Source organism: Lepidochelys olivacea, assembly GCF_965140295.1.
Source record: "Lepidochelys olivacea isolate rLepOli2 genome assembly, chromosome: 11".
Lineage (NCBI taxonomy): Eukaryota > Metazoa > Chordata > Testudines > Cheloniidae > Lepidochelys > Lepidochelys olivacea.
This window is the reverse complement of record NC_140421.1, coordinates 58,792,909-58,864,997: the sequence shown is the minus strand read 5'-3', so window position 1 is coordinate 58,864,997 and position 72,089 is coordinate 58,792,909. Positions and strand designations below refer to the sequence as shown.

The window sequence follows — 72,089 nt, the reverse complement described above, 5'->3', positions numbered from 1 at the left end:
GGTATGGTTTCATGATCTCTGTGTGTATATAAAGTCTGCTGCAGTTTCCACAGTATGCATCCGATGAAGTGAGCTGTAGCTCACGAAAGCTCATGCTCAAATAAATTGGTTAGTCTCTAAGGTGCCACAAGTACTCCTTTTCTTTTTGCGAATACAGACCAACACGGCTGTTACTCTGAAACAATATATTTAAACACTGAGTTGTAATGCATACTATGTAAGATAAGCACACTGATATTCCATGCTAATGGACAGGACTGTATTTCTCTCTAGCAGCATTTTTATAATGCTAGCCACAAGAACGGCCATAGTGGGTCAGACCAAAGGTCCATCTAGCCCAGTATCCTGTATTCCTACAGTGGTCAATGTCAGGTGCCCCAGAGGGAATGAACAGAACAGGTAATCATCAAGTGATCCATCCCATCATCCCTTCCCAGCTTCTGGCAAAGAGAGGCTAGAGACACTGTCCTGCCCAAACAGCAGCAACATTCCCAAGTGTCCCACTTGACAGCATGCCTTTAGCTTCCTGCATTGTATTAACACCTGCTGTGGGTATTAACTGTTTCTAATGGACACACTGACAGGAGCTAGGAGAGCAGCACGCTAAGCAAATCTGAAAATGCCCCAACATAACAAAACTCTGCCCTCCTTGCAATAGTTGGTTTAACTTGGGTTTTATTAGTACAGGGAGAACACACCTGGGGCAGCAGGTTAAACCCCCCCCCCCCGCCCCCGGGGGCTCTATGGGGGGAGAACACACCTGGGGCAGCTGGTCTGCCCTCGCCGCCCTCCTCCTCCTCCTCCTCCTCCCGGGGGAGAGGGGCAGGAGGCGGCCCCACCTCCGCCTCCCGCCCCCATGAGTTTGCACTGGGGGAGGGAAGAGCCCGGGGCAGCGGCCCCCCCGGCCCACCTCCCCGCCCGCCGGGCAGGTACCTGCACGTCCCCCGGGAAATAGACGACATGATGCCGAGGCGGCGGCGGCTGCTCCGGCGGCGGCAGCAGCAGCAGCAACAGGTCGTTGGTCCGGCAGGGGTCGGCGCCCGGCACCTGCGGCAGCCGCAGCCAAGGGGGGCTGAGGCGGGCGGAGGAGGAGCCGCCGCCGCCCGCGGGCCCCGCCCCGCAGGGCGCCGGGGCTCGGCACTGGCTCATGGCCCTGGCCAGGCAGAGGAAGGCCGAGCCGACCAGGCCCCTCAGCACCGCGGTGGCGGCGGGCGAGCAGCGCCAGCGCCAGCGCCTGCTCATAGGAGCCCGCAGCACCAGGCCACGCCTGCCGACCGCGCATGCGCGAGCCGAGGGGCGGTGCCAGCGGAGCGGCAGAGGCCTAGCCGCAGAGATAGAGTTCGGGGCGTGGTCTGGGGGAGCTCTCCCCCTATTGGCGGTTTCTCTTCCCGCGTCTTCTTGGAAATGGAACAGGGGAAAGACCAACGCGAGAGAGGGATGACGGGGGCTAGCGATACGCATGCGCACAGGTCCTGCTCGTGTCCCAGGCGTTTCGCAGCCTGGGTGACCAGGTGTCCTGATTTTATCGGGACAGTCCCGATTTTGGGGTCTGTTTCTTATATAGGCTCCTATTGCCCCCCCCACCCCTTCTCCCGTTTTTCACATTTGCTGCCTGTTCACCCTATTAGCAACGGTTATAACGGCTCCCTGCTGAGGGATGAGGCCGCGCATGTGAAAGCGCAGGTCACTGCCCAGTGCTGACCCTGCAGCCAGGCCCAGGGCGGGCCCAGCCTGCCTGCCTGGGCCCGCTGCGGTGCTGCATTGGCAGAGCCTGGTTCCGCATCGCAATGCAGAGCAATGGGGCTGGCTTTAAATGGCACTGTACGGTGATTGTGGTACAGGGTCATATTCCGTTATGAATGTTGCTGCAATTAGAAATGGAGTTCGGAAATTCAGGATGGTGCATATGATAGGAAGGGTTTGAACTCCATCGTGGTACCCTTTCTTCATGGCATTTTCCCACCAAAACTCTGTTTCCCTCGCGGAACCTGAGGGACAGGGAACGGGCTGGAACCGTTTGGGGGCAGGGCCTGTCAGCGTGCGCCTCAGGAATGTGCACCACGGAGAGCGTACAAGGGACTGTCAGTGGTGACGCAGGCGCTGTCCACCATCGAGGCAGCCACGTCCAGGTTCTTTGCACAGCATCGGATCAAGACTCCGGCTACTAACATCTGTCAAGGACTCTGATACTTACCTGACTCCTGTAATCCACCAAAGGATCCAGTGAAGGCTTTGCTATCAGCTCAGATCTGTTGATCTCCTGCTTTGGCAGTAGAGCGCCAGATCCTCCGATGTTCCAGAGATCCTGAGACGAACCATCAGTTGTCGGTGCCCTCCTTCTGCAGCTAGGAGAGAGACCGTAATTATTTTTCGGGAATTTATTAGTTTAACCAAGGGACAGTTTAAGGGTCTGGGCTTTATGCCCCTTGTTGGAATCTATTTGTGAGTATTTGTAGTGTTCCCCATAGTGAATCTTCCCCCAGTTGTATCTATCCCTTCATAAATCTTCTTTCTATTTAAGGTTATATTTTTTCTATCCTTTATTTCAATGCAACATGGGTGGGAGGCACACAGATTTCTAATTCTCCCAGTTGATAGATGCTGGTAGGAGTCAAACCTGTTGTATATGTCACCTCCTTATTATTCCTTACAAAGATTTTGGGGTAACAACACCATAACCAGCCTCGCGGGGGCTGCCTTTCAGGAGCACCACGTCTCGGTGCCTTGCCACAGGGCTGTGTTGAAGCAGGCTGGCATCACAGCCCAGTGCTGAGTTACATAGGATGATGTCACAGCAGCACCATGTTAACATAGGATGATGTCACAGTGCTGCATTCTGATGCAGTGTTGCAGTGCCATGTGAAATGAGCATGATGTCAAGATATCACGGCACTATGCAAAAATTGTTGCATGTCTCAATGTGATGTCATGGCCACATGCTGAAAAATGCATGTCATGCAGAGTGATAGTACTGAGTTCAAATAATACCTGTTGAGCTGCTATGTTACGATGTTAAGCCCCTGTGTAAATCACAACTGCATGGGAAGCCTGAAATTAGCCCCATTCTGAGATTTGGCCAACCACAAGGAGGCAGAAGTGGGGAATGTCTGCTTCTGCCTCCCCACTGATGGAAAAATCACGGTATTGGGTTAATTTGATTGTTGGAGGTTAGCTTCCTGTCTGGCTGGCTGATAGGAGAGGGGGCTGGTGCTGACAATGTGTGGCCATTAGGAGCCCTAGCCTAAGACATTTTGAAATTTGTTAAATTAATAGGGGACAATGCAATGGGATGGCCAAACCCCACACTGGCCCAGAAGGGTTAAAGGACAATACTCAGCTCAGATAGCCCCAACATCCAAACCTGCAGAGCATGTGCAAATGGAGATGAAGCTTAAAAGGGAGCAACTCAGCTGAGATAAGGGAGGAAGATGGACCTATTTATCCTGAGGGCTCCTGAAGAAACGTGCTGAAGAAGCCTCCGTGTGAGGATGAAGTCGGCCGGCTGAGGCCAATTGGGGCTGAAGGTTCACTTGTCTTTTTCTATCTCATGTTGGGCTTGCAGATATAGGGGGAGATGGTAGGAAGTGATCCAGGGAGGTAGCCCTAGGGGTATGCTAGAGCGTATGCCACTACGCCACCTGGCCTTTTGAGGACTCTGTTACAGACAAATGTTCCCCGCCAGGGCATGGAAGGCATAGAACATATTAGTGAGGCTTCTCTGTGTTTGGGGAGGGGGAGGGGTGACAGATAGCACAGAGGATCCTTTCAAGAGTTGGGCAAGTAGATCCACTGGCTAGATGCTCTCAGAAGGGGGACATCACTTATGGTGGGCTTACCATGGAGTGGCTGTTCTGGGGCCTGGACTGGTGGTAGATTCTGCCTCTTCCCGAGTGCACAATCCATGTACATTTGCACCATCCATATACATTTTGGAGCTTGTGTATACCAAGGAGAAGGGATTATTTATTTATTTATTTGTAATTTCGTTTCTTTGGCACAAACTGACTTACATCCATACACAAAAGTTCTTTTCTCAGTTTATCTGGTGTCTTTATCCTGTTTTCATTAAACCTGCTTTGGAAACAACAGAACTTTCAGAATTAGTTATACTGCTATAAGATTCTGGTGGATGCATCCTAATTTTGAATTAGCTGTGCTGCTTCAGGTAGACCTCGCTCCCACTATAATCCCACACTGCATTACCTCACATCTGGGTGAGCATGTTTGGTTATCCATGTGCACTCCACTGCTCTAGGGTCATCTTGACCACTTTCCTGTTTAAACCCTGGCACATACCTAAATACACCCCTTTGCAATTCCAGCTCCGAGGAAATTCATACACTGAATCCAATATACCAGCCATGACCCATGCGTTTATATAGTCCCATTCTGATGTCCTGGACTTCCTTTCCAGAAGGCATGGAGAGGAGAGGGCATGTCCTGTCCCATCTTAACAGGAAGCACTGGAATGCAAAGATTTATGAATGGCATGTGCAGAAAATGCAGAAGGGGTACTCTGGGGCCTGGCCCAGTGCTGCGCCAAAGCCAAAGAGCTCTGAAGACAAAAACAAAACTGCTGAGAATGCTCACAGCACATGCACTTACTATGAGCAGCTGGACTGTATTTTTTCCAGGCAGGCCACCACGGAACCTCTCTATGTGCTGGACAGTTTGCCCCCAGAAAGTAACCTGTCTGCTGCAGGTCCTGGGGAAAAGGCCTTCCCTCAGACAGCCAAGATCTCTTCAGCCTATCCAAACCTGAGCCGCTGGTGCATTTTGCAAAGGCACCCTCTTTGGCTGCTCATATCATTTAGAAAGTCTCTTAACCTCTGCTTCTCACCCACGCGGGAGGTTTTCTCCCTCGCTCTCAGATGTTGTGCGAAACACAGCAAGCACCCATGACACCTATGACAAAGGTAGGTATTACTCAGAAACTTCCAGACTTGTCACGAGACACCTCTACCTTCCCTTCAGGCTTTCAAGGATGCTCCACTGTCATTTTGTAGGTACTCGGAGTATAGTTAAGCAGCTCCTTTCTAAGTGGCCAGTGAAAGGTTTCATAAACTAGGGAAGTAGAGGCTAAGCTGGGTCTCTCAGAATAACAGGAGCAATCAAAACACTATTAATGTCCACAGTAGTTTTGGGGGCCAAAGTTCAATTTTTTTCATTGCATAAAACAGAGGTGAGTTTCTAAAGATCCTGGCATCATGGACCTTTCCAGATCAGCCCACCTGAATAGTGGTGAACTATTGGAGGTCATCAGGTGTTGTATCATCAACAGCAGGGAGTATTGCTCGATGATGAACTCTGACGCCTCCAGTGGGTGGGGACAAATAATAGGTATGTGGGTCCTAGTAAAGGTCCCTATGCAATTCAGGAACCCCAACAATGCAAATCCAAAACAACGTCCTGTACGTTGTTCAGCTTTACAATCTGGGGCAGCAGCAGCCTCTCAATAAAAGAGCACACCTTGATGAGAACAGCTTTGACAGTTGACTTACCAACACCAAACTGGCGGCTAGCTACTGAGCAGTTGCTACCGGGCGTGGCGAGCTTCCACGTGCTGCTCCATGCTGAGGGGAACTTTCATGTAGGTGTTTCACTACTGCAGCTCTAGGGTAAGCTGTGCACGGATCTCGAGGAAAGTAGCCTTCTGCATCCTGAATCTTTGCTTCCACTGCTGGCGTCATCAGAGTTCAGCCTCACTATTCTGTCCCACCAATTGGTGCGAGCTGGCCAAGCCCAGAAGTGGCACTCCATCAACTGAAGCTGCTCCAGGAAATTATCATGCAGAGCTAGCTGGAAAGTTTCCTCCTCCTCTAGCAGTATTTACATGGTGTCACGGCAATAATGCTCATGGCTAACTGCCAAGCCATGCAGTTCATCCAAAGCCACCAGCCTCTGTGATTGCCAATACGTTTGAAGGACTCTGTCTCTTATTAGTGATGATCAAGATTGTGGTGCTTAGCAATGCTTCCTCCATGCTGCCTGATAGCAGTTTGAAAGTACCGCTGCTCTGCTTAAATCAGATGAATTATGGGGTACCAGGAAAGAAATCATGGGAGTTTCTGAGTTTGAGTACAAGTCCCAAATTTCTGTTAGGTTATGGTAGGTATCCCACAATGAGGTGTGAAGAAAAATCCCAGAAAGCATTGAGCCGAATAGTAGAACACTGAACCATTGGATATCTACCTAGAATACAGAGCAGTTATTTTGAAAAACTCATTCCATCCTGCATGGGTGCAATGATTTGCAAGGGAAGACGATTAAGCCAGCATAAACAAAGCAGCACGGATGCACTTTTTTGCAATAGTTATACCAGTTTAATTATAGTGGAAATACCTATACTGAAAAAAAATCTTTTCTTTGTAGACAAACCCTTATGTCTTAAAGCACTCTGAGGTCCTTGAATGGGAGGCAATATAGAAGTGCAAAGTATTGTTATTCCTTTAGCCCAAACATTTAGCCAAATGTGGAGACTTTCATGGTTGTGTCCCTTTGGATGAGAAATTGGTGGTAAGAGTCAGGTATATTCTTGGTATAATCTTGTTTATTCACAAAAATGTACCCAAAGTCATTTTTCCCTGAATCCAGTAGAAACAAACAGAAGGCAGTTTCCGTGGACGAGATCATGACTGTATACAAAGTACTTTGAGTTTATGTCATACTGCTTGCTAGGTATCTTCTTGCAGCAAGACACAACAAATATATCTAGGTACAGAAAATCTAAGCTGATTATCAATATTATGCATATGTTATATTAATCAAAATCTGCAGCATAACAACTTGGTAACAATTTGAACACTAAAGTAATCGTGTTCTGTAATTATGAATTCTGGACTACAGATTCTAAGGCAATCTTCTTACAGATATTTTGTGTGCTTGGTGGCTTTACAGAAAAGGGTTGAACTAGACAGATAGTCTAGAAGGATGAGAATTGCAATCGTGGTGAGAACAGAGGGATAATAACATATGACTTTAATGTTATTTCGTTTCTATCTCTACTGTAGCTCCTACAACTGTGTACTTATATTAACTACATTATTCTTTTCTAATGAGAGTGGATTTAGCATTTAGTTTTTCTGTTGCTGTGTAAGTGAAATATAAAATACTGTACACAGATAATAATAAATCCAGACCTGTAAACTATGGTACATATTTAATTATCTCTTCGGGAGTAAGCGGTGGGAGAATGGGTTATCTAGTGCAGAGGGCTAGGACTCTGTAGCCTAGGTTCATTTTTTGTCTCTGCCACAGCATTCCTGTATGATTTTAGTAACTTCATTTATCCTGTGCCTCAGTTTCTCATTTGTAAAATGGAATAATAATTAGCTTATATCACAGAAATATTGTGTGGATAAAATGCTATGTTGATGAGATCCATATAAGTAAGTAGATACAGGCTAGGTGCATGAAGGCTGCCTTCTGTTAAGTCAAAGGAGCCTAGAAATAGGTATCAGAGTAGCAGCCTTGTTAGTCTGTATCCGCAAAAAGAAAAGGAGGACTTGTGGCACCTTAGAGACTAACAAATTTATTTGAGCATAAGCTTTCATGAGCTACAACTCACTTAATTGGTAGTTTCTGTAGATTGAATGTTTATTGGTGTGTCTGTCATCCTTTGATCAAGCTTTATCAGAGTTAAAGATATATTACAACTCTGTTTCAGTTTATATTTGGAGTTCTATTTGCATAAATTATTATTTTGCTTATTTATTATTCTGTATAATCTTCTGGTACTGAATTTTTGCATTGCATAGTTTTTCCCGTTGTGGATCACTTACATAACTTTAGAATCACCTTAGGTCAAAGTAACCATTAGAGAAGCCATTGATTGCTTACTGATTTACGACAGGTATTGTTTCATATTCTCTGTGTATATATAAAGCCTGCTGCAGTTTCCACGATATGCATCTGAGGAAGTGAGCTGTAGCTCACGAAAGCTTATGCTCTAATAAATTGGTTAGTCTCTAAGGTGCCACAAGTCCTCCTTTTCTTTTTGCAAATACAGACTAACACGGCTGCTACTCTGAAACCTGATTTACGACACTGTCTGCCAAGAGTGAAACAATACTACCTGCCATTCACACTTTTGTTTATGAAGAATAAGTCTATGTGGTCTCTAAAATGTGTGTATTTTTATTACTAAGAGGTCCATTATCAAATGATAAACTATTTGATTTGTCTATAATGTATATATTTTCCATACTGTATCTACTGGAACACTGGTGAATTTCTAAGGTGTCATTAGGAATTGTTATATCAACTCTTTTCCCTCATTTTGCAAGGACTACATCCAGGCGCTGCAGTGCCTAAGGTTTTGCATGAAACAGTATGTCTGACTAGAAGAGGAAAGTTAAAGGAAAGAGAGAATTAGCTTTTAGGATTCTTCCAAATACAGTGGAAATGGATAATAATCTTAAGGCCCTGGCTTTTCATTGAATCACAACATCATGAAATGCTTATCTATCAACACTCATTCAAAGAAATAAAGACACAGGAGGATTACAATATTGTCCTTACTCTGGGGCCATTACACATAGAAAGCTGGAGCAAGATCTGTTCTGATTAAAGTTTAAAAGTTTAAGACGTTTCCTAGACAAAAATAATGCAGCACTTTCCACATCAAGGCTTAGAACAGAAGAAATTGCTGTGCATCCCTGTTCCGGAACCAACTTTATCATGGCTGATCTATAGGTGGAGTGAGAGGTTTCCAAATCAGTTTTGAGCTAGACTCTGAGACAAATAGAACTCTCAGGGGGTGAAATGGCACTAATTCTTTGAATGAGAGAGTAGTCCAGATGTGTGTGTTTTGGGTTGGTTCATTTTTCAGCTCCAAAAATTTTGTGAATGAAGATTTTTAAAATATTATAATAGAGGGGATTGACATGCAGAGAGGAAGTGATTAAGTTGATCCTGCAAACGCCACACTCCTGGGTAGTTCTTACATGACTAGCCCCTTTGGAGTCTGTGGGGCTACTCGCACGACCAAAGGTTTGCAGGATTGGTTCCAAATGAGTGAATGAAGTTTTTCAGCAAAATCAGGATCAAGCAAGGGTAAACTATGATGACAGAGGTAGGCGGAGTTATAGAAGAAGAGTTTGGATGTCTGGCTGCAGGAACTAAGTTCAGTATTACAATACATGTGGCCACTCCATGCGTATTCAGTTATAATTAAGGCTGAGAGTTTGTCATGGAGGTCACAGAAGTCATGGATTCTGTGACTTTTCGGGACCTCCGGGACTTCTGCAGCAGCTGGTGCGGCTGGCCTGGGGCCCAGCTGAGCAGCTCAGGCAGCCCCTGGGCCAGCCGCACCAATCGCTGCTGGGGCAGTCTTGGGCCACTATGCCCCTCTCCCCTAGTAGCAGCAGGATTTTGGATGTGGGAGGGGGCTCAGGGATGGGGCACAAGAGGGGATGAGGACTCTGGGTGGTGCTTATGTGGGGGGGGGCTCCCTGGAAGCAGCGACATCCCTTGGCTCCTAGGCAGAAGTGCAGCCAGGTGGCTCTGCGTGCTGTCTCCACCTGAAGGCACTGCCCCCGCAACTCCCATTGGCCATGGTTCCTGGACAATGGGAGTTGGCACTCGGGGCGGAGGCAGCGTGCAGAGTTGCCTGGCCACACCTCTGTCCAGGAGCAGAGGGAGGGGGATTTCACCACTTCTGGGGAGGTGCAGGCCAGGTAGGGAGCCTGCCAGCCCCGCCAACCCCCCACCAAGCACCAGCGGGATTCCCAGGCTGCCCACTCAGCACCCATGGCGCCCCACAGGATCCCCCTGAGCACCCACAGAACCCCTGGGCCACCTCCACCCCCCAAGATTTAGTCAGGGATATATAGTACAAGTCATGGACAGGTCACAGGCCGTGAATTTTTGTTTACTGCCCGTGACCTGTCCATGACTTTTACTAAAAATATCTGTGACTAAAACGTAGCCTTAATTATAATGATAAAATCCATACTTGTGGACAGCAACCTAACAAAATAATTGTTTAGTCTAAATATCAACAAGAAAAGTCAACTCAAGCATGACCATGACACACAACAGCTTCTAATAAACCAATTATTTTTGATTCTATAGTAACCTTTCAAAGAAAATTTGGCAAAATACCATGTGCTAATGGCAGATTTAAGGAGAAAAGGGCCTTGACCACTATAACAAGATATATTTAAACTCCTTGTGTAAAACCATATTATTCTACATTAAGGTTTGCAAAGTGAAGTCGTCAGAAGTCAGGGGATGCCAAATTTAAGGTTGCTTACTAACCTTTACATTGGCCTCTTTTGTTTATGCCATTTCAATACAATCTTTAATTATGTGACCCGATACTATTATTTCTTCAGCATTCCTGCCTCTGTCAATGTGCAGGCTGGATGGTTCACAGCGAATGAGGCAACTGAACTGTATTTATTTTCCCTATTCAGTGAGTGCACCTCTGGGTCATTCACAGCTCACTTAATGTGATCTGAGACCTGGAGGAACAAGAATATGTTATGGAGTTAAAAACTCTTGTAAATGCATACATGCAAGGTGGCAGAGTTAAGGTTGCACAAGTAACCTTAACTTCATAATTTCTTGATTTTGGAGTGCTTCAGTTTGAATGTGTAGGCCCTGATCCTGCAGCTGGATCTACATGGGCTGATCCCTACATCAGCAAGGATGCCCACTGAAAACAGGATCAGGATCTTAATTTTCTTTTCATCCACTTTTTGTATGAAGTCTATTGTGTTTTTTAAACAAAAACAATAAGACATTCCATAATATAAAACTACTTTCTACAGCAGAATGGTGTCCTACACAAGATGGGTGCTTAGTGAGCCCTAATGGAAATGTACTGTATAATTTGATGAAATGATAATCTTTCCAGAGGCATGTATATGTATGTTTGTGGTTTTTCCCCCCCTACCATCTGGTAGAATTTAACAGACATACCTCTGCTGTAGAATTCCATAATGGCTAAAAAAATAACCTATAGAACAGAATAGCAAGCATATTTTTCTATAGGTTTCATAGTCAGATATGTAGAACCCTATTAAATGTATACAGAACATTATTGGTTTCATCCCTATTACATTCTATAGTACTTTTCCAAAAGAGAGGCAAGACTTTGTTTCATTTAATGCACACTTATGTGTATTAAATGTAGCAAGGTTCTATAGGATATGAGTCCCACATGTGAATAGACCATACAGAATGAAGCTGGGCTATGGATTCCTAATTCAACTTCAGATACTATGTGGAATAAGATTCCCTGTGCACCATAGATATAAAAAAATTAACTAGCTTCCTTGTATGACCGTGAAGTGCCAACAGCGTTGAAAGATTGTTTAAAAACAGCTGTCATTAGAACATTTTTAAAGCACATATTGTCCTTTCCATCTTGATGGGATCAGGGAGTCCAAGTTTGAAGTAATATCTTGGTTGATCCTGGCCGTTACATCTTAGCTTTGGAAAATCCTTGCTGTTTTAATGTTTAATATATAACATTTTTAATATTAAACACTAAAACAGTAAGGATCCTTTTATATATAAAATGATGATGGTAGGTGTCTCCTGAATGAAGATAGTTCTACTTATTGTGGAAATAGATAAAAATGCATGAGGAGAGAAAGACAGATAAGCCTTACAGCAAAAAATACTCAGGACTCTAGTCTCTTCTGAAAGTCTGCAGGGCCCAGGCATAGTCTGTTAAAAATATTGCTGTTCTAGAAAAACTAGACAGTCTAATCCCATTGGGCCATACTGTGAATCTCTATTCATTTTAATGGGGAGCTCTGCTTACTAACTGGTGGCATGATTTGGCCCATTATCTAGATCTGGGTGATAATTATTCCTCATTGAAAAATGTGAACTGATTTTTAGGGGTGAGTGATTCCACTTCTGCTGTACTTGCATGAAATCCCTGGAAATATGACAGAAAATTAAAGATAACATATGGTAATTGTGTTATTACACTTGGAGGAATACTTTAAAAACACTTAAACTAAACACAAAGTAGTTGCACTGCAGAAAAGAAAACTTACCATAATGAAAACAATAACCATTACTGTAAAAAGAGCAGGTTAAGCACCATCAAGGAATGCCACTTCCTCAAATGTAGATAAATTAGGTAAGGCAACATTCAGGGTTTCAAGCCAGGGAATGCTGGAGCACAGAGGTGCTATAGGCTTGCCTTCTCCATTTTTAAAACACTAACAATTGAGCTTATCTTCTCTTTTCCAGGGTTCTTGGAATTTTTCTCAACAGCTCCATTTTCTTCCTTTTTGGAAACTCTCCTACCTCCAGCTTTGACTGCTGGGGGGAGTCAGAGGAAGAGGCAAGCCTATAGCACCTCTGCTCCTGCATTCCCTGGCTTATAAAATAACTCTTTGGGGGCCTGTAGCGGGATGGTCACCCGCTCCAGGCCTGAAAGGGTTACAGCCAGCCCTGGGAGAGGGCTGGGGCTGTGAGCCAAAGGCTAGGCTGATGGGGAAGGCAGCCAGAGCTGGGGCCATGTCCCAATCAGGCCACAGCTGGCCTTATAAAAGGCTGTGAGCCAGGAACTCAGGCAGTCTCTCTCTAGCTGTGGAAAGAGATGGGCTTGGCTGCTTAGAAGCTCACCAGGGTACCTAGAGTGAAGCAGAGCTGGGGAAAGGCCAGAGGTGGTAGGGAGCTCCAGCCTGGAAAACCCCCAGACTGCAGGCCTTGCTGAAGGCCTAAAGCAGGTATGGGGGTGTAACGATGCTGGTTCTGGTAGGACTCAACTGAGAGTGCTAATTCAGGACAAATTGCTTCAAGCAGGGCAGTTACAGCCCAAGGCTGGGGTTTTTCCACCTCTAAGGTAAACCAAACCAGCCAAACAGAGCAGACTTTGGTCTCACCCCACTGGCTAACCACAAGTCACACAAGCAGTTCCCTTAGACACTCCAGTTTCCCAGTATCACCACCAGTGCCATTCCATATGGGGACAAATAGTTATGAAAACCCATACCCCAGTAAAAGAAAAAAGGTTCTCTCAATCCCAAAGGACCAAGCCTCAGACCCAGGTCAATATACAAATCAGATCTTACCCACAAATCACGCTGTTGCCAATCCTTTAGAATCTAAAGCTTTATTCATAAAAGGAAGAAGATATAGATGAGAGTTAGAATTGGTTAAATGGAATCAATTACATACAGTAATGGCAAAGTTCCTTGGTTCAAGCTTGCAGCAGTGATAGAATAAACTGCAGGTTCAAATCAAGTCTCTGGAATACATCCACAGCTGGCACGGGTCATCCATCCTTTGTTCAATGCTTCGGTGAAGCAAAGCTCTTCCAGAGGTAAGAAGCAGGACTGAAGACAAGATGGAGGAGCTGCAGTAGCTTTATATATTCTCTTGCCATGTGGTCTTTCTTTCTTTGTTCCAAAGACAAGCTGTTTATCACATGGCATGGAAAAACTCATAGACTCATAGATATTAAGGTCAGAAGGGACCATTATGATCATCTAGTCTGACCTGCACAATGCAGGCCACAGAATCTCACCCACCCACTCCTGCAATAAACCTCTAACCTACGTCTGAGCTACTGAAGTCCTCAAATCATGGTTTAAAGACTTCAAGGTGCAGAGAATCCTCCAGCAAGTGACCTGTGCCCCATGCTACAGAGGAAGACGATGAACCCCCAGGGCCTCTTCCAATCTACCCTGGAGGAAAATTCCTTCCCGACCCCAAATATGGCGATCAGCTGAACCCTGAGCATGTGGGCAAGATTCACCAGCCAGATACCGAGGAAAGAATTCTCTGTAGTAACTCAGATCCCACCCCATCTAACATCCCATCACAGGCCATTGGGCCTATTTACCATGAATATTTAAAGATCAATTAATTGCCAAAATCATGTTATCTCATCATACCATCTCCTCCATAAACTTATCAAGTTTAATCTTGAAGCCAGATAGGTCTTTTGCCCCCACTGCTTCCCTTGGAAGGCTGTTCCAGAACTTCACTCCTCTGATGGTTAGAAACCTTCGTCTAATTTCAAGTCTAAACTTCCCGATGGCCAGTTTATATCCATTTGTTCTTGAATCCACATTGGTACTGAGCTTAAATAATTCCTCTCCCTCTCCGGTATTTATCCCTCTGATATATTTATAGAGAGCAATCATATCTCCCCTCAGCCTTCTTTTGGTTAGGCTAAACAAGCCAAGCTTCTTGAGTCTCCTTTCATAAGACAGGTTTTCCATTCCTTGGATCATCCTAGTAGCCCTTCTCTGTACCTGTTCCAGTTTGAATTCATCCTTCTTAAACATGGGAGACCAAAACTGCACACACTATTCCAGATGAGGTCTCACCAGTGCCTTGTATAATGGTACTAACACGTTCTTGTCTCTACTGGAAATACCTCTCCTGATGCATCTCAAGACCGCATTAGCTTTTTTCACGGCCATATCACATTGGCGGCTCATAGTCATCCTGTGGTCAACCAATACTCCAAGGTCCTTCTCCTCCTCCATTACTTCTAATTGATGCATCCCCAGCTTATAACTAAAATTCTTGTTATTAATCCCCAAACGCATGACCTTAATCTTCTCACTATTAAATTTCATCCTATTACTATTACTCCAGTTTACAAGGTCATCCAGATCCTCCTGTCTGATATCCCAGTCCTTCTCTAAATTGGCAATACCTCCCAGCTTTGTATCATCTGCAAACTTTAGTAGCAAACTCCCACTTTTTGTGCCAAGGTCAGTAATAAAAATATTAAATAAGATTGGTCCCAAAACTGATCCCTGAGGAACTCCACTGGTAACCTCCAGCCTGACAGTTCACCTTTCAGTATGACCTCAGAGTTCTGTCCACAAGCATGTCCCTGTATGCCTTGCTGAGTTGCAAGGCATGCCTGCCTTCTCTCAGTGGGTCAGTTGTATGGCTGATGGTCCTTAATGGGCCATGAAGCAGGCTAGGCAGGGCTGACACCAACTTGTCTGGGGTGTCACCCAGAAGAATAGCATAAGTTTGAAATACAGACAGTATAAAGCCAATATTCATAACTTTAACTACAAAAATGATACACACATATAGACAGCATAATCATAACCAGCAAACCAGAACCTTGTCTTAGACACCTCATGTGACGCCCCTTTACACAAGATTTGGTGCCACTACAGGACCTTGGTTGCAACCATATTCTATATGGTCCCAGTTCAAGTCAATAATGTAACAGAGGGTTGCAGAGGGGCAGCCCAAGGTTAGGCAAAGGCAGCAGGTCCAAATCCTCCTTGCCAATGATGAGTGGTACATACTGCAGTCTGCCCCAGTGTGTGGGGGCTAGATGAAGACTGGCAGTAGCCGCTGGGGCAAGGTGGGGATAAAGAGTGGGGATTCCCTGAGGCAGGGAGACCGTAGAGAGCAGAACCCGGAGGGAAAGGGCACTGGGGTCCGGGAGGGACATGGGGACCTGAAGCAAGCAGGACACTGGCCTGTAGAGGGCGCTCTGGAGGCTGGAGAGCTAATTCCCATGACAACCAGCTGGAGGCGCCGCACCAGTGAGTCTTGCATCACTACAGGGCCCATCAGCTATTGATGTCAGTTCCTCGCTTCAGATCAGTGGTTCTCAAACTGTGGTCCGTGAGCTCCATGCAAGTGGTCCGCGGATAGTTCCTTCTAAGGTGTGTGCCTGGGTGGCCGCATTCAAGAGAATGAAGGGCCACTCACTTAATTAGTGGAGCCATGCAGGTGTGGCTCCACTAATTAAGTGCCTGGACCCCGGAGAAGATGCACATGTAAAGTGAGGTGGTGGGCTTGCAGGGGAATGGGGGTAGGTGGGAACAGGCAGTGCATTGAGAAAAGGGGGTGGGGGAAATTTGGGATGCGCAGGGCTGCGGTGGCCAGAGAAAGAGGCAACTTTCCCCAGCTCCAGGGCTGCGGCTGCCGGGGAGAGACGGCCTTCCTTCCCAGCCCCAGCTCAGGGGCTGCAGCGGTGGAGGAGAGAGGGCACATCCATCACATTAGAAAGGTATTAAAATATGAGTTGTGTGCTTTTATTTGTAGAACAAAAAAATGTTTATTATTATTATTACATTTTTTTATATAGCACTTTTATCTAAAGCGCTTTACAGTAGTTAGTGAATGGTACAAACAACATTTGGAAGGATCATTAAGTGGTCCGCCGAGACCCTCAGCAATTTTCAAGTGGTCCGCAAAAAAAAAAAAGTTTTAGATCCATTGCTTTTGATAGTTCTATCTCTATTTGCATATTTCCTGCCCCCTTTTTAGAAAATGCTTCTCACTTATCTTACAGATACAGTTCTTTTAATTATAGGTACAGGAGCCATATAATACCTTTTAAGAACTTTCACTCCCTCTGCGCCAGAAATCTGATTTAGAAAGAAAGAAAAACAAAATTGAAAATGGATGTGTTGAATGAAATGAGGAGTAAGCAAACATTATAAATGATGGAAAGTACATTTTTATATATATATTTCAGTTTTGGTCAAAATTGCTATAAGAAACAGGTTTATAAAAAATACTTTTAACCCAACACTGTTCCTTTTCTGTTTTGAGACTTAACAGTGTATTTACACTGGAAATCTCTTCATTTTTAAACTTTCCTCAGAAACATCACAATTTCTTAATGTGAAAATTCTTTGACATGACAAACTAAAATGGAAAGGTCAAACTTAGAAGAAAAAAATGAACTCTCTGATCACCACAAGATGGTGCTGTGCAGTGTTGTTTGAATCACGTTTACCATACCATCCATCTGATTATTATAACTTTATAAAGTAAGATCTTAGAAGGCTAAGACTGGTGGACCAGATCAGCAAGCTCTTTTCTTCTAAGTTTAACAGTTTAATTTAGGCAGCACCACCAGGAGCTTTGTAATAGGGCTAGTTCTCAGTAGCTGGCTCTATGCCTCCCCCCACAGCCAATACCATAGAACAGGGGTGGCCAACCTGTGGCTTCGGAGCCACAGGCGGCTCTTCAGAGGTTAATACGCGGCTCCTTGTCTGGGCACCGACTCTGGGGCTGGAGCTACAGGGGCCAACTTCCCAATGGGCCAGGGGGTGCTCACTGCTCCACCCCTGGCCCTGCCACAGGCCCTGCCCCCGCTCCACCCCTTCCTGACACCTCCCCTGAGATGCCATGCCCTCACTCCTCCCCCTCCTCCCCACAAAACAGCTGATTGGGAGGTGCGGGGAGGGAGGGAGAGAGAGAGAGGTGCTGATCAGCAGAGCTGCGGTGGGGGAGCGAGTTGGGGAACTGACCGGGGGCGCTGCTGACATATTACTGTGGCTCTTTGGCAATGTACATTGGTAAATTCTGGCTCCTTCTCAGGCTCAGGTTGCCACCCCTGCCATAGGGCTATCCGAGGCGGGAAGGGAGGAGGAAAGGCTATAGCACTTTTGTGCTCCAGTATTCCCTGGCTGATAAAATAACTCTTCGGGGCCATCAGCTGCTGATGCAAATTAAAGCACTCCTTAGGGAAGTTATACTAGTCTTTAGTAACCTCAGGGACCAAGGGAACATAAAGGTGACGCATTGCCACCTGTGCCTCAGGCAGATCCATTATTTCTTATTGCACTGATTCTTTATGTGCCCAAGTGCACACATACTTCCCCACCACAGAGCTTTCTCACTTTCTCGTTGACCTTGTCTACACCAAGCTTTTCCTTAAAATCTCACTCTGTTGCTGTAAGCTCCAATGCAGGCCTACAGGTACCAGCATAACAGCTACCCTCTTCGCCCTCCATATGGGGATACAGCTGGGGAACCTATAGAGCTAAAAGCATGAATTGCCAAAGCTTTAGCTAAAGCTCTGTAGCAACTCTTCTTCTGTGGATCAGCGCAGAGGAGGACCTTTAACTCTCCCTCCCCCCTTGTGGGATACAATAGGTGGGAGCAGTGGTGTAGACAAGGTGTAGACAAGGCCCTTGGTATTTTAACTACCCTGTTAACTTGATACGGAGATTAAAAAGTTTGCAAGCTGATTTACACTAGTGCTCCCATCCCGCTGCTGCTAACGCTGGTGGACTTGCACTGGAGCTACAGCAATGGCAGGACATTTTTTTTAAAGCCTTAGTGTAGACACAGCAATTAACTATTATTTGCTTTGCAGTAGAGCTGGAAGCCCTTCAGGCTTATCCCATGCTGAGGGCCCATTGTGCTAGGCGCTGTACGCACATTACAGAAAGACAATCCCTGCTCCGAAGAGCTTACAGTTCTAACTGGCATAGGCACACTTTTCCTCTGATCTAGCATCATCTAGTCATTAGCATTTAGTCTGACTGCACAGTCACCAGGGTAATAGGTTCCTGGCTACCCTATGTTAGAAAAGCCAGGTAGTGATAAGGCTGTAGAATAGCTCATACATGACAACTACCCCTGCTCTTTAGCAAAATGCTTATGTCAAGTTTTTAAAAAAAAAACCCAGGTGCCTAAAATTTAGGCACATAAATAAGTGACCTGATTTTAAAAAACAACTTCAGTGGCAATTATTGGATGCTCACGCCACTTATGCTGGAAATCAGGCCACGTAGGCCCTCATTCAACACACACTTACATGCAGGCTTAACTTTACTATTGTGAGTACTATGCATGTTTGCAGTATCTGGGCCTTATTCCTGCAAAGAGCCCTGCATAGGTGGGCTCCGCTCCTGTACCCATATGGACCACCACTGAAGTAAATGGGGTTTTGTATCATTGTAAAGAGCGGCCTACATGGATATAGTTTTGGGTTTGAGGCCTTAGGTACCTAAATATGAGTTTAGGAGCCTAGCTTTATGCCCCTGTTTTGAGAATCTTGGTGTTGGCATATTCCCACTCTTGCCTTGCCAGAAAGCTCTCCTATCTGAGTGTACCTTATTTAAGTTCAAAAGCCCATCTATATTTTCCTATTTCTGGCTGGCAGATATGTGTACATCATGCAAAATGCAGAAAGAAAACATAAGCTACTCTCCCTCCATTTTTGGTAAGTTGTGGGTAGTAGGGCCAGCTGCACATCATGTTGCTATGGGAGCAGCACAGTATTTGTTGGAAGGGAACCCAGTTTGCACGCAAGTCCCCGAGTGATCTGGGGAAAAAGCCACCCTAGGGTGGGTCAATATTGCTCTCAACTATTTTGCTGCATGTGTATGGACTGATTGCCCGGTCCTCCCACTAGGTCTCTATCTCAGCAGTAAATTCCCAGCTGCCTGATGCAGCAAGGAGGTGCTGGAGGTGGGGTGAAGCTCCAAACGCCAGGCCCGAAAACCACGTGCTGCCTGGATCCCGGCCAGCTCAACGAAACAGAGGCTGCCAGAGGAGGGAGGCAAGAGGCTGCTGATTGTGCTCAGACCTTTTTTCCCCCGCTCCCCCCTTGGCAGGCTGAAGTCTATCGGGAGCAGGACTCGGCTGCCCCTGGAGGTGGGAGCCAGAGCCCCGGGCGGGAAGAGGCAGCGCCGCGGTAAAACAGCCCAGCTGAGCGGCCCCGGCCAGCTTCCCCTTGCTGCACCTGCCTTCCCGGGAGCGGCCGGCTGCATGGCCCTGGGCAGCAGCGGGGAGTGCGGCGGCCCCGTCCCAACTTCCAACACTGGATTATGATATGGACGTGGCCCATGTGAAGGGGAGTGCCAACATGATAGCTGGGTCTCCCCTGGCGCGGGGCAGCGCTGAACTGGGCCTGTGAAGTTGGACAACGCCCCCACGGCAAGGCTCCGCCCCGCCAAACCCAGGCTCCAAAGTCAGCTGCAGCAGCCCTTGTCCTTTGTAAGAGGAGGGCGGCTCCAAAATGCCACCTTGGCTTGGGGCAACTTGGTTTTGGATCCAGATCTGAACTGCATGGCCCAGAGCCTTTCTCTGTTTATAGTCTGTGTTTTAGTTTTATGGCATGCACCATACTGCTAACCCCAAGCACTCAAAAATCATGTCAGGCTCCTAAAATTATGAGATTGGCTTAAAATCACACACACACACTTTTTTTTTCTCTCTCTCTCACTTCTTTTTAATTGTCACCTGGTTTCTGAGCCTTTAGGATGTGCTTAGCTCACAGTTTCTTTCAAGCCTTTCTCTGCAACTGTGTACGAGGGCTAGCCTAGAAATTATTTCACCGGAGGCAGAGATTCTCACATAATCACTTGATTCCAGGAGCTGGGGCTTTAGAAAAACTCCGCATATTGCAAGACTCATGATAAAATTAGCAAAAATTGGCAACATGGACATCAGCTGCAAAGCTGGATCTATGTTCTGCTGTGTAATTGACTTGCTGTTGGGCAAAATCGCGTAACCCTGCTGTGCTTCAGTTCCCCATCTGCAAAATAAGGACAATAATACTCCCCTGCCTCACCGGGCTTTGTGAGGTCTAAGGCTCTGGTCCTGGAAATGCTTAAGACTGTTTATAATTTTTGAGATCCTTGGATGAAAGGCACTATAGTTATGCAAAATATTGTTAACTGGTAGTCTGTGTAAGCCTAAAATTATTATTGTACGTAAATTGTATGTTTTGTATGTGAACAAATGTTCTATAACTGATTCTCTCAGTTTTATTTTCAGTGGGGAAAAATATGAACATGCTACATAAACAAAATACTCCTAGTTCCTCTGTTGCAGTTGGTTATTTCAGCTCCTGCTGTGGAGGTAGATTTTTTTTCCAGCACCTTTTTGAGCAATTCTGGTCCAGGGGAAATCCAGACTTAGAATGAGAGCTGGGATGGTCAGAAATAAAGCCCTGAATGTTGCACTGAAAGGGTATGTCTACGCTGCAGCGGGGAGTGAGTCTCCGAGCCCAGGTAGGCAGACTCCTGCAAGTGGGGCTCCAGCTAGCGTGTTAAAAATAGCAGTATGGGAGTTGTGACTTGGCTCTCTGGCCTAGGGGGTTGGGTGAGCTTGAACAGCCCCACCCGCAGTGTAAAGACTGCTATTTTTAGCTCTCTTGTTCCAGCCCCACTATCTCTAGTCTGCCTACCTGGATGGGGAGGCTCGCTTCCACCTGCAGTGTAGACATACCCTGAGGGCAGCGTTTCCCAAACTTGGGACGCCCTTGTTCAGGGAAAGCCCCTGGCAGGCCTGGCAGGTTTGTTTACCTGCCTCATCCACAGGTTCGGCCTATTGCAGTTCACTGTGCCCGGCCAACAGGGGCTGCGGGAAGCAGCGCGGGCCGAGGGACGTCCCTCTGCCTGTGCCGCTTCCCGCAGCCCCCATTGGCCGGGCACAGTGAACCATGGTCAGTGGGAACCGCGATTGGGCAAACCTGCGGACGCGGCAGGTAAACAAAACAGCCCGGCCTGCCAGGGGCTTTCTCTGAACAAGCAGCATCCCAAGTTTGGGAAACACTGCCTTAGGGATTGCTCTAAATGCCAGGTAAAACAGTTTACAATATACAAACACAATGAAAACAAGTGAATGGCAGAAGTTGTCTGCTTTATAAAAGTAGTGCCGGCTGTTTTACCTAGTTACAAAGGTTTAGGGGGCTTTATTAGTATGCTAGTATTCATATTTATATAAAAGCTCAGGCCCAGATCCTGGAAGCTGATCCATGCGGGCAGACCCTGGCACCTGCATGGAACCCTATTGAATTCATGAAGGTGCATGGGTCTATCAGATTGGATTAGCTTGCAGGAGTAAAGCTTTAATTTGTATAGATTAATAAACTTTTGATTGTTTTCTATAACATGAAAATCTGCATTCTTACCTGCCCAGACCTGGTGCTTCTCCAGGTTAGTCATTAACTTCTAATAGGATTCATAAAACACTACAAATCTGTCAGTGACAGTAACCAATACTAACTAAAAGTATTATTGCCATAGTATGGGACACGAATTTTGTTTTTGGATGTGTGTCCATCATGACACAAACACTGTTGGCCAGAGTGCTTAGGAAAGGACACAATAATAATGACTGACACTTGTGCAGGTGTAAAGCCTTCCATTGAAAGGGCTCAAAGCATGCCATAACATTTACAGTATGGCTTGCAAGTTGGCCACGTCTGAGGGCAGAACTTGGATTGGAGAGAGAGAGAGATCTATATCTATTCATCTAGATATAAAATCAATACACCTGACACTGAAATCAGCCTCCTGTGTTATGGAAGGTGGCAGCTGTCTAACTACATACAGTACTTCACAACTAAAAGAGAAGGCCACCTACCGAGTAGAATAAAAGCTTTAGACGTCTATTCATTCTAACAGATATTTAAATACTAATCCTTCTATGGTAGGTAATGAAACATTTGAAATGTATTGGTTCAAGGTGAAGTCATGGATGGTAACTTCTTTAACCCACTGTCCCTTCTCCAACATTTTGTACCTAGCCTGGATAGTATTTCAGTAGTGTGTAATTCAATTTATTCACCTAAATTTGGGTTATTGCTGATTATGCACTGTATGTATCTTATGAGTTTAGAAACAAACTTTGTATTTGTGGATAATCTAAACACTATACCCAGACGTGCAGACACTCATTTCTTAACCTCTGTGTTATATAATTTCTTTTAACATTGGCTTTAATAAAAATTTTAAATCTGATACCAATGAAGTGTGAATAAACTTGTAAACGGTCCTTGAGACAACCTGGCACACTCCTCATTCCCACCTGCACTGAAAGGCAAATCATTTCAGTTTTATGGTATAGTCCAGGTTTTAATAACTTGAGTGATTGCACTGAGTTTGCTGCTAAACTGACGGTGTGTGCATGCCTACTGAAATATGTAATGGCTTCTCAAATAACCCACAAGATTTCATTCCTCTTTGTGAAAAGAAGATGCTGAGGTGAAAATTTATGCAGCATTGGTTGCTTAGTTACCAAATAATTGTCTTTTTTTTTAAAGTATATGGGTTAAAGAAGAAGACCAGAAACGAAAACATGAGCAAGAGTGAAAGCATGAGAATGAGAGAAGAAAATATTTTCTTATGTTTCTGTTTCAGGGCGTGAAAATGTCTTCCACCAAAGTGGGCTTTCGTCTGGCTGCCTGTTTACTAAACATTTCAGAAGCCAGAAAAAAAAAGATACTGTTGAGAAAATAGCTAAAGTTTCTCTTTATGATGATAATAATAAGAGCAGCAAACAGAATAAGTTGGAATGGGAGCATTTCAATATGATGTTTATTAAATTGTATGCTCTGTTATCCTGAAGATACATTACAAAAGTTTAAATTTTTTTGGTGATATTCTGACTTTATCGTCTTTTTTCTTTTTTGCTGCTTGGCTCTTTTTTCCTAATATTTTCCCAGCATGTTATATTTCTGCAGGGGGTACCAAACAAATAATCTGTACTGGTGGTTCTCAACCATTTCTGTACTCTGACCCAGAGTTACAAGAGAAAAAGGAGTACTTGTGGCAAAATAGATTTCCACTCCATATGGCTAAATTCAGTGCCTTGCATAATGACAGGTTTCAGAATAGCAGCCGTGTTAGTCTGTATTCACAAAAAGAAAAGGAGGACTTGCCACAAGTACTCCTTTTCTTTTTGCGAATACAGACTAACACGGCTGCTACTCTGAAAAGAGAAAAAGGGAACACATGAAACTGGTTTGTGACCTTCACCCCCCAACTTGAGAACCCATGACCTTATGTGGCCTGTTGTCATACAACATCCATTAACACAGATACTTTTTGCTGATGGCTTCGTGATGGATTAGTAATATGCTGTGGTTTTTATAGCCCCTACCAAGGAAGGATCTCAGAGTGCTTACACACTTGAGTGAACCACATACTTCCTGTGGGATAGATGGGTAGTATTATCCTTGTTTTAGGGGGTGGGAGAGACTAAGACTCAGAGACAGGTTAAGTGATTTACTCCCAGTCATGCATTGAGTCAATGGCAGAGTCACAAATAGATCTCCTGAGCTTTACCTCAACACCATCCTTCCTCCCTAAGACTGGTGCTTGGGAAAACTGTGGCGGTGTAGGGAGTGGGGAGTATTGACCTGGGGATGTTGCGTGGGAGTTTTACTGGTACTGTTTGCATTGGTGATGGGATATCAGGGTGTGACATCACTTGAGGGATGATACCTGAGCCAGGAGTTGTCAGAAATGTGGGGAAGACAAGGCCCTGCACCCCCCATTTCCTGTGATTCACCATGACTCTCAGCCAGCCAGAAAAACAGATGGTTTATTAGGCGACAGGAACACAGACCAAAACAGGGCTTGCAGGTACAGACAACAGGACCCCCTCCGTAAGGTCCATATTGGGGGGTAGGGAGCTTGGACTGAAACCCCCTCCTGCAGTCTCCTCCAGCCACACCCCCTGGCTCCTCCTCCAGCCTTTGTCCAGTTTCCCAGGTAGAAGGTGTCACCTGGCCCCAACCCCCTCCTGGCTCAGGTCACATGCTCAGGGTATCATCCCTTAAGTGAAGTCACACCCTGATATCCCATCACCAATGCAGACAGTACCAGTAAAACTCCCATGCAACATCCCCAGGTCAATACTCCTCACTCCCTACGCTGTCACATCTCTCCCCCCTTCGAGACTGAACCGAGCGGGGTCACTCTAACCAGTGACCTGAGGAAGTTCAGGCCCCCCTCTCCGGGACAATGCATCAGCTATCATGTTGGCACTCCCCTTCATATGGGTCACATCCATATCATAATCTTGCAGAAGCAGGCTCCACCTCAGGAGCTTGGCATTGGCTCCTTTCATCTGATGTAGCCAGGTCAGGGGGGAGTGGTCGGTGTACACGGTGAAGTGTTGCCCAAAGAGATATGTCTGGAGTTTCCTAAGGGCCCACACCATAGCCAGCTATTCCTTCTTGATGGCCGCATAGTTTTGTTCCCGGGGTAAGAACTTCTTGCTCAAGTACATGAAGGGGTGTCTCTCCCCCTTTTCATCAACCTGCATTAACACCACACCTAACCCTGTGTCTGAGGCGTCAGTGAACACCATAAAGGGCTTGTCAAAGTCTGGGTTTACCAGAACTGGGCCACTGACCAGAGAGCTTCCTTCAGCCCACAGAGAGCCCTCTGGCACTGCTCGGTCCAGACCACGTTGTCTGGCTTCCTCTTCTTGCACAGCTCAGTGATGGGGGTGGCTATGGAGCTCAAGTGGGGCACAAATCTTCGATAATACCCCGCCATCCCAATAAAGGCCTGGACCTGCTTTTTGGTCTGGGGAGCAGGCCAGTTTCTGATCGCCTCACCCTTGGCTAGTTCTGGCTTTAGGCAGCCGTTCCCCACCCAGTGGCTCAGATAAGATACTTCAGCCAGCCCCACTTTGTACTTCTCAGCTTTTATGGTCAGCCCAGCCTCCTGGAGTGGGTCCAGCACTTGTTTAACCTGGGACACATGGTCCTCCCCGGTCTGGCTAAAGACACAGATCTCATCAATGTACGCCACGGCAAAACTCTCCATCCCCCTCAGTAACTGATCCACCAGATGCTGGAAGATGGCCAGCGCCCCTTTGAGGCCAAAAGGCAGGGTCAGGAACTCATAGAGCCCCAAATGGGTGATAAAGGCCAATTTCAGCTGGGCATCTGCATCCAGTGGCACTTGCCAGTAGCCCTTTGTAAGATCCATGATGGTAAGGTAGCGAGCTCCCCACAGCTTGTCTAGGAGCTCGTCAGGCCTGGGCATGGGGTAGGCATCAGATACAGTGATGGCATTGAGCTTCCGATAGTCCACACAGAACTGGATCGACCCATCCTTTTTGGGGACCAGCACCACAGGCAAGGCCCAAGTGCTGGAAGATGGCTGGATCGCGCCCAAAGCCAGCATGTCACTGACCTCTCTTTCCAGGTCTTGAGCAGTTTTCCCTGTGACTCGGACGGGGGAGCATCTTATAGGCAGGTGTGATCCCATCTGCAGTAGATTAGTAGACAGTCAGATTAGTGAGTACAAGCCGGTTGGAAAACAGCTGTCGGTACAGATTCAGCACCCTTCTGATCTCAGCTTGCTGAGCAGGGGTTAACCTATCAGAGGGGGAATTGTTTCTAGGGAGGAGCCAGCTTCTGTCTCAAAGAATAGATCTACTAAAGGGTCATCTCCCTGCTCCTCCCAATGTCCATACACAGCTAATACCACATTCCCCCTATCATAATATGGCTTCATCATATTAACATAGTACACCTGGTGGCAGTGTGCCTGGTTAGACAGTTCCACCATATAATTTACCTCATTTAGCTGCTTGACAACCTTGAAGGGGCCTTCCTAGGCGGCCTGCAGTTTGTTTTTTCTCACGGGGATAAGAACCATCACCTGGTCTCCGGTGGCATAGGTGTGGGCCCGCATCGTGTGGTCATACCAGACCTTCTGTTTCCTCTGGGCTCTGGCCAGATTCTTCTTGGCCAGGCCCATGAGCTCAGCAAGTCTTTCTCGGAAGGTCAAGACATACTCCACCACGGATTCTCCAATGGGAGTGGCCTTCCCCATTCGACTCTCATCAGGTCCAGGGGCCCCCTTACCCTTCTTTCATGTAACAGTTCAAAAGGCGAAAACCCGGTAGACTCCTGGGGCACCTCCCTGTACGCAAACAGCAGGTGAGGTAAATACTTATCTCAGTCCTGTGGGTGCTGGTTCATAAAGGTTTTCAGCATCATCTTTAGAGTTCCATTGAACCTCTCAACCAGCCCATTGGACTCGGGGTGATATGCTGAGGCCCAGGTGTGCCGGACCCCACATTTCTCCCACAAGCACCGGAGCAGGGCTCACATGAAGTTGGATCCTTGGTCTGTCAAGACTTCCTTGGGGAACCCCACTTGGCTGAAAATGGTCAGCAGCGCATCTGCCATGTTGTCTGCTTCAATGGAAGACAAGGCCACTGCCTTGGGGTAGCGGGTAGCGAAATCTATCACCACGAGAATATATTTCTTCCCTGATTGGGTTGTCTTGCAAAGAGGCCCCACTATGTCCACAGCCACCTTCTGGAAAGGCTCCTCTATAATGGGCAAAGGTCTCAAAGCTGCTTTCCCCTTGTCCTGGGCCTTCCCCACCCTCTGGCGGGGTCACAGGATCGGCAATACTGTTGGACAGTAGTAAAGACTCCAGGCCAGTAAAAGTTCTGTAGCAGCCTCTGCCGGGTACGCCAGATTCCCTGGTGCCCTGAGAGAGGGATGTCATGGGCCAGGTACAGGAGTTTGTGTCGATACTTCTGGGGGACCACCAGCTGCCTCCGGATCCCCCATGACTCCACTTCCCCTGAGGGAGCCCATTCTCAGTACAGGAATCCTTTCTCCCACAGGAACCTCTCTTGGCAACCTCTCCCCATGGTCTGTGCCACGCTGAAGCCAGCCAGGGATCCTTAGCTTCCGCAAGGAGGGATCTTTCTGCAACTCAGCCTGGAACTCAGCAGCTGGGGAAGGGACAGAGACCTGCTTCCTCTCGCAGGCTAGGTCTGAAGCTGCATCCACTCTGAGCTTTGCCCCTGGGCTCTCCCTCCCCACCAGGGTAGGGTCCTGCGCCTCTGGTGAGATACCCTCCCCGATGTCAGGGCATAGTGTCCCTTGCCGGCTCTGGCTATGGGTCATGACCAGGGTGTTCTGGGGGTTGCTTGGCCAGTCCTCTAGGTCACCCCCTGTCATAAATATACAGGGAAGGGTAAACACCTTTAAAATCCCTCCTGGCCAGAGGAAAAACCCTTTCACCTGTAAAGGGTTAAGAAGCTAGGATAACCTTGCTGGCACCTGACCAAAATGACCAATGAGTAGACAAGATACTTTTAAAGCTGGACGGGGGAGAAACAAAGGCTTTCTCTGTCTGGGTGATGCTTTTGTCGGGAACAGAAAAAGAATGGAGTCTTAGAACTTAGTAAGTAATCTAGCTAGATATGTTTCAGAGTAACAGCCGTGTTAGTCTGTATTCGCAAAAAGAAAAGGAGTACTTGTGGCACCTTAGAGACTAACCAATTTATTTGAGCATGAGCTTTCGTGAGCTACAGCTCACTTCATCGGATGCATACCGTGGAAACTAGTAGCTAGATATGCGTTAGATTCTGTTTTGTTTAAATGGCTGATAAAATAAGCTGTGCTGAATGGAATGTATATTCCTGTTTTTGTGTCCTTTTGTAACTTAAGGTTTTGCCTAGAGGGATTCTCTATGTTTTGAATCTGATTACCCTGTAAGGCATTTACCATCCTGATTTTGCAGAGGTGATTCTTTTACTTTTCTTCAATTAAAATTCTTCTTTTAAGAACCTGATTGCTTTTTCATTGTTCTTAAGATCCAAGGGTTTAGGTCTGTGTTCACCTATGCAAATTGGTGAGGATTTTTATCAAGCCTTCCCCAGGAAAGGGGGTGTAGAGTTTGGGGAGGATTTGGGGGGGAAAGACGCTTTCAAGCAGGCTCTTTCCCTGTTATATATTTGTTAGACGCTTGGTGGTGGCAGCAATAAAGTCCAAGGGCAAAAAGTAAAATAGTTTGTACCTTGGGGAAGTTTTAACCTAAGCTGGTAAAAATAAGCTTAGGGGGTTTTCATGCAGGTCCCCACATCTGTACCCTAGAGTTCAGAGTGGGGAAGGAACCTTGACACCACGCATCAACACCTAAGTGGGCAAATGATGGTGCACCCCCACATCCTTGGGGCCCTCCTTGGCCCCCCATTTCAGATGTATCCTTGCCACGGGCACCTTGAATGGGCCCCCCCACACCCATCAGAGTCAGGTAGGTATTGGGTACCACCCGATATGGGGCCACCACCTCAGGCTGGGCCAGCGTCACATCAGCACCCGTGTCCCAGTACCCATTGACCTTCCTCCCATCCACCTCTAGGGGAACAAGGCATTTGCTCTGCAGGGACAGCCCCATGCCAACCCTGTAAACTGAGAACTTTGGGTCCGGAGCATCCAGCCCCCCAGAGGAGCTGGTTTGGGAAACTCCTCCCCCCTGAGCAGTTGGTAAGCTGCTAGCCCCCCCTGCCTGGGAAGCCTGTCCCTCCTCCGGCTGGGACCCTACCTAGTTAACCCTGTGTGGGTTCGGTCTGCTCAGTCTGTCCTTGAGCTTGGGGCACTGGGTCTGTATATGGCCTCTCTGGCCACAGAAATAACAAGTCACGTTCCGTTGGTCCCCTTGATCCGGGTGGTTGGTCCCGATGCCAGTTGTTCCCCTTGGGAGGGTGTTCTCCACATTCCCCCTTTGGGGAATCCCAGAGTGACTCTCTGCATCACAGTGGGCCTATTCCTTCAGGCCTCCTCCTGTCCACCCCCTGACCGGCGGTCCACGAACTCATCAGCCAGCTGCCCTGCGCTTTGCTGGTCCTCTGGCTTTTTGTCCCCCCACCCTCAGCCTCAGGTCGGATGGACAATCTTCATACAGATGCTCCAGTACAATCAGTTTAACCACGTCCTCCTTAGTCTGTGCCCCATCTGCCAATTGTAGACATATCCCTGAATTCGGAGGATCAGTTCCAAATATGTGACCTCAGGGGTTTTACGCAGACTCCAGAACTTTTTCTGGTACGCCTCGGGAGTCTTCCCAAACTCATGTAACAGAGCCTTTTTGAACAGTTCATAGTCCCCTGCCTCCACCCCTTCCATTTGGCTGTACAGCCCCATGGCTTTGGGGTCCAGTAAGGGGGTGAGAAACTGGAGCCTGTCATCAGGGTCAACCCTGTGCAATTCACAGGCCTTGTCAAAGGCAATCAGGAATTCACCTATGTCCTCCCCTTTCTTACGCTGAGACAGGATGCACTTATCAAAGCTCCATACAGTCCTGGGTCCCCCCCTTACTCACCACAGCAGGGGCCTCTCGGTTCCTCAGCCTTACCAACTCCAGTTCATGCTGACGCTGTTTCTCCTTCTCCTCCAGTTCATGCTGACGCTTCTTTTCATGATCCTCTTGATGCTTTTCCTGTTCTTCTCGCTCCTCCTGCAGTTCCTGCTGCCTCAGCTCCAGCTCTTTCAGTTTTAACTCCTTCTCCCATTCCAGCTGCCTGGGAGGATCCCCTGCTGGCCACAGGGGTCAGGGTGCCCTCAGTGTTTGCTGGGCTCCTTTCAGCCCCTCCACTAGCCACAGGTAGGAGGGGTCTCGGGATGCCCTCGGCAGCAGTCTGACCCCTCCCAGCTGGGACAGACATCCCTGCTGGGACAGACCCCAGTGCCCGCCCTTCATCTGCAGGGCTGCTTCCCTCAGAGGCAGGGATCAGTTCATCCGAGCAATCTTCCTCCTCCAGCTGGGCAATCAGCTGTTCTTTGGTGAGCTTCCCAATGCGCAGCCCCCTCTGCTTGTACAACTCAACCAGGTCCCTCTTAAGGCAATGGTTATACATCTTCCAGCCGGCCCCACGTTACTGTAGTTACTTTGAACTCGCAGGCCTGTGTGCTCTCAGCTCCCCATGGTTTCCAGGAGGGACCCCTAATGTGCCAGCCCTTCTCCAGGTCACCACCTCTCCCCCAGGGTCACGCCACAGACTCCTCTGCCCCTGGAATCACACACCAGGGGGACCCCATTCTTGCAATAGTCCTTCTCTCTCCCAGAGTCAAGCCACAGACTCCTCCACCCCTGGAACTGCTAACCGCAGTCCCAGGGGGATCCCGTTCCTGCAACAGTCCTTCTCGCTGGTCACACACTCGCAGGAGTTAAGCATAGCTTCTCTGCCCCCCCTGAAACTGCTCCTCTCTGAGCCTTTAGCACATCTGGTCCTCATCAATCCCCCTTCATTTTACTGCTCCCTAGTCACTTACTGCAGGAAGCGCCATCCATGGAGTGCAGTAGATCCCATCGCGATCACCAGTTGTCAGGAAGTGTGGGGGAGACAAGGCCCTGAACCCCCCGCTTCCTGCTATTCACCATGACTCTCAACCAGCCAGTAAAGCAGAAGGTTTATTAGAAGACAGGAACACATTCCAAAACAGGGCTTGCAGGTACAGACAACAGGACCCCCTAAGTCAGGGCCATATTGGGGAGCAGGGAGCTTGGACCCTGACCCCGGGTCTCCCTCCTTTTCCTCAGCCAGCTCCAAACTGAAACCCCCTCCTGCAGTCTCCTACAGCCACACCCCCTGGCTCCTCCTCTAGCCTTTGTCCAGTTTCCCAGGTTGAAGGTGTCACCTGGCCCCAACCCCCTCCTGGCTCAGGTTAAATGCTCAGGTATCGTCCCTCAAGTGAAGTCACATCCTGATATCCCATCATCAATGCAGTCAGTACCAGTAAAACTCTCACACAACAGCCCCAGGTCAATACTCCCCACTCCCTGTGCCATCACAAAAACCTCTTAGCAGCACTACTGGGGAGAAGGGACGCAAAAGGGACAAAAGTTTCACCTTTGTCTCTGTCCATTCTCTCTTTCCCACGCATTCCCTGCCCTCTACTGTCCCTTAGTTTCTTTTTTCCATCTTTCTGTCTTGTATCTTAAATTTTTTTTGCACTTTATTTTATTTTTTGCTCCTCCCTCCCTCTTTCCTTCAGGTCTCTCTCCACATCCCCTAACTGTTCTGGTGAGCCTCGCAGAGACTCTCCACTCTCAGCCAGCTATTGCAAGCTCCCTCTCTCCCTAGTCACTGCAGTACAGCCGCACGGGCTTGGCTGATGCCAGACAGAGAGCAGGGTGTAGAACTGTGTAACACCCCTGGGGGAGGGGAGGAGAAGAGCTCAGTGTCTTTTAATGCAGTCGTCTGCTTTTCGTTAATGTTTTCTGCCATTTCGCTTATGCATCTCTCAACTGTTCTGGCAGAGACAGGCAGTTCTTTTATTCTAGATACGGTCGTATCTTTATTTGGCAAATCATTGAACAGAACCTCCGAACTGCTGAGAAAAACTTCTTTTATATATTCCCCATCTGTAAACGGCTTTCCGTTTTTTGCAATGCAGTGTACAATCTTGTAACTTCCTTCTGTAGCTTGATTTTTACTTACGCTAAAGCATTTTAAAACACTGCTTTGCTTCTCATCTTCTGCTACTGGCTTTTTGATCAATCCAGTCTTGTTTGCTCCACCAAGAAAGGTTTTCTCGTGCTTTGTTTCAAAATGTCATCGAACACTTGATGTGCGACAAACAATACTTTCACAACAGAAAGCGCTAACAGCACGGTCCTTCTTTTGAATAAATCCAAGTGTGTCTGTCCAAGAAGGCTGAAATGAATGGACATCTAACTTTGCTTTCTTAGGAGCTGACATTTTGTCAAATGTACCCCTCAACTCACAGTGGAAAAAAAAAATCTCGACAGATGGCACGCACAACATCAAACGCAGTGCGCTGTTCCACATGGCCTGATATAAGCAGCAAATCAGGACTTAAAAATATCCCAGTGGCACTGGAGCAATTTTTAAGGTGGGGGTGCTGAGCTGCGCCAACACTTGCCCCTGTCTGCACCCCTCACTGCTCCAGGCTGGGGCCAGTGGGCCACAGCTGGGGGCAGCTGCAGAGCACGAGGCCGAGGCCAGGAGCAGAGCCCCAGGCCAGTGGTGGGGATGCCAGGCCAGGAGCAGAGCCCCCTGGATTGGTGGCCGGGACTGGCAGTGGACTGGAACCCCCGGTGGGAACAGTGGCCGGAACCCTGGCTGGCAGGGGACCAGCGGCCAGGACCCCAGGCTGGCAGCAGAGCCCTGAGGCCGGTGGCCAGGACCCGGGCAGTGTGAGTGCCACTGAAAATCAACTTGTGTGCTGCCTTTGGCACGTGTACCATAGGTTGCCTACCCCTGGTATAATGTATGAGAAAATGTACGTGCACTGATATGACACACAGGATCACAACACAGACTGACGTACAAGCAGAAGGACATAAATAGACAAGACAGAGGTGCTACAGTTGTTACCTAAACACAAAATCTTACACAAGGTAAAGAACCTCCACAGGCTATGGCAAAGGTGATTCCCAGTCGCAGGAACAATGTGTTTCATGCTCATACTCACAGAGTAAAACATGCTCTTCAGTCTAGATTTGTTTTCATTTCAGGTCAAGGAAAAACACCAAAGAAAGGGCTTAACCCTAAGAGGCACTGTGATGATGATGCCTGTGGTCTACGGTACCTCCCTGGTTACTTAGAAGTCCAAATAATGCAGTTCCCTTAAAGTGCCCAGCCACAGGCCTCCATCCAGACACATGTCAAACATATGATGATAAATTCTGAAAATCTTATTTCATCATATAAAAGAAAAGGTTCTCCTGACCCCAAGGGACCAAGCCCCAGACCCAGGTCAAATAATAACTTAGATCTTACCCCAAATACACGCTTATAGTCAATTCTTATTAACTAAACTAAAATTTATTAAAAAAGAAAAGAGAGGTAGAGTGTTGGTTAAAAGATCAATATACAGACAGACTTGAGTTCAATTCTTGAGGTTCAGATACAGAGCAGAGCTGAGCTTGTAGTTGCCAAAAATCCTTTTAGAAATAATCCATAGGTTATAGTCCAATGTCCATATTCAGGGTGACTCCAGTCAGTGACTGAGGATCTCAATCTTAATGGCTCAGAGTTTCCCCTTCTTGAAACCCAAAGCAGATCTGAGATGAAGAAGGATCCTGTCCCAAGGTTTTTATACATTTCTTGCAGCCTTTTGGCCTGAGAAAACAATAGGCTTAACTTCCTTTCTTCCAAACATCATGGCAATTAGCACAGGATAATTTATCCATTAAACAGTTCAGATACAGGTTATCACAGCCTTCAAAGAGACATTGACAATAATACTATTTCACTCAAGTATATGTTAATATTCCTTTTTTGATCTTTGGATCAAACCTATAGCCATAGACAAGACTTGTTTGCTTACATCACAAGACCTGAGCAAACATCTACTCTTCTATCTCTAACAATGCAGGCTTGCATTTCAAAGCTCTATTCATTTACATATCTTCCTAACCAGTCTTTAAAGTTCGGCCATGGGTCAGGTCAGTCTGTGAGTTAATTAACTCTTTCTGGCCCTGTCACCTTTCAATGAGATATTATATTACACTCCTAACGTCACAGGCACTAACCGCTTCCTGCAAGGTACTGAGCACCCTGAACTCCCACTGAACTAGTAGGTGCTCAGCATGTCTCAGAATTGGGCCCAAAGACTGAACAAATAGACATTTTCCATGACAGAGAAAACACAGTGACTGTAACATGCTGCGTCTTAAGGACAAGATTGCAGCTGCATTAGGTAGGGAGAAAAATCTACTTTTAAAAGTGTAGTATTCAGAAAACAGCCTTTAATTTCCATTGCTACGTGTAGATAGAATAGTTAGACATAATAGGCAAGATTCTGCCACCCCTACTCACACTCACTCTACTAACACTGATTTCAATGGGGCCTGCTTGTGGGGTATTGGACTAGTCAACATAAGGGTGGCAGAATCTGGCCCAACATGAGAACAATGGGCCAGATTCTCAGCTCATGGAGTGCAGCCTGGCACCATTGGCTGGCCCAGTATCATTAGGAGAAAACAGATAACTCAGAGTAGAAGTCAGTTCCGGTGATTGGTGTAAGAGAGTCAGAGACAGAGCATGACAATAAAATTCATATATATATATATGGAGAGAGAGAGAGAGAGAGAGAGATCAACACTCAGAGATCATCAGGAGCTCTGAGATGATAATAGAGAGCCCCTGACTAAGGCAGCCCTGATTACAGAATGGACCCCACCTGAGAGAAATTAGGTGATTCCAGGTTTAATTACGGAGTGGGCCCAGCTGAGGAAGGGCTGGAGGCAAGAGAATGCGGGGAGTCAAAAGGTGCCCGCAGGGTCTTAAGTGAGCATCCAGGGAACAGATTGGGAGACCTAGAAGGGAAGTAAAGAGGTGAGGAAGGAAATGGCATAGGGAAAATTGCAATATGGGTAGAGGATTTGCTGTAGCTGTGCAGTACAGGGCCTTGGGCTGTAACCCAGAATTGAGGTGGGGACTGGATTCCCCTACCAGCCCCAAAGAAATGGTGTACAAGGGTAGCTGAGCCCAGTGAGGGGGCTGCAGGCTGAATGTGACCTCGCTGAAGAAGAGCTGTAGAGAGGGTGGAAGCTTTTTATCTCTGTTCAGATAGTTCTGAATGCTAGTGTGGCTAGCTGACCCTGGAAGGAATGGGCTAACAACTGGGCCCTGGCTGGCGGGATGAGTTCTCTGAAGGAAACCACCCCAGCCCCAGAGTGACTGTTGACAAGGGCTGCTACCCCACAAGGACACTGATGCCATGCCTGGCCATGAGGAAATGCATAGTGGTCAGTAAACCCTGTTACAATGCTTTTTCTTAATTACTTTAACTGCAGCATGTCTGAAACAACTCCATTTTTCAGAGTACCAGCTTGTTAGTCTGTATTTGCAAAAAGAAAAGGAGGACTTGTGGCACCTTAGAGACTAACAAATTTATTTGAGCATAAGCTTTTGAGAGCTACAGATCACTTCATTGGATGCATTCAGTGGAAAATACAGTGGGGAGATTTATGTACAAAGAGAATATGAAACAATGGGTGTTACCATACACACTGTAATTGGAGTGATCACTTAAGGTGAGCTATTACCAGCAGGAGAGTGGGGGAGGGATGGATGACCTTTTGTAGTGATGATCAAGGTGGGCCATTTCTAGCAGTTGACAAGAATGTCTGAGGAACTGGGGGGGGGAGAGGGATAAACATGGGGAAATAGTTTTACTTTGTGTAATGACCCATCCACTCCCAGTCTCTATTCAAGCCTAAGTTAATTGTATCCAGTTTGCAAATTAATTCCAATTCAGCAGTCCCTCGTTGGAGTCTGTTTTTGAAGGTTTTTTTTGTTGAAGTATTGCCACTTTTAGGTCTGTAATCGTGTGACCAGAGAGATTGAAGTGTTCTCCAACTGGTTTTTGAATGTTATAATTCTTGATGTCTGATTTGTGTCCATTTATTCTTTTACAGAGAGACTGTCCAGTTTGACCAATGTACATGGCAGAGGGGCATTGCTGGCACATGATGGCATATATCACATTGGTGGATGTGCAGGTGAACGAGCCTCTGATAGTGTGGCTGATGTGATGAGGCCCGCTGATGGTGTCCCCGAATAGATATGTGGACACAGTTGGCAATGGGCTTTGTTGCAAGGATGGGTTCCTGGGTTAGTGGTTCTGGTGTGTGGTTGCTGGTGAGTATTTGCTTCAGGTTGGGGGGCTGTCTGTAGGCAAGGACTGGCCTGTCTCCCAAGAGCTATGAGAGTGATGGGTCGTCCTTCAGGATAGGTTGTAGATCCTTGATGATGCGTTGGAGAGGTTTTAGTTGTGGGCTGAAGGTGATGGCTAGTGGCGTTCTGTTATTTTCTTTGTTGGGCCTGTCCCGTAGTAAGTGACTTCTGGGTACTCTTCTGGCTCTGTCAATCTGTTGCTTCACTTCAGCAGGTGGGTATTGTAGTTGTAAGAATGCTTGATAGAGATCTTGTAGGTGTTTGTCTCTGTCTGAGAGGTTGGAGCAAATGCAGTTGTATCGTAGAGCTTGGCTGTAGACGATGGATCGTGTGGTGTGGTCTGGATGAAAGCTGGAGGCATGTAGGTAAGTATAGCCATCAGTAGGCTTCTGGTATAGGGTGGTGTTTATGTGACTATTGCTTATTAGCACCGTAGTGTCCAGGAAATGGATCTCTTGTGTGGACTGGTCCAGGCTGAGGTTGATGGTGGGATGGAAATTGTTGAAATCATGGTGGAATTCCTCAAGGGCTTCTTTTCCATGGGTCCAGATGATGTCATTTTTGTAGTTTTCCTTGTCCACTCTCTCTTTCTTTTCCTGCCCCTCGTGGCAGGCACCATATCTCAGTCCTAGTCTACATCCAGCTGATGATAGCACCTTTGGCAAACCGTAAATGACCGACTGTCCTTGGCCACTTTTATATTGCGTGAGTACATGTGCTGCCAGACCCCGATCTGCAGAAGGGATTCTTTCAGCAGCAAATTAACACGAAGTGATTTACTTTGTCCATATTGGATACAAGGTTAAGGGGGTGGGGGAGAATCACTCCAGGTTGCACTTGCTTTTGAAATTTTTACTTCTGTAAGTCCTTGGGAAGAAATTTCCCCTACTTGGGATGAGATAAGTACTGCGGGTAAGTCATATAAATAACTGTGCTGCTAAGATTTGAATTGATTTAGCTCCTGGCCTAGCCCAAATTTGGTTGGGGGTGTTTTTTGGTTTTTTTATTCTACAGAGATTGTGCTGCCTTGGAACAATAAATAAACTTCAAACTAGAAAAGGCACATTCTGTGCATTAAGGGCTGGCTTCCTCTCTCCTTTACTTTCACTGAGCAGTACTTTCATTTCATGAATCATCCCCCTGATTTCAACGGGAAACTTTACTAATAAGATACTAAAAGTATGTGCTGCAGCAGAATTGATCCCTTGTTGCCACGTTTTCAAGAGCTCAGTTCCCATTTGGGTGCTTTAGTGAAGTGGCCGGACCTTTCAAAGTGCTCCATACCTGCCAGCTCCCACCATTCTAGCCTTTTGAAAATCTGATGCTAAATGTTTGTCAGTGCCATAATTATGTGCTTCAAAGGCAGAAGCAATGTGGGATCTTTTATGATAGAGTAGTTCTGAGACATTGTAGCTCAGGATAATAGAACAGACTTGATGCTGCAATTCAGCTAATTAAAATGATTTGTAGTCCCTTGCTGAACGACATTTCCCAGGATTATTTCAACCTCAGATCAGAACTCTTCCTCTCCCCAGGTATAAATGCCAAGCCCTGGAAAGTCTTGCTAGAGGGTCTTAAACAGCATAGTGTAGAGACCATCCAACCAGGTACGCATGTATGTCTAAATGACGCCGTTTCATTAGCCTCACTATAGCTACTCGGTCCAAAAACTGTGTAACTTAAATTTTCCTGTAATTATAGGCTTTCTTAAATGCTCCTTTTTCACCAGCTCACTACCTGTTTGAGGTCATGACCTGCATGGTTCAGGATTGCTTGTGTGTTTGTCACTCTCAAGATGCTGGACAGCAAAAAGAAGTGGGAGTGGGGTGAAGCAGAACATAGTCATGCAGACATCCGTTCGTTCATATACGTGCATGTGCCTATTCCCTGCGCACAGGAACCTGAGATCACCTGACTCATTTGCTCACTGGCACAGCAAGCCATGATTCCCCAAACAAGAAAATAAACCCAAATAAAGGATCACATCCCCCCCGTAGTCTAAGTCACAAAATAGACTCACTAGGTGGTAATAAAATAGTAAAATAGACGCACTGGTGTCATGTCCAACTGCTGTAGAGTATGTATCCACCCTAGCCATGAGTAAAACAACCATCACCATAGTACTTTATATAGGTGTGTCATAAATATAAAGGGAAGGGTAAACCCCTTTGAAATCCCTCCTGACCAGGGGAAAGCTCCTCTCACCTGTAAAGGGTTAAGAAGCTAAAGGTAACCTCGCTGGCACCTGACCAAAATGACCAATGAGGAGACAAGATACTTTCAAACGCTGGGAGGAGGGAGAGAAACAAAGGGTCTGTGTCTGTCTGTCGTCGTCTTGGCCAGGGACAGAACAGGAATGGAGTCTTAGAACTTTTAGTAAGTAATCTAGCTAGGTATGTGTTAGATTATGATTTCTTTAAATGGCTGAGAAAAGAATTGTGCTGAATAGAATAACTATTTCTGTCTGTGTATCTTTTTTGTAACTTAAGGTTTTGCCTAGCGGGGTTCTCTATGTTTTTGAATCTAATTACCCTGTAAGATATCTACCATCCTGATTTTACAGGGGGGATTTCTTTATTTCTATTTACTTCTATTTTTTATTAAAAGTCTTCTTGTAAAACACTGAATGCTTTTTCATTGTTCTCAGATCCAAGGGTTTGGGTCTGTGGTCACCTATGCAAATTGGTGAGGCTTTTTACCAAACCTTGTCCAGGAAGTGGGGTGCAAGGTTTGGGAAGTATTTTGGGGGGAAGGACGCGTCCAAACAGCTCTTCCCCAGTAACCAGTATTAGTTTGGTGGTGGTAGCGGCCAGTCCAAGGTGTAATATTTTGTACCTTGGGGAAGTTTTGACCTAAGCTGGTAAAGATAAGCTTAGGAGGTTTTTCATGCAGGTCCCCACATCTGTACCCTAGAGTTCAGAGTGGGGGAGGAACCGTGACAAGGTGGCTAACACCATTATTTTAAAAAAAAAAGAAGAGAGAATTGTTCATTGCTGTATAGTAAATGAGCCCTATGGGATGTATTGTGTATTTATGGAATGGGACACATTTTGCAGCTTGCCCCATTGCCCTCTCTTGGGGGCAGGTCTTCAAGGATGTTCCAGCATTTTATTTTGTCAAATATATGGGCTCTTCCTGATCTCCAGCAGAGGGATGCTCCACAGGCGAGGGCTCTCAGCTCCAGGGGGAAGTGTAACTTGAGCAGTGAGTGTTGTCTTCCCCCTCCAAGCTCTGTCAGTCCTATTCCTTGTGTGGATTGGTGTATTCTTGAAGGGTTGCACAGAGCCCCTGATCTAGCTCACATTAGTGGGGCTTTATAGATTAGGGCTAGGACCTCAAAGCAAATCCTGCACAGGGGAGACACTGCAGTGCATTGAATGTGGCCAAATAAGCTGTTGCCAAGGTGATGCTGTCAGGAGTTCGTCCAGCACGCTGGACCAGTTGAAGCTCCATCTAGATTGGGCTGATTGAGGAAGTAGAGTAGAAGGTAAAAGCATGTATTGCTGCAGCCAGGGTTCATCTGGGATGGGCAGGCAGGTTGTTTCCTGCATCTGTTGTGCATACCTGGAAGTACAAAACAAAAATCTGTTTCTTTACCGATTGTTTTCCTCTCAATTTAACATACCCATGATAACTTGTTGTAGGCAGTTAGGACAACTCACCTTGATGGTGTCCCTTTTTGGCATGCGAATATTTTATTTATAAAAGTGGATATTATTGTTACTGACCTTCTGGGAAGGACAAAGGACAGGCAGTAGATACTGAAGAGGTGGGGCCAATATTTCAAAGTCAATAAATTACCTATCTGCTTTAGAAGTAGGTTTTAGTTTCCTGTTTGAGTGCTAGCTAACAGATCATTTAGGGCCAAACCTCGGCATTTGCACAAAGTCTTATGCAAATCCAGAAACTACATGTAACTGACCAATTTGCTATGCAACTAAATCTGCCTACAAATGTTGAGGAAGCCTTTAAGGAGGTCTGTTAAACATTTGGCCTGGAGAGTCATACAAGAAAGGTAGAAATGTAAAAGTTGTTCCACTTATTTGTAGCAGATTGCTTCTCTAATGTCCATGTCCAGCATGTGTACGTGTGCCTTTATGATGACAGTTAAGGGACTGGGTGAATCTGCTTTAAATAGCAAAATCTGCTGGAAAGAGGGATGGTGTCCCTAGTCTCTGTTTGCCCGAAGCTGAGAATGGCTGATAGGGTGGATCACATGACGATTGCCTGTTCTCTTCATTCCCTCTGAAGCACCTGGCATTGGCCACTGTTGGAAGACAGGGCACTGGGCTAGATGGACCTTTGGTCTGACCCAGTATGGCCATTCTTATGTTGAATAAGTGTCATAAAGATGTGCTCAGCTATTGAGGATCTAATCATCCCAGAAGAAATGTAATGTTTTCATGGACTCTCATTGTGCCGGTGCCGACTCTGGCCGCAAGGGTTTCGCTACATTGTTTACCTCATTCAGCTGCTTGATGACCTTAAAGGGCCCGTCCCAGGCAGCCCGTAGCCCGTTCTTTCTTACGGGAATGAGAACCGTCACCAGCTCCCAGAGAGCATAGGAGCAGGCACACGCTGAGTGGTTGTACCAGACCTTTTGCTTCCCTTGGGCCCTGGCTAAATTCTCCTCGGCCAAGTCCATGAGCTAGGCAAGCTTTCCCCGGAAAGTCAGTACATACTCCACCTCCGATTTTTTTTTTCCATCGGGAGGGAGGCTTTTCCCCTCCCATTCATCCCTGAACAAGTCCAGAGGTCCCCTCACTCTCCTCCCATACAGCAACTCGAAAGGAGAGAACACGGTTGATTCCTGGGGCACTTCCTGGTACATGAACAGCAGTGGGGGTAAATACCTGTCCGAGTCCTGTGGGTGCTGGTTCATAAAGGTTTTCAGCATCATCTTTGGGGTCCCATTGAACCTCTTCACCAGCCCATTGGACTGAAGGTGATACACTGAGGCCCAGGTGTGTTGGACCCCACACTTCTCCCACAAGCACCGGAGCAGGGTTGACATGAAATTGGAGCCCTGGTCTGTAAGGTCCTCCTTGGGGAACCCCACTCTGCTGAAAATGGTCCACAGTGTCTGCCTCGACAGAGGACAAGGCCATCTCCTTGGGATAGGAAGTAGCGAAATCTACAACCACCTTTCATGGCCACCCTGGCAGCCATCTTAGTAGCTGTTCTCTACTTGGTTTACCTGTAAAGGTTTCAAAAGTCTCCCTGCATTGCGTAGGTCAGAGGAAGTGAGTGCGCACCAGATTTGAACTTTTTAAAATTGAGGAAAAAACTCTCTCTCTCTCTCTGTCCTTCTGTTTCTTGCGAGAGGGATAGCTCAGTGGTTGGAGCATTGGCCTACTAAAGCCAGGTTTGTGAGTTCAATCCTTGAAGGGGCCATTTAGGGATCTGGGCCAAAAATTGGGGATTGGTCCTGTTTTGAGCAGGGGATGACTGCCTCAGGTCCCTTCCAACCTTGGTATTCTGTGATTCTCCCCTCTGGCCAGACAGGGTTGCAGCTCTGCCACAGGTTCCAGCTGGAGAGCCGGTCCCTCCCCCGCAGCCTCAGCTCACTGCACTTCTTGCGCTTTGGGTGTTGATCTCCTGCTGGGCCGTGCGGCTGCGAGAGCCACTGGGTGTAGTGTATTAAATTGCTCCCTGTAGGAACGTGGTACTTAATGGAGCACCAGGGCTGGCATGTGTAAGCAGCACATTCCTACAGGGAGCAATTTATTACACTACACCTGTGAAGGGAAGGCTGTGCCTCCCCAAACAGCCTGGCCTCTGCCCTCACGGAAGCCCTGACCTATCCAACCCCCCCTGCTCCTTGTCCCCTGACTGCCCCTCTGGGGACAGCCCCACCCCTAACTGGGCCCCCCAATCCAAGCCCCCTGACTGCCCTGCTCCCTCTCCACCCCTCCCCGCCCAGTCCCCCGGGACTCTTACACCTGTCCAACCGCCCCCTGCCCAGGAAAGCGACCAGTCTGTGATAGAAGCTTGTTGAAACTTCTGAGTGAGGTTTTCTGTATTCAGTTTTCTTACTGTTCTAGTCTTAGACTTGCGTGTTTTATTTTATTTTGCTTGGTAAGTCACTTTGTTCTGTCTGTTATTACTTGGACTCACTTAAATCCTACTTTTTGTATTTAATAAAAATCACTTTTTACTTAACCCAGAGTATGTATTAATACCTGGGCGGGGGGGAAACAGCTGTGCATACCTCTCTATCAGTGTTATAGAGGGCAAACAATTTATGAGTTTACCCTGTATAAGCTTTATACAGGGTAAAATGGATTTATTTGGCGTTTGGACCCCATTGGGAGCTGGGCATCTGAGTGCTGGAGACAGGAACACTTCTTAAGCTGTTTTCAGATAAACCTGCAAGTTATGGGATGTAGTTCAGACCTGGGTCTGGGTTTGTAGCAAGCTAGCATGTCTGGCTCGAACCAGGCAGGGCACTGAAGTCCCAAGCTGCCAGGGAAAATGGGCTCAGAGGTAGGCTCGGCACAACAGTTAGCAGTTCCCAAGGGGGGTTTCTGTGATCCAACCCGTCACAGGTACATCCTTGATGGGGAAACCCAAAACTGTAATCAAGGCAGGGGAGATCGGAGCCAAATGGGTGGAGGTGGTGGAGAAGAAGAAAGCTGGTAGCATCTGGTGGGGATATCAGAAGGGGCAACCTGGGACGACACCCCACCATCTGCCAGGGGCTCAAGTGATGGTACAACCCTTTAAGGCCAACTTTTTTGACTTGCCTACAGCCAAGTTGTCTGTCCAGTACAAGCGTTGGTCAGGAATATGGACTTTTGCTGTCTATGACGATTATCCTATTCCCATGCTGCTGGGAGAAGACATGGCCAACATGTGAGGCCAATGAAAAGGGTGGGGATGGTCACCCATAGCCAGGCTAAAGAGACTGTGATGGTATGAGGTGATGTAATATTTCATTGAAAGGTGACAGGGCCAGAAAGAGTTAATTAACTCAGACTGACCTGACCCATGGCCGAACTTTAAAGACTGGTTAGGAAGATATCTAAATGAATAGAGCTTTGAAATGCAAGCCTGCATTGTTAGAGGAAGAAGGGTAGATGTTTGTTCAGGTCTTGTGATGTAGACAAACAAGTCTTGTCTATTACTATAGCTTTGATTCAAAGATCAGCAAAGGAGTATTAACATTTAGGAACCAGAGGGTGGTATTAGGTGAAGTGGTTTGCCGCTTTTACAGATCCAGACTAAGAGTCCTGTGGTACCTTATAGACTAACAGACGTATTGGAGCACAAGCTTTCGTGGGTGAATACCCACTTCGTCGGATGCATGTAGTGGAAACTTCCAGAGGCAGGTATAAATATGCAAGCAAGAATCAGGCTAGGGATTCTGTACTTGTGCAAGTTTCTTCATGAGATTGATATTATTGTCTATATGTCCCTTTGAAGGTTGTGGTAAACTGTATCTAAACTGCTTAATGGCAATTAGCACTGGGTAATTTATCCATGATGTTTAGGAGAAGGAAAGTTAAGCCTATTGTTTTCTCAGGCCAAAAGGCTGCTGGAAATGTATAAAACACCTGGGACACGATCCTTCTTCATCTCAGATCTGCTTTGGGCTTCAAGAAGGGGAAACCCTGAGCCATAAGGATTGAGATCCCGAGTCACTGACTGGAGTCACCCTGAATATGGACATTGGACTATAACCTCTGGACTATTTCTAAAAAGACGTTTAGCAACTACAGACTTGTCTCTGCTGTGTATCTGAACCTCAAGGAATTGAATTCAAGTCTGTATGGATACTGATCTTTCAACCAACTCTCTCTTTTCTTTTTTAATTTTTAGTTTAGTTAACAAGAAATGACTTAAGCGTGTATTTTGGGTAAGATCTAAGTTGTAATTGGACCTGAGTGTGTGGCTGATCCTTTGGGATTGGAAGAACCTTTTCCTTTATATGATAAGATTTTCAGTAATCATCATCATATCTGACGTGTGTCTGGATGGAGGCCTGTGGCTGGGTACTTTAAGGGAACTGCATTATTTGGACTTCTGAGTAACCAGTGAGGTAATATAGAAGCTGTTTTGTGCTGGCTTGGTAAATCTAAGTATTGGAATATCCACCAGCTTTTGGGCTGGTCTGCCCCATTCTGTTTGCAGTTCACTCTAATTGAGTGACCTCAGCTGGCTCCCACGGGCAGCATCGTCACACAGGCCTCCACACATAATTCCATTCCTTAGCTTCCTACCAAGGCCCAGTCTGTGTCCCCAGATACCACAGGCCTGGGGACCCTGTCAGAGGTGGTGGAACCAGACCCCAGACCAGAGTCAATGACGGTGGTTGTATATCCAGTTCCTGGGACCCAGCCAGAACAAGTCCAAGGATTGGAACGGGCGGAGCAGCCAGCTCCAGAGCCCATGCTTACAACCCCACCACAGTCAGGGGAGCCAGCTCCAAGGGGTCCCATGGAGCCTGCACCTGCAGCAGCAGCTAACCGGTGCAAGAGGCTCAACCGGAGCCTGAAATACCACCTATTTCACCAGCGGAGAGTGGCTCACAGTCAACCAAGGTACCCTCATCACCAGCATCACTTCCAGTGGGACCAAGCCCAAGTCCACAACCCAATGAGGAGCTAATGTCTCCAGCATCAAGGGAGAAGTTCCAGGCAGAGCAGGAAGTGGATGAGAGCCTCAAGGGTGCTTGGACAGCAGCCCAGAGCAACCCACTACCTCTCGGCTCTTCTAATAGGTCCAGGTTTGTTGTAGAAGGAGGACTCTTACACAAGGAGACCCTTTCTGGGGGGCACAAGGAGGACTGGCATCCTCCAATACAGTTGGTAGTTCCAACTAAGTATAGGGAAAAGCTCTTGAGCTTAGCCCACGATCACCGTAGTGGCCACGCTGGGGTGAACAGGACCAAAGACCATTTGGGGAAGTCCTTCCACTGGGAGGGAATTCGGCAAGGACATTTCTACCTATGTCTAGTATCATGAGGTGTGCCAGAGGGTGGGAAAGCCCAAGACCAGGTCAAGCCTCTTCAGCCACTCCTCATAATTGAGGTTGCATTTCAGTGAGTAGCTGTGGATATTCTGGGTCCTTTCTCTAACAAGACACCCAGAGGAAAGCTGTACATACTGACTTTCATGGCCACAAGGCTAGGGCTGGAGCCTGAGCCATCTATGTTGTGCTGGCTGTATGCAGAGAGGTGAATTTCACCTTTGAGAAGAAATGTACCCATAGTTTGTTGGAGGAATGTGTGCCATTGAGAGGGTAAACTTTAGTACAGTCAAAGAACTTTCTCTGGAGTCAGCTGCATTGCATTGCCTCCTAGCATCTTTGCTAATCAGATGCTTTCGTTGGGAACATGAACAAACAATCTAGAATAAGAGAAATGTTTCGTTTTCTTGGTCTGAGAAAATACATATGATATATATTTACATCTGTGTTCATCAAACCATTTATAGTAAAGCAGTTTGGTTATTACCTAACCAGTGTTTTGATGTCTGGTTATAGACAGCATTAGCCCCACAGCCAAGTAACCAATGTATGTATTCTTAATGATTACTTGTTTATATAGCAGCCAGAACACAGCATAGCACTCTTCAAAGACTTCAAAAAAAAATATGCTCCCTGTCCCAAAGAATTTACTGTCTACATATAGGCATATTAATCATGCCACTCCATTGCACTGCTTTTTAACCTTTTTTTTGTATTCTCTTTCAAACTGTTTTCTGATCTCTGCATTTAAATAGTAGATTGCATTTTGGAAGAAGATTGGAGTGTCTGTGAAAACACCTGTTAAATGCTGAAGAAAACTCCTTCGGAGTTGATATGCAGCTGTAGAGTTTTTTGGCTGTTAACGCAGAGAAAATGCCAGTTCTGGCTCATCGTTTTCAGAAACAGCAACACTTAAAGTTACCTGGCTCTATGATTAAGTGAGTGTACAAAGAAATATGCGGCTGATGGATGGCTAGGTCTTGACTCATAGTTTTATTAGCTTATTAGTGGCAACAGTTCAAATGGAATTATAGCTATTATACTCCATTACAAATATCAAACAATTTGCTTCTGCTGAAATTTATGCTGACAGCTCTATTTGCCAGCCATCTTCCCCACCCCATGGACATTCAGGAAAGAATGTTTTATTCTTTCAGCAATTTACTCAGTTGAATAGGATGAAAATGAGACTAAAAGCTTTTCAGATTGGAAAAAACCATGAATTTATTTTTCACATCAGGAGCGATGTTGAAAAACTACTAAAATAGCAGGGTCTGTGATCTCATTTCTGGTTTTCTTTCACCGTAGGAAAAATAGGCGTGAGATTATACAGCATTTACAGTGTTTAATTGTTAAGAAAAGAGATTTTTGTGGCTTTTTTGTTGTAATTTTTTCAATTAAACAAGAAAAACTTGTGTGAAATAGCTTCATGGTGACTGATGTAAATCAACATAAGTCAGGAAATTGAATTAAAGCTGTTCTAAAGGACTCTCATTGATTTCATTGGGCTTTGAATCAGGCCCTTTAGGCTAGAAGTCTAGGCTGATGCTTAGCCCATAACCACTTTGGTATTCTATGGTTTGTCTGGCAGTGGTAATGTGGATATGACTCATAAAATACTTGCATCTGTTTCTCTAGCCCTCTGATTCTGGCCTTGTGTATGAATGTTATAATTTATTCACCACAGGGCCAGATTCTGCCTTCTCATGCACATCTGCAGCTACCATTAGCTTTGAGAGCTGCAACCACAAAGATGAGGTCAGAATTTGGCCTCCTATCATGTCTTTGCACCATGGTTTTCTGTAATTTATACCAGGGTCCTCTCTGCTGTAGCCTTTCATTCTCAAAAGTGTGTTGGGACATAGTTGGTATGAAGATGCTACACAAAATAAGGTCCTAATCCTGCTACACAAAATAAGGTCCTAATCCTGCAAACAGTTATCTAGCACAGCATGTTAGTGGCCTCAGTGGGACTCTGACTGTGTTAGTGCTGTTTGTAAGGTGGGGGGCTAAAGTAGTATTGGATTCAAATGGAGTACAGCTATAGAGTATGGTCCTGATCCTGCAGAGTGCTTTCTGTGGGATGCTGATCCCACAATTCCCATTAGTGTCCCCCCCAGCATTTGATGTCAGTCAGGAAGCGTTCAGGAGGAGGCATTGAGGGACTCGCAGAATTAGGCCCAGGAAGCTCACTCCTGCACCCTTAGTCATACAAGCAGTCCTGTTGAAGTCAATGGACTATGTGTGTGAGGAACAACCTCTTTGGTAGCAGATTGGAACTCCTGAAGGCTTCGATACACATCATGAATACTCTAAATAAAGAGACATAATAATTTAGGCCCCTATTCATCAAAGTATGTTTGTCTGTCCCTCTTTAGCAAAGCACTTAGACCTAGATGCAAAGACAATGGGATGTCTAAATACCTTTTAGAATAGCAGCCGTCTTAGTCTGTATCTCTAAAAAAGAAAAGAGTACTTGTGGCACCTTAGAGACAAACAAATTTATTAGAGCATAAGCTTTCATGAGCTACAGCTCACTTCATCGGATGCATACAGTGGAAAATATAGTGGGGAGATTTTATATACACAGAGAACATGAAACAATGGGTGTTACCATACAGACTGTAACAAGTTTTGAGGAGCTGGGTCCTAAAAACTTAAGTGATTGGTGAATCGGGGTCTTAAACATCTGCCATTTGATGTGTATGAAAAGTCTGAAATCTCCTCTTGTTTTTTTTCCTCCCACAGGACAGAAACATTCTCAAGCCACAGTACTCAATATATTTTTTGATTGATTACCACAGATCAGTCATAATCATAGCAGCTACCATTGATATGTTAGGTAAGAGGACCTGTTATGATGTTTAAATATTTTTATACTTCAAAAATTCTCTTGCTTTCTGTTAACTATCAGATAACAGCTTTGACTGACTGGGGAAAGGCAGGGCTCATCTCTGGTTTCCTGCCCTTTGTAACTACCTGGAGGCTTCCTGGATAAAGTTGAGAGTTGGAATTGTTCGAGCTGAACATTCTGTGAGTAGCAAGCCTCAAACACACTATTTTTAAAATGGGAAATGCCTAGTGATGGTATAACTAAAAGTGGTATATGTTTCTAAAGTTACTTGAGACTGATGCTTTCTTAAAGCTATATAATGCCATTTCTTTTAAAACAGAATTCCCTAGTCGTTTCCTTGTTAGCATGATCAGACTCTTATTTATTTAGCAATTTGGTAAAGTTTACAGTGATATTTTACACTAATCTTTACACCATCACCAGGCAGAATTTCCTTTTTTCAAAAAAGGATGTGTTTTTGTGCTTGTTACTTTTATTTTAATTACTCATACATCACAACAAGCTTAACTCTGACCCCAATGAATACCGTTCTTCCATTAGTAATCTCAGAATATAAACACAGCATAGTGCCCTTCTGAAAAAGAAACATAGAATAATATATGTTCTCATTAATGTCCCATGTTGATCAATTTCTAATGCTAGTTCACATGTTTACTATAAATTATATTATACACTTTTTTAATGAAACCACATATACAATATCATTCTAAAAGAAAATAGCAATTGTAAATACTTTTCCAAAAATGTGTTGTACAAATACATCAATTGATAATTCCTATTTAACAGTTTTCTTAACAAGAAAATGCTTCTGGGTTTTTATTTTGCATAGATAAGATTATTTTGAGGAGAATACATTTCTTTGCCCACATAACATAAACATTCTGGCCAATATTAGATTTATCCTCTTACCTATAAATTTCCTCCATTAAGTGCTATGTTTTTTTAATAAATGATGCGATAAGTAAGTACATTGTTGTCACACAGTACCCTTTATGTGTTTTTTAATTTTGTTTTTAAACATGATGGAGAAATAAAATAAGACTCCCTTTTCCCCCTTAAAAAGGTGCTATCCAGATATTTGACATGTAAGTGAAAACAGTGTATTGAGTAGAAAACAGAATGAGAATATGAAGAGCCCCGGCAAATATTACACATTTTTAGCATTCAGTACTTCAGTAAAATAAACTGTTACTGAGTTTGGCCTGAAATCAGACAGCAGGATACAAAATTAATTGCCTTGTGATATTTTTATTTCCTTTCAAATGTTCTTTAGTCCATTTCTGTGTTTAATGCACAGCTTTCTTGGGGTAGGCACACTTCTAAGAGTTACAGGACCTTGAAATTTTGTCAACACATCTCTTCTAAGATTGGGTGGGGGGGAGGGAATGGTGCTATTAATGTATAAAGTGAATTAGAAAGATTATCTGCACCACTTTAGTCCTGGAGCAAGAAGCTGTGTAATTTTAACTTTCCTGTCTCTCTTGTTTGGTTTCAAATTAGTTGTGTTTTCAAATAGAATCCCTTCCTGTGACTAGGAACAGAACCTCAGTGAACTAACCCTCAGTGCTTTATTCAGGTTTGACTGATCCCTAATTGTCTATTTTGCATTTGTTAGGCAACTATGTCATTGCTGCCTGCGCTGAGGCTTTACAGCCAATTGATATGGCTATCCAGGAAGGAATCCATCCTTGCCTTGGAGCAGTGGACATAGTTCCTATCTAGCCTCTTTTGAATGTAGGCTTGGAGGAATGTGGAAAAGTGGCTCAAAGTGACAGGTTTCAGAGTAACAGCTGTGTTAGTCTGTATTCGCAAAAAGAAAAGGAGTACTTGTGGCACCTTAGCACGTGGCAGTTTCCACGGTATGCATCCGATGAAGTGAGCTGTAGCTCACGAAAGCTTATGCTCGGATAAATTGGTTAGTCTCTAAGGTGCCACAAGTACTCCTTTTCTTTTTTCAAAGTAAGTGGAAGCTGCTGGGATTGATGAAGAGCAAGGATGATGATATTCCTTAAATAGAAAAGGAGTACTTGTGGCACCTTAGAGACTAACCAATTTATTTGCATCTGATGAAGTGAGCTGTAGCTCACGAAAGCTCATGCTCAAATAAATTGGTTAGTCTCTAAGGTGCCACAAGTACTCCTTTTCTTTCTGCGAATACAGACTAACACGGCTGTTACTCTGAAATCATTCCTTAAATTCTGTCTCTGGCCTCATCTAGAGTAGGGTTTAAAGGTACATATTTCAACTTCCCCTAGGCTTTAACATGACCAGTTTACACCACTTTAAATTCTAGCATGTGCATTAAGCATATGCTTAAGTGCTTTCCTGAACAGGGACCTGCACCAAAATGGGGTTAGATAAATTTGGCTTTCACAGCCATACAACTCCATGCTGGGTGTCAAAGCCCTGGCCTCTTGTGGTCAGCAATGCTTCCCATGACATTCTTTGCATTAGACAGAGTAGCTTGCTTGCAAAGCACTTTTGGGACTCTTTGGGGTGAAAATATTCTGTTCTATTCAGGTTCTTGTACTGTCCCTCATCACTTTAATATCTGAGCTCCTTTCTGAAATACACTGAACAATATTTGCATTCATCACATGTGATTTGTCATGTGACGTTATGCTGCTGACTTGACAGTGATCCTTCTCTTGCAGCAGTTTCAGTCTCTGAAGGCCTGGGGATCAAGGTGTTTCAATTGAGACTCAAACTCTTCCTTTGTGTGTCACGGCTAGAGTGGACACTTCAGATAGAGCTGGGTTTCTGACCTGAAAGAAACAAAGCTGAGGGGAATGTCAAGTGACTTTGCAGACACAAGATACACATTTGTTTAAGTAGAGCATATACAATCAATGTAAGTGGATTCCAAACTGCAGACTTTATGCACTTTTTTTATTACTCTAAAATCCCAGTGAAAAATCCAAATGTAACCACTGTGTTGTCTGTTATACATCTATAGGAAAGCTTTTGTGATAACAATATAAGCATTATTTAAACTATTGTACAAACGAGCCTTTCATTTTTGCTTTAGGCTATCCTTAACAGAGTCACTGAATGCATAATCTAAATATCCAAAGTTAAAACAGAACCACCATAAAAGCAATAATTTGAAGTGAAAGCAAATAATCCTGAGTAGATGCCTTCAGACCACTTGGACAAAAAATAAACAGTGTGCATGGCCCCTTCAGGGCACACTGAACTGGGGACCTTTAATCCTGGTGTAGGAAGTCTCTGTGAGGTTAGAGATTCTAATCTTTTTGCTACCATTGCTGCTTATGATCTTGTAGACTATGGAAATATAGTAAGGGATCAGAGTGGCACTAGAATGGTGGGTCATCATAGTGGCATTTAGTGTGGATAGGATGTGGACTCTGATCCTTCCATTGTCATGTCAGTGGTTTTTACTACATTGGCCTCATTCAATTAAATCAAATCTAATAGTTTTGCTGTAAAGTTAAGCATTGGTGTTGTGCTTTTTAAAAAAAAATTCTACAGACATCGCTGAGATTTTGACCCTTCGTGTCCCAGGATGCAGCATGTTTCTCTTTGGGCAAGCTGATCAACCTGAGAAACGAAGTCTGGTTCAGAGAAGAAAACAGCTAGGTTGGTTTAAAGGGAGAAATTTCAAGTCAATGGACGTTAAACCTGATAGAGGAGCTGTGCCTTCCCAAAGATACAGTCTAACGGGTAGGAGCTGCACTGCTTAATACTTGACTTAAAATATAGAATCTGCTGTGGTTAAAAATGCTCACTGTGGGACAGGTCTGAAGCCCATTGCAGTCAGTGGAATGACTCTCACTTACTTCAATGGGCTTTGGATCAGGCCCTGTAAAAGGGCCAAATCCTGAAGCTTTTTACTCAGTTCATACTCAGGAGAAACTTCCATTGACCTCTGTACCTGAGTGAGTACCTCAGGATTTGCCTTATAATATTTATTGAGAAAATATTCGTGGCTGATTTAAACATGTAGGGAAAGAAATCTTCATAATTTTATGAGAACCCCAATGAGGGAATTGGTTTAAAAAAAACTGATTGTGAGGAGAGTGTGACAGAGATTCTCGTAAGCATGAGAAGAAGCTTATTTCAAAGCTGTTGAACAGTTTTGTGGCACTCTTAAAACTGAGCAGAACCCTCCATCTCTTGTATGTTTAGGAGACCGGCATCACTTTCCATCTTTACTAGTAAATTCACTTGGAACTGAGAGATGAAGATGACTGGTATTTATCACTGCTTTCTCAGCCAGCAGCTCTCTGAGAAGAAATCTGAGAGAGACTTGCCTAAGCATTTGAATTCCTCTTCCCTGCTACTTTTCCTGATGGTCATTTAGAAATATGCAGATAACTTTGGCTACATCAATTTTTTTAATTTATATGGAAGTTTGCCCATTGATCATTCTGCCACTAACCCTTTAAGGAGACACATTGGAGTAGTCGGCTATATTGTTACCTAGAAGCAATACAAACAGTCAGTATTACAAGGCAGAATTTATTTAAAAGTCAAACATAAGGGCTGTATTTTTTATACTAAAATGCATCTGTATGCAAGCTCTTGTGTGTATCAGATTTAATTTACTGGATTATGTGTCCTCAAGTAAAAAGTGAGGAGGATAAGAACAACAATATTCTTCCTTCTGGGATGTGAAATCTTCCATAAAAAGGGCACCTAGGAAACTGAATTTTGTGCCTGCGTATAGGATGTTGGTGATTTGTGTTTGGGGTTTAGAAAGGAACCTAAAGGAGTTAGGTGCTCAAGTCCCATTGAAAATCCCACCCTAGGTTTGTGCCTACAAAATACTTATTTGTATTATGATTATTTGTAAAGCACCAGTGCTTGGCATTTTCAGGGAAATTGCTGAATTTCCCCATTGATACCATGATTCGGCAAGGTACTTAAGTATGTTGCTAACTTTAAGCAGGTGAGTAATCCCATTGAAGTCAATAGGGCTCCTGACACACTTAAAAGTTCTGCACATGCTTATGTACCTTGCTGAATCAGGCCCTAAGATTCTGATCCTGTAGGCACTTGTGCTTTCTTCTTCTTATAGCGTCATAGAGTTTAAGGCCAGAAGGGACACCAGCTCATCTAGTCTGACCTCCTGTATATCACAGTCTGCAAACAGCACCCACACAACTAAACCTAACAACTAAAATGAGGTCAAAGTTTTATTGCCCATGGTAGATTAGACTATTATGTGCTACAGGCAGAGAATGGGAGGGAGCAAGGTGCACCAGTGTCCAACGCCTCTGCAGTGGCAGGGAAATGATTAAGTTAGAGAGACCCAGATAATTTTGGTAAGTGACCTGCACCCAATGGCTTCAGAGGAAGGCAAAAAACCCCTAAGGTGACTGCTAGTCTGACCTGGGGGAAAATTCCTTTCCAACCCCACACAGGGTGATGAGTTAGACCCTGAACATGTGAGCAAGAACCAGCCCACCAAGCACCTGAGAGAGAGAATGCTTGGTGACAACACCTCAGAGCCCTGGCTCACCCCATCCAGTACCTCATTTCCAGCTGTGTGGCCTTCAGAGGAAGGAGTTTTAAACCCCCCCAAACGTATCCAGACTTCATGGGGGGAGGTAATCCCTTCCTGATCCCTGTAGGTGTCTGGCTGAAACCCTGAAGCACAAAGGTGAGGAGTCCCATTGAGACTGTTCATGTGTGTAAAGTTTGTAGGATTGGGGGCCAAGTTGGGGCTTGTATAGGTAGTAACAGTAGGGAGCTGGGTGGGGAGTGTTGACAATGCTCTTTTTCTAACTTGAATCGCTGCTGTGAATGTCACTTGTGTGTTGTGTGTGTGCCCCCATTAAACCCCACTATATTTTTTTCTCCACAATTTAAATGATTAAAATATAAAATCAGTGACATCTGTCCAGCTCCTACAGTGAAAAGTACAATAACACATTAGTCCACATCCCCACAATGTAGGGCAAAAGCTAGTAAAGAAGCAGGTTTCAGTTTCAAGTTTCCAAGATGATTTTTACAAATAAAAGTAGATGGTACGTGATGACTTTAGAAATAATTAGCAATGCCCCTCCTTTTGTGAATGTTTTATTATAACAATCCCTAGCTCTTGTATAGAGCTTTTAATAGCTCTCAAAGTGCTTTACAGAGGAGGTCTGCATCATTATTCCCATTTTATAGATGGGGAAACTGATGTACAGGTCGGTGAAGTGACTTGCCAAAGCTCAGATGAAGATCTATTAACAATGAATTTCAGGTCTATAAATAAGCACCATATTAAAAAATAACCACCAAACCCTTTTAACATTTATGCAGTCATTTAAACACTGAAGCCTGGTATGTTGACAGTAAATTGTGATCCATTTTAAAAAGTACACACAGAGTTGCTGCACCTCAGTGCTACGTAATCACTGATTATATTGGGTATCAGGGAGTGCTGCATCTGACCAGCCTCCAGGTGGTGGCCTCACCCCTATGAGTTACACATGATCCATGTTGATTAAATGGATAGACTCATCACCCTAGTCGTCCTGAACTCTGACAATAAATTCCCAGTTGTGGAGAACTGTTGCAAAAGAAGCCTTTCATTGTTGCTGCTTTTAGCTGAATCTCAATAAAGAATTCAAGTGGCAAGTTGGGAGAGCACTCCCAAACTCCTGTAGAGCTTGATCCTGCTCCGGCTGAAATCAGTGGGGGAAAAAATGTAGAAATGTATAAGCATGGTCAGACTTTCTGTCTTGTTTCAAGAGCTCAAAACCCAGCACTGCAATGAACTGAGTTGGAAAGGCATCATGGGCATTGCTGGGCACATGACCATGCCACCTATCCTATATTGCTTCTGAAATTCCATCCCTAGAATTGCCACAATATATAACTTCTGTGATTATCTAGGGCAGTGGACATCCTTTCAGAGTTCATCAGCCTGATACAGATTTATCAAACTCACGCTTGTGTGATGACCTAGAAACTCTACCTGAGGAAAGCCTTTCACAATTCTTGCTTACAGAATGTATTGTAGAGCTCTGAGCACATGCATGCAGGTCAGGACTAGAGCAGGATGAAGAATACCTGTTTGGGTTTGCTGGCAACTCTGAAAAATTTTAAAGCCTAGTTTCTGGTCAAACTAAAACATTTTTTTCTTAAATTGGCAAATTGAAAAGTTGCGGGGTGGGGAGTTCATGTTGGGTCAAACCAAACATGTTTTGAGAATTTTTATATTTTAAATTTTTTTAAATACAAATTTGAAGGAAATTTCAAAAGGCTTTATTTTAAAATGTCATGAACAATTCAGTGAAACCACCCCAAATTTGCAAAATCTGCCTTTCCCCATCCCCAACAATTTCCCCCCCAGCTCTAGTCAGAACAGAAGGGGCACCAGGGTTGTTCCCAGAGCTCAGAACTAGCAGGTTTGGCTTTACTTTTGCCTCCCAAGTTTTACTTTTGAATTTGGCAGCTGAACAAATTCCAAAATCTGTTTCATTTGAGCTCTGCCTACATGCTGGGCTAACGCACTGTCTCGGGATGTAGGTTCTAAAGCACAGACGTACTGTACATTAATTAATCCAAGTAGACCCTGCTGGTTCACGCTAAATGTTCCCTACTGCGCTTTATCATAGTTTGAAATGCTATATGAAACAGAACTAACTAGCTAAAGCATAGTAGGGAACATTTAGCACACACCAACGGGTTCTACACGGACTAATTAACGTGCAACGCATTAGTGGGCTTTTGTAATCATACCCCTGTTACGATACACATTACCCCTACGGGCTAGGCAAACAGTTGGGTCCGAGTCAAGTAACATCACGTGAGATGCAGGAGCATACAGCAGACCATGTTCACCTGAAGCTGTGCTTGAAAACCAGAACTACATCCATTTCATCTACTTTGGGGCATCACACCAAAGTTTTGCTCTGCTGTGCTTCAAATCCGTCTGGTTCCGCTCACTTGCATGCCAGTACCTAGTGTGTTTCCAGCTCATTTTTGTTCTTTAGAGAGTTGATCACAGAACAAACTGACTAGTTTGCTTTTTAGCCAGAGGGAGAGAGGAAAGAGCTCAGTGCTGTTTTGTGGGGTTTTATTTTTGTTCAGGCTGACAGTGAAGCAGTAAGATTAATCTCCATACTAACGTCCCAATGCTGGCAGGATGCTACGCCTAAATGACTGCCAAAAACCCACACGCAGCAGGAAGATGACAGGGTGGATATTTTCCATCCACCCAAATCCTGGCTCCCCCAAAACCCTGCTGAGCAGCTGCTCCACAGGCCATCCATGATAGGAGCCAGCACAGGGATCGGGGAGTGTGGTCTGCATATCTTTGCAAACGTGCCATGGACCCTTCCTCTGTCTCATCTCTCCCCAGCCTACAGATTATTCACTTGTGATTCTAGCAAGAAATAACTCCTATTGGAATCCAGTCACTGACACGCTTTAATGTTCTAGCTCAGCTGTCTTTTTGTCAAGCGGATGCCCTTCAAAAACCACTGGTGCAGTGATCACCTGCGTGTGTGTGCACTGCAGACAAGTCAAATTTTGGTATATATGGCCATAGCCAGATCTAATGTGATCAAACCCTCCAAAATGTCCCTTACAATGCTGCCAAATACTTTTCATTCTGGAGCACGCAAAGTTGCTATTTCACTGTGGGCTTCTCCACAGCGTCCCAGGTGTATGGTGGCCTATTGGGGATTCAGTCCGTTACTTAGGGTTTAATCTAGATTTCTTGAACCAAAGTTCCCTGATGCATAAGGCCTGTGCATGCAACCAGCTGGGTGTCCCTGCCCACTTACTACCAATTTATTTAATTTGAAAAACATCCTGGGAAAATAAGGAGAACCATTACTGAGTTATCTACTCCCCTCCAGATAAAATAAAGCTCTTTGTATACTTCTGGGGGAAAAGTGTACTCTCAGCGCCTTTGACTTTATTGAGAATGACAGTGTTTGGATCCTGTTTAAGAAAAGTTATGATATGTGAGTAATTTTCTGAGAGAAGAATACATGTTTTTCTTCTATGATCACTGCTTTTTATTTTTCTAATGGACTTTTCACCATTGTTTTGTCTGACTACATTTTAATTTTTGTTGCTCCAGACATGAGCCTGCCACAAGCATCTTTAAACCAAACATTAATATCATAGTTCAGTCATTTCTGCCAGTGCCCAAACACAAATATTGCATTTGTGTGTGTGTGTGTGTGGGGGGGGGAATACACATCAGATCTTAATTAAGTGCATTTGTTTAAGCACAGAGAAAACAATCTGGCATAAAGAGTTTACATCACTATCCATTAACTGCAGAGTTCTTTGTGGTGTCACCAGCTGCACCATACACGATTCAGAATTTCTAAAAAAACAGCAAAATTGTCAGACTTTGAGCTTTGCATATTTCCCTGATACATAAGTAGAGCAGGGAGAGAGATTTGTAATGAATAGAATTTGGCCTTGTTTGTTGTTTGCAGATTGGTCATAACCAGGCTGATTGTTTTGGGCTGCATTTGAATCTAGGATAGGGCACTGGATTGGGCATTGGGAGAGCTGGCTTCTGATAGCCTTGACCACTGACCTCTGGGTAACCTTTGGCAGGACAATTAAATTCTCTGTGTGCCTCTTTCTTCTCCCACCATTAGTCTGTTTAGATTGACAGTGCTTTGGGTCAGGGACTATCCTGTATGTGTGTACTGCTCCTAGAACAGTGAGGCCCCCATCTCGTTGGGATCTCTAAGCATGACTGTAGTACAAACAAATCATTCAAACTTTATGCGGGGGGGAAATGCAGTCCTTGGATTGCTCATGAATTGTTGAAAGCAACCATTAATGTGATTCTTCAGGCTGTGACAGCTCACCTTAGTCCCATGGCAATGTTTCTGTTTCCTTTTTGAATGACAGATACATATATAAAGTGGACTGAACCTTTGCGTAAATATTAACATAAATATTTGAGATCTTTGCTTCTTGCAAACAAAAATTCACTCCTAGAGATTGAGGTAAACAAGAAAGATCCCAAATGCCATCAGTGGTTTGAGCATTGGCCTGTTAAACCCAGGGTTGTGAGTTCAATCCTTGAGGGGGCCATTTAGGGATCTGGGGCAAAAATTGGTCCTGCTTTGAGCAGGGGGTTGAACTAGATGACCTCCTGAGGTCTCTTCCAACCCTGATATTCTATGAAAGTGAATTCCATTACCTTTAGAGGAGTTAGGCCAGATACACTTTAGTGCAACTGAGGCTGATCTATGCCTAAAAATTGTATCGATCTAGCTATGTCACTTAGGGCGATGAAAAATTTTGCATCCTGTATGATGTAGTTAGGCCAATGTAACCTCCACCATGGACAAAGCTAGGTCACCAGAAGAATTCTTCCGGTGACCTAGCTACCACCTTTCAGAGAGGTGGGTTACCTACATCGATGGGAAAACCCCTTCTGTCAATATAGGAAGCATCTACACTGTAGTGGCATAGCTGGAATGCCGTAGAGCAGAATTAGGCCTACTGTGGGCTAAATGCCTCAGGGAACTGGCATTGGCTAAATGCCTCAGGGTTGCTCAGGGAATGCTTGGGGAAAAATTCTGGGTAATCCAAGCACCAGAACAAGCACTGTAAATATCAACTAAACATAGTCAGGATCTACACATGTGCCATTCAGGCATATAGTGCCTGGTCATTCGGACAAGTAAAGTAAATGCCAAGGATGTTTGTTGCATGATATTTGAAAATTGCAGTAAATGTGAAGTGGAACAAAATAAAATTCTAGCCTGCTGCAAAAGTTGAAAAGAAGGGAGTGGAACAGAGGTGTCAGTGGATGAATGCAAACTTATTCATCATGTTAAAAGCCATTTTTAGGGTATTTACAATTTTTGCTTTAAATTAGTATGCTATTTTTAATTTGTTGAATTGGTGCTTCATTATTTTGTAATCTACTTAACCAGCAAAATGCATCTGAATGATCTTGTTTGTAGTGAAGTCTTACATTTTTGTTTTGTTTTTTACACTCAATTTTAGCAAGGTTGCTTGAGGCACAAGGGGCTTAAATGGGAGGCATGGTCATCAGGGGTTCCCAGGTCCTACACGGTATCTAAAATCACATGCTGTGTGACACACAAATTGCCCTTATCCAAAGTCACACACAGTGACTCTTGATGTGATCTGAGAATAGGCGCAAGTAGGATCTTGCATTCTAGTCCTGTGCTGTAATATACACTGAAGTACAAGTGTGCGTATGGTGGGATGATAGGGAAAACTAAAATGTTAGGTTCACCTGATAGTAGTCTTATTTTTCCCATGGATGGTGCTTTGCTCTCATTATCAGGTGTGATACAAGTTTGGAGACAACCTGAAGATTCTTAGTCCCTGCTGGTCCAGGGAACATCAGGAAGAAGATGCTCTCCTATTGCTTGGGGCAAAGAAAGATGTATATATGGGTTAGTTTCCATATCCCTTAGCAGATATCTGATTGTGCCCTGGTCTACACTATGAGCTTAGGTCAAATTTAGCAGTGTTAGATCGATTTTAATCCTGCACCCGTCCACACAACAAAGCCATTTTTGTCAACTTAATGGGCTCTAAAAGTGATTTCTGTACTCCTCACCAAAGAGGGGATTAGTGCTGAAATTGAGATTGCCAGGTCGTTTGGGTTACTGTGGACGCAATTCGACAGTATTGGCCCCTGGGAGCTATCCCAGAGTGCACCATTGTGACTGCTCTGGCCAGCACTTTCAACTCAGATGCACTAGCCAGGTACACAGGAAAAGCACCGCAAACTTTTGAATTTCATTTCCTGTTTGGCCAGCATGGCAAGCTCATCAGCAGAGGTGACCATGCAGTCCCAGAATAGCAAAAGAGCTCCAGCATGGACCGAAAGGGAGGTACTGGATCTGATCGCCGTATGGGGAGGCGAATCCATGCTATCAGAACTCCTTTCCAAAAGACGAAACGCCGAAATATTTGAAAAAATCTCCAAGGGCATGAAGGACAAAGGCTATCACAGGGACCTGCAGCAGTGCCGCATGAAACTTAAGGAGCTGAGGCAAGGCTACCAAAAAACCAAAGTCAAACGCCCAGTCGGGGTCAGAGCCCCAGACATGCTGCCTCTATGATGAGCTGCATACCATTCTAGGGGGTGCCCCTACCACTGCCCCACCCCTGTACGTGGACTCCTGCAAGGGACTCTCACACAAGAGGGATAAGGAGTTTGGGGACACAGAAGATGATAGCGCACACCAGGCAAGCGGTGAAACCATTCTCACTGACAGCCAGGAGCTGTTTATCACCCTTGAGACAGTACCCTCCCATCCCAGGCTCCCAGACCTTTAAGGCAGAGAAGGCACCTCTGGTAAATGTACCTTTTGTAAATAGAAAAGGAGTACTTGTGGCACCTTAGAGACTAACCAATTTATTTGAGCATGAGCTTTCGTGAGCTACAGCTCACTTCATCGGATGCATAATACACAGTTTAAAAACAAGTGTGTTTAATGATTGATTTGCCCTGAAGACTTGGGATGCATTCGCAGCCAGTATAGCTACTGGAAAAATCTGTTTAATGTGTCTGGGATGGAGCGGAAATCCTCCAGGGACATAGCAATGAAGCTGTCCTGGAGGTACTCCCAAAGCCTTCGCAAAAGGTTTCTGGGGAGGGCAGCCTTACTGCATCCTCCATGGTAGGACACTGTACCACGGCCGGCCAGTAGCACCTAGTCTGGAATCATTGCATAAGAGCATGGCAGCATGTGGTCTCGGTGTTTGCTAGCATTCAAGCAACATCCATTCTTAATCTCTCTGTGTTATCCTCAGAGTGATATCATTCATGGTCACCTGGTTGAAATAGGGGAATTTTATTAAGGGAACATTCAGAGGTGGCCGTTCCTGTTGGGCTGTTTACCTGTGGCTGAAAAGAAATCCTCCCTGCAGTTAGCCATGTGGTGGGGGGAGGGGTGAAGCAATCATCCCAGAGAATTGGGTGTGGGGGTTTAGTTGGGTTTGTGCTGCATGTTAACCCGAAAACATCAGCCCTTCTTTTAAATGGCCAATGTGTCTTTTTCAATTTTACACTCCCTTTTTTCCTCCTGCAGCTGCAAATGTTTCAATGCTGCCACTAGCATCTCTGTCCCAGAGGCTAGCACAGATAAGAAGGCGAAAAAAACGCACTCGTGATGAAATGTTCTCTGAGCTCATGCAGTCCACCCAAACTGAAAGAACCCAGCAGAATGCTTGTAGGCAGACAATGGCAGAGTCCAGGAAAGCACAAAATGAACCTGAGGAGAGGTGGCGGGATCAAGAGGAAAGGTGGCAGCAGCATGAGAGGAGGCAGGGTACAATGCTGAGGCTACTGGAGGATCAAACTGATATGCTCCAGCATATGGTTGAGGTGCAGGAAAGGCACAGACCGCCACTGCAGTCCCTGTGTAACCAACCACCCTCCTCCCCAAGTTCCATAGCCTCCTCACCCAGATGCCCAAGAACGTGGGGCAGGGGAGGGGCTCCAGGCACCCAACCTCTCCACCCCAGAGGACTGCCCAAGCAACAGAAGGCTGGCATTCAACAAGTTTTGAAGTGCAGTGTGGCCTTGTCCCGACCCCTCCCAGGCTTCCTTGGCAGTTATCCCCCTATTTGTGTGATGAATTAATAAAGAATGCATGAATTTGAAACAATGACTTTATTGCCTCTGCAAGTGGTGATTGAGTGGGGGAGGGGAGTGTGGTTGGCTTACAGGGAAGTAGAGTGAACCAAGGGGGTGGGTTTTCATCAAGGAGAAACAAACCGAACTGTCACACCGTAGCCTGGTCACCCATGTGTAATGATGCTGGTTCTGGTGGGACCCAACTGAGAGTGCCAATTCAGGACAAATTGCTTAAAGCAGGGCAGTTACAGCCCAAGGTTGGGGTTTTTCCACCTCTAAGGCAAACCAAACCAGCCAGACAAAGAACACTTTGGTTTTACCCCACTGGCTAACCCCAAGTCACACAAGCAATTCTCTTAGACTCTCCAGTTTCCCAGTATCACCACCAGTGCCACTTGTTATAGGGACAGATTGTTATGAAAACCAATACCCCAGTAAAAGAAAAAAGGTTCTCTCGATCCCAAAGGACCAAGCCTCAGACCCAGGTCAGTATACAAGTTAGGTCTTACCCACAAATCACGCTGTTGCCAATCCTTTAGAATCTAAAGCTTTATTCATAAAAGGAAGAAGATATAGATGAGAGTTAGAATTGGTTAAATGGAATCAATTACATACAGTAATGGCAAAGTTCTTGGTTCAGGCTTGCAGCAGTGATAGAATAAACTGCAGGTTCAAATCAAGTCTCTGTTGAACATTCACATCTGGGATGGGTCTTTCAGTCCTTGGTTCAAAGCTTCAGTGTAGCCAAGTTCCTCCAGAGGTATGAAGCAGGATTGAACACAAGATGGAGGAGCTGCAGCAGCTTTTTATATTCTCTTGCCATGTGGTCTTTCTTTCTTTGTTTTAAAGACAAGCTGTCCCTCACATGGCTTAGAAAAACCTCAGAGTTCTGTCCATAGGCATGTCCCTGCATACCTTGCTGAGTCACAAGATGTGTCTGCCTTCTCTCAATGGGCCATCAAGCAGGCTAGGCAGAGCTGAGACCAACTTGTCTCGGTTTCACCCAAAAGCATAGCATAAGTTTGAAATACAGACAGTATAGAGCCAATATGCATAACTTTAACTGCAAAAATTATACACACATATAGACAGCATAATCATAACCAGCAAACCATAACCTTGTCTGAGACACCTTATTTGACCCCCTTTATACAAGATTTGGTGCCACTACAGGATCTTGGTTGCAACCATGTTCTATATGGTCCCAGTTCAAGTCAATAATGTGACACCATGAAACTGATTTTCAAAGCTTCTCCAATGTGCAGCGCACCCTGCAGTGCTCTTCTAACTGCCCTGGTGTCTGGCTGCACGAAATCAGTGGCCAGGGGATTTGCTTCAACTTCCTACCCCACCATAAACATCTCCCCCTTACTCTCTCAGATATTGTGGAGCACACAGCAAGCAATAATAACAATGGGAATATTGGTTTCGCTGAGGTCTAACTGAGTCAGTAAACTGCACCAGCATGCTTTTAAACATCCAAATGCACATTCTACCACCATTCTGCACTTGCTCAGCCTATAGTTGAACAGCTCCTGACTACTGTCCAGGGTTCCTGTGTACGGCTTCATGAGCCATGGCATTAAGGAGTAGGCTGAGTCCCCAAGGATAATTATAGGCATTTCAACATCCCCAACGGTTATTTTCTGGTCTGGAAAGTAAATCCCTTGCTGCAGCTGTTCATACAGACCAGAGTTCCTGAAGATGCGAGCGTCATGTACCTTTCCCAACCATCCCACGTTGATGTTGGTGAAACATCCCTTGTGATCCGCCAGTGCTTGCGGCACCATTGAAAAGTACCACTTTCGGTTTATATACTGGCTACCTTGGTGGTCTGGTCCCAAGATAGGGATATGCTTTCCGTCTATCGCCCCACCACAGTTAGGGAATCCCATTGCAGCAAAGCCATCCACTATGACCTGCACATTTCCCAGAGTCACTAACCTTGATAGCAGCAGCTCAATGATTGCATTGGCTACTTGGATCACAGCAGCCCCCACAGTAGATTTGCCAACTCCAAATTGATTCCTGACAGACCGGTAGCTGTCTGGCATTGCAAGCTTCCAGAGGGCTATTGCCACTCGTTTGTGAACTGTGAGGGCTGCTCTCATCTTGGTATTCCTGCGCTTCAGGGCAGGGGAAAGCAAGTCACAAAGTTCCATGAAAGTGCCCTTATGCATGCGAAAGTTTTGCAGCCACTGGGAATCATCCTAGACCTGCAACACTATGTGGTCCCACCAGTCTGTGCTTGTTTCACGGGCCCAGAATCGGCATTCCATGGCATGAGACTGCCCCATTGCCACCAGGATGGCCAAATTGCCGGGGCCCATGCTTTGAGAAAAGTCTGTGTCCATGTCCTCATCACTCTCGTCACCACGCTGCCATCGCCTCCTTGCCTGCTTTTGCAGGTTCTGGTTCTGCATGATAATGTGTAAGGTGTTTACAATGCTCATAACTGCCTTGGTGATCTGAGCCAGCTCCATGCTTGCCATGGTATGGCGTCTGCAAGAGAGCAGAGTTGCGGGGGAAGCGGTAGTTGGATGACCAGTTTTGCAGACCTACTGCACCGTCTGCTGCCAGGACACAACAGCTGAGTGGGCTGCATGCTTGCCGTGGTATGGCGAGACAAGAGCAGCTGAGCAGAGTTGCAGCAGAAGCGGCCCTGCAAGACCACCAGAAGAGCAGGTGCCAGCAGAAGCAGTGGATGACAACGGTCATATAGAGGACCTGCAAGGTGGATTCATAGCATCAGGAGAGCAGAGTGGCAGCGGAAGTGGTGGATGACGACAACAGTTAGCAGTCCTACTGCACCGTCTGCTGAAAGCAGTATGGCGCCCACACAGAAAACAGGTGTGAAACGATTGTCTGTTGTTGCTTTCACGGAGGGAGGGGCAACTGACAACATGTACCCAAAACCACCCGCGAAAATGTTTTGGCCCCATCAGGCATTGGGAGCTTAACCCAGAATTCCAATGGGTGGCGGAGGCTGTGGGAACTGTGGGATAGCTACCCACAGTGCAACGCTCTGAAAGTCAATGCTAGCCTCGGTACTGTGGACGCACTCCGCCGACTTACTGCGCTTAGTGCATTAGTGTGGGGACACACACAATCGACTGTATAAAATTGCTTTCTAAAAAATCGACTTCTATAAATTTGACCTAATTTCGTAGTGTAGATATACCCTTAAGAATAGGTTGCCTGCTTCTCCAGTCAGTAGTTAAGTATGGCATCCAGAACGACTGTGGGGGATAACACTGGGACCCTGAAACAATATGGGCGCTAAAAGCGCTTGTAGTGGTTGCTGACTAGGGGGACGTGAGGGCCGCCCGTATATTGCCTTTTCAAAGTTGAGAGATTTGGTCAAGAGCTGATCCACGGTTGACATTTTCTCTGTAAGAGCAGTAGCTAAAAAGCATCAACCTACCTCTAACCAGGCAAAATATAAATATATATTCCATTTCTTATCTGAACTAATTTGCTTTCTGCAAGAGTTTGGGATAAATGTTTGGTCCATTGCATTTTGAAAGAAGGCGGGAAATTTAATATTGATTAAATCAACTCTAATCTAATTCATTCATGCAGAATTCCCAGGAGTTAGAGGAGCTGAAATATTCCTTCAGAATGTGGGAGTGATGGGGAAGCATAAAGGTACCTACTCTAGTTTCAGTAAGCCTGTTTCTCTGTACATGCAAAGGGGTTTCTACTTTTGCAGGCATTAGGGTAAGGGAGCAAAACAAAAGAAGTGTTATTGAGCTGAAGAATAAAAGGAAAAGCTTAAGCATAGAATTAAAATTAAGGAGCATAGAATTACAAAGATAAAATGAATTTAAAATAATTGCTAAGGGTGCAAGGTCTGGCCTCAGATGTGCCTGCAGAGTTCTCAGTGAAGTCGGTTGGAATCATTGGGGCACATTCAAGGCCAGAATCTGGCCTCAGATCATTATAAATATGAAAACAGACGCAGAGGCAAAGTCACAGGAATTCGTAAGGAGGATTGTTCTGATGGTTATAAGTGCTGGAGCCAGCACCTATGTGATGAGTTGCAATGTGACTGTAGACACTCAAGACATGGCTACAGGAAAAGATACAGCACGTGCTATCCGAGGCAGCAGTACATGGGGTTTAAAGGGTGTACAGACTATGGCTTTTCCTCAGAGTGGGAAAATTGAAATCGCTTGTAATGTGGAGAGCTTTGAAGATCAAGACAATACAATGACTCTGGGTACGTTTTGTACTGTGTTCTTGGGAAGACTTTTTCTTATGTATCTCCTCAATCTATAGAGGCTCAAATTAAAAAATTGGTCAGCGACTATGGGATAAATACTGCCAGGACAGCCTTAGTTGGATTTACTCCAGAGGAATATAAGCACTATGCCACATATGCATTAAAGAAAGGCATTGGAAAATTCTGGAGGATGAGGGGAAGCATGTTTATGTGATGTCCATTTTACCTCAGCAGTTATGAATCATGGTATGTTGAAATTATGATCCTTACCAATTAAAGAAACCCACATTATTTTGTTTATGCGGGGAGACATAAATGCACATTTGCAAAGTTAGGACCATTTCATGCTTACAAGTGTGTATTGATTCCCCCTGTGATCTGATCAGTGGATGATATTATATACTACCATAGAAAGCCAAAGATGGCTTGTCATACCTGATTCTAGGGGTCTGTTGGTTTTAGTGGGCTGTCTAGTGAACAAATGTCCCACTTCCTTGAGATCCAGGTGTTTGGAGGCCCCCATCTAGCAATAGTTTGACCATCCCTGTGTGCCGACTGTTAGACCTCACATGTCAGTGTTCAAGGCTTCATCGCACTGACAGGGGAAAAATTGCTTGTCTGAAGTGTAGGGAAGTGGGGTCTTGAATGTGAGGGGACAGTGGAAGGAGTTCTTTCTTTTTTTGTCTGGGAAGATAGCAGTGATTAGAGCTGGTCAAAAAATGGGGAAATTTTTCACAAAATATTTTTTTTTCACTCATTTAAAATGTTTGAAATTTGAATGCTTTCTGCCAATTCCAACAGAGGGACTATGAAGCAAAGAGGAGTAACTGTAATGCCTCTTTATATACCTGGGCTTCAGCAGCATTTGAAGGCTGAGAGATGAGTAGCCCTGGGTTGGATTGGAGGCCAGCAGGAGGACCCACTACTTTGGCTTCATGCTGGGCAGTACCAGCACCATATTTGAAGATGCCTCAGTGACAGCCCCACATGCTCTCCTTGCTCCCTGGCTCATCTCAGCAGTGAGAAGAAGGGATAGCAGTACATCCAGACCTCTGACTGACAAACGGGTGACCGTTGGCTAATGTACACAGGCCAGCACCAACCCTCTATGTGTGTAGTGGAGGACTGTCAGCAAAAGGTAGGTCTCTCACAGCTCAACAAAAAGAGGGACTGATTAAGTTTTACCTGATCTGGAAAGCTGACTGGCTGAATGTAGGAGCTTATAATGGTTGGAGTGTAGTTCTCTCTGGACAATTATGCTTTGAATTGATGTTTTCTTCAGGGAAGGAAGTTTTAAAAAGTCAGTTGACCAATCCTGGGCCATGGATGGCTGGGAGAAGAGTCCCTCCAGAGTAAAAGGGGAGACTAGTGACAGGTCCCAAATAGGGGGATGAAACTAAGTGTTGGGAACTTTTTCTTTCTGTTAATTATTAATCTTGGGGGAAGGAAAGTAAAAGTGTGATTTTTGAAATAATAGTGAATTGCAGAAACAATGTCACCCTGTAGGTTAATAGCAAGTACACACTTAGAAACGGGAAAAGCTATTGAATTTGGACTTCTCTATGGCCTCTGGAGCACCATCTCAGCAGCCTCCAACCATCAACGGCAGTGAAATCAGAGACATATCTATGTCCTGGTAAAGGACATGGGATAGGAGGGATGGGTGACACTGTGTTGCAGAGGTTGCTTTTGGTGACCCACAGGGAGAGTAGTCACTGTCTGATTGAAGCTGGAGTTTAGACTTGCACCTGTTTGTCTTTGGTTTAGTTTTAAATAAAATTGATTAAAAGAATTCACTCTTGTTTCTAGGGTTTGACGTTGGTGATCCAGATAGAAGCCAGGCTAGCAAAATCATTTCCCTCAAATGTTTCATCTTCACTGTATTCACCTTTCTCTCCTCCACATTCTGTAAAATGCTGCTGCCAAAATAATCTTTTTTTATTTCTGACCACATCCTCCCCATCCTGATCTGTATCTGAACTTGTCTTCTTTGCAGACTTCACTCACAATACCAGCCTGCTCCCTCATGCGGGCAGCGTCTCAGAGATTTCACTGGGACTCAACGTGGGGCCAGAGGCCCGTTTGTGACGATTGACTGTAAGGTCTTTGAGGGAGGAATTGCGCCTTTTTCAAGAGGTCCTGCTTTATTTCTACCAGCTCTTCAGAACTCTGGCTCCAAGTACCTCACTTTCTGTCATTTAAGTTTTCTACAATTAAGAGATTGTAGCTGACCCATTACTTGCCTATAACAAGACAACACCAAAAGTGAAAGTAAGTGGATGTGGCTGCCTTTCTCATAAATGACCCTTTCCATGTCCAGCTTGTTTTGCTTTGAACATTCCTTATTGAGCAAAGAACATGTGTGGAAATATCTGGATGTTTCTCTCCTGTATGACCACTGCTTTGGCTTGGTCCACTGTACAGGTCACAAACCAGATGAGCAGTTAGCCCTGAAAGAGCAAATTGTCTCACTCAACTAGTGTACTGCAATTTAGGTGCCTTAGTCAGTAGTGCAATGGCCAATGCATGGTTCCAGAACAGAACACAGGTAGTGAGAGCTTCCACAAGAAGTCTCAGCTCAGTGTTTGGGGGGAACCTCACTGAAGGTTGACACTGTCCAGCAATGCCAGTTGACGTCTATTTACATGGAAAAAAACCAGATCTTTCTGGTGCTCGAATGACTTGTCATCTCACTTTCATTATGATGCTCCAGCATGCTCTTGGCAGTGGAAGCCAGTGATTGAAGCAATGCTGAATGGTAGAAGACTTAAGAAAAAAGTGAATTTAAACTATGTAGGTGTTGATCCCACTCCTCTTGGCTACTCAGGTCATTCTGCATATATTGCTAGAGTAGATCAAAATTTGGCTAATAAGTACCTTTCTCTTCTGTAGTGCCTGTCACCTGAGGATCTCAAAACACATTACAAAATAACTATCCCCACTTTCCAAACAGGGAAACTGGAGGCACAGTGAAATTAAATGACTTGCCCCAGTCTACACAGCAAGTCAGTAGCGAAGTTTGGGATAAATTTCCTGATGCCCACTCTCCCTTCGCTATCCTGCCTAATTTTATCAGGTCAGCGTTCACTCTTGCTCCACCATTCATCATTGCTTAGATAGCAAACAAAACTGAAATTTTGTAAGTCTATTGTTTCCAGCAAGCTTTTTTTTTTGTATATACCATGTATTTTATATGTACCCACACACATCAGTTTCCTTTGGGTTGAAGTAAGACAGAAAACACAGCTGGAACTGAATAATGTTTTGTTTTATGATCATATGCTTAGAATGCAAAAGGGGAAAGGACTTCAACGTAAATTAGGTTAAACAAAATTAAAATGTTAAAAAAAAAAAGGCTTGATACACAGTAATTGGTTTCCACTGTCTCGGAAGTGGAGTCAGTGGTCAACAAAGGACCAGTATAATGGAGGTCTGTAAGAAATTTATCATTCCCTCTGGCTGAGCAAAACCAGACTTTATATGTTGTTTTGTTTGGTATAAATACACTTGTTTTACTATTTACTTTGCCGGGGGGTGGGGGGGGACGTTACAAAGTTTTCATAGTACGCTGGCAGTGTATGTACTAAATCCCTGCTTTTGTGAGACATTCTGGACCTAGTCTTTATGTGCTGTTCACAAAACACTGTAGATGGGTAAGCTTATGTGACAACTTCAAGTCTCATTCTGATCATTCGGGCCCTGATCCTGCAAGGAGCTCTGTGCAAGTAGGCCACATATTTCCACAGAGTCCCACTGACTTCATGTGGGGGCAGGGTTCCACTTGTGCAGAGTTCCTTGCAGGGTTCTAAGGGCCTAGGCCAAATCACTGTCACTTAAATGTTGCAGGTAACAGTAGGGAAGAAAAGTTTCTTATTTAAAGTAAGTCTGTGTTTAACTTTGAACACCAAAGTGTGGGATTGCAGTAAACCTTACAGTGGCTGGGCTACAGCACATAGCAGGTGATATGGAGATGCAAGTTCAGCATCCATTGAACTCAGTGGAGTTGCACACGCTTATTCCCAAGGGTGAGGTCCTTGCCCCATTGTAGTCAATGGGAGTTTGCTTCTGACTTCAATGGGACCAGAATTTCAACTGTTATGTGCAATTGTCTATGATGCTGATAAATTGTACTATTCTTAAGAGTTTCTGTTTACTTTCCCATTTGAGTGGCTGGCTCTCTCTGACTCACTTCTTTAATGTTAATGCCACAGATCGTTTTGGTCTTGCTTTTTTCACTCTATTAATCATTTTATTATTTTTTCTACTTGCAGCCTCTGGTGTGCTGGGAAAAACTCAGCCTGGCTATGGAAGCGTCCTGGGCACCCAGCTTGGCATTAACTCCACGACTAAGCTTTAAACTGGTGGTCAGGGTACAGTAACATGGCAAGGCTGGGGGCAGAAGGCCCAGTCAGAATCTGGGAGAATGTACGAGAGACTCTACAGAACTAGCCACTTAAAACTCAGAAGGTTTTTGAGCATGCAGAGAGCGTGCAATCAAGTGTCTGTTACAGGACTAGGTTGTACCTCCAGGTGGGGGTTTTCTGTTTGTTAGTGTAAAACCGTTATGTCTTAGTCTGTCTCTTTGTAACCAATGTGCTCTAAAAAACCACAGCACTTGAACTGGGAAGAGGAAAACTGGCTGGTGTAAAGACTGTTCTGGTGACACAACTGATTTCCTCCCTCACCTCCCCCGTGCTGACTGAGCACTCGGCTCCTGCATGGTACTGACCACCCTGTCCCCAATCCAGCAAAGCACTTCAGCATTTGCTTAACTTTAAGTATCTGAGCATTGATTTAAGTATTGATTGCAACCATTTGAGCTCTCTCCTGCTCAGTCATCTGGCTCACTACTTCCAGAGTACAGTTATGTTTTATTAAAAATTTCTTTTATCTTAAAAAAACCCCAAACCCTGTTACCTAATCCTACTGCAATACAGTGTCTTTTAATCCTTAATCATACTGGGGTGCTTGATTTCTTCATAATAATCAATCTCTTTTCTCTTTTGTAACTTATTTCATGAGCAAGGTTGCTTGGTATTCATAAAGGCAAGAGGTTTGTAGCTTCTTTGTGGTTGCTAAATTATAATTAGAACCCTGATGGGGAAAGTCCTATAAAGTTTTATAGAAAAGAAGTCAATACAATTCTCTAAAATTTAGTAGGATTCTAAAGAAATTACTTTTTAAAAAATTATAGTATTTACAAGACAATGATATCTTTTTTATAGGGTTATGAACTATCCTGTAAAAGTTACTAGCAGGAATGTAGTCTATCAAATTCTATAGGTTGGTTTAAAAAAAAATGCAGAAAGGATATCTTTCCTGTTAAATTCATAAGTGGGAAGTCCAGACAACAGTTCTGTGGCTACAACCTTAATATAAATATTTACTGTACGATATAATTGAAATATGAATCTGTCATTACAGAAGAGACTAGAATATTTAGGACTGTATCTTCCTCTCCTATAAATTGGCATGCTTCCATTAGCTTTAATGGAGTGATGATAATTTACAATAGCTGAGGATTTGGCCCACACTGTACAGTACAAAGGTTATAGGACCAAATCCTGAAAACTTTGTTATTACTCAGATATATCCCTGTGGGAGCCTGGTGAACAAAACACAAACGTTAGCTTTCTCCTGACAAATGTGTAGGTTAAGATTCTCAAAATTGACTAATGATTATGTGTACCTCCAATTTTGGATGCTTAATGAAAGAGACTTTAAAGGGGTTTGATTTTCAGAGATTTCTCAGTAGCTAACCTTTGAAAATCAGATCCCTTCATGAAGTAACAAATTCAGCAGCCATAAATTGAGGCATCCAAAAATCACTTTTGAAAATCTTGGTCATAGACTATCATATAATTAATTGTCTTCTGAAACCTGTGGAAGTGAACTCTGAATTCACTTGGTGCTTGTTTACTTTTCTCAAAGCAAATGAAATCATCCCCTAAACCTCAGGAAAGAGAGAAATCATATTTGCCGGGAAGGCGTACCTTCAAAAGTGGTGTTCAGCTTTGCATGTTCAGTGGTTGTCAGCTTCAAGTGTTGTGTAATGGTTTTCGGATGGAGGATGTGACAAGATAACCCAAAGCAACATAGACTGATATCCGTTTGTTGACAGCTTTGGTTGAAGTGGGTGAAAAATAACATTATATACAGAACAGCTAATGAGAGAAACTTTGAAGGTGGTCATGATGGTTAGCATTCATGTGATCTCAGTAGTTTAAAGCACCCTGATCTCCAGAGCTGGTGTTGTTGAACTATCTTGTGTTAGACCTCCCCATTCTGGCACAAAATATGCACTGTACTAGATAGTGAGGTTTCTTTAGCAGATATGAAACAGAATTGACTGGGTGAGGTGTTTCTTTCTGCATGCTGCAATTTCAGTGCATTCTCATTCAAACTCTTGGTAACGAGGTCATCATAATTTGATTGTGAAAGAGCCCTGAATTTTACCTTCTTATTGCCAAAGAAATGTAAGAGCAGAAGTGCACTATTTGGATCAAACTTTCAAAGGGTCTTTATTTGGGATACAGACAGTAAATGATTTACATGTGTGC

The 72,089-nt window shown here is 45.0% G+C and overlaps 2 protein-coding genes across 2 annotated transcripts in view; one reads left to right on the top strand and one right to left on the bottom strand.

Moving 5' to 3' along the window:
* LOC311528529 (mitochondrial protein C2orf69 homolog) overlaps positions 1-2,487 on the bottom strand; it is a 9,305-nt gene extending 6,818 nt beyond the window's left edge. Inside the window, exon 1 of the mRNA XM_084643668.1 lies at positions 934-2,487. Coding sequence (XP_084499794.1) covers positions 934-1,461 — 528 coding nt within the window. The 5' untranslated portion in view covers positions 1,462-2,487. The remainder of the gene's footprint in view (positions 1-933) is intronic.
* An 18,664-nt stretch (positions 2,488-21,151) lies between these two features.
* On the top strand, positions 21,152-65,743 carry FTCDNL1 (formiminotransferase cyclodeaminase N-terminal like; the record flags this gene model as incomplete). The annotated part of the gene is given in 11 exon segments (XM_084642869.1): positions 21,152-21,196; positions 22,854-22,925; positions 22,928-22,957; positions 35,690-35,738; positions 47,632-47,674; positions 47,676-47,725; positions 49,353-49,456; positions 49,460-49,505; positions 51,230-51,421; positions 65,263-65,505; positions 65,508-65,743. Coding segments are annotated over 11 exon segments (1,110 nt in total).
* Positions 65,744-72,089: the final 6,346 nt, after the last annotated feature.